The sequence below is a fragment of the Suricata suricatta genome, chromosome 14, assembly GCF_006229205.1.
Source record: "Suricata suricatta isolate VVHF042 chromosome 14, meerkat_22Aug2017_6uvM2_HiC, whole genome shotgun sequence".
Taxonomy (NCBI): Eukaryota; Metazoa; Chordata; class Mammalia; order Carnivora; family Herpestidae; genus Suricata; species Suricata suricatta.
In genome coordinates, this window is record NC_043713.1 from 48,936,883 (window position 1) to 49,006,218 (window position 69,336).

The 69,336-nt window shown below is 39.3% G+C and overlaps 1 protein-coding gene, 1 long non-coding RNA gene and 1 pseudogene across 3 annotated transcripts in view; 2 read left to right on the plus strand and 1 right to left on the minus strand.

The window, feature by feature from the left end:
• Positions 1 to 23,694, minus strand: part of THOC1 (THO complex 1) — a 52,884-nt gene extending 29,190 nt beyond the window's left edge. The window contains exons 1-10 of one of the 2 annotated variants that reach the window (XM_029922967.1): positions 23,612 to 23,684; positions 22,168 to 22,301; positions 21,140 to 21,213; positions 20,984 to 21,044; positions 19,695 to 19,761; positions 15,833 to 15,951; positions 15,342 to 15,390; positions 14,618 to 14,713; positions 6,146 to 6,228; positions 3,734 to 3,807 (exon numbers count right to left, since the gene is read on the minus strand). In XM_029922967.1, the coding sequence (XP_029778827.1) occupies positions 3,734 to 3,807; positions 6,146 to 6,228; positions 14,618 to 14,713; positions 15,342 to 15,390; positions 15,833 to 15,951; positions 19,695 to 19,761; positions 20,984 to 21,044; positions 21,140 to 21,213; positions 22,168 to 22,227 (683 nt within the window). In that variant the 5' untranslated portion in view covers positions 22,228 to 22,301; positions 23,612 to 23,684. Of the gene's footprint in view, positions 1 to 3,733; positions 3,808 to 6,145; positions 6,229 to 14,617; positions 14,714 to 15,341; positions 15,391 to 15,832; positions 15,952 to 19,694; positions 19,762 to 20,983; positions 21,045 to 21,139; positions 21,214 to 22,167; positions 22,302 to 23,611 lie in introns of both variants that reach the window. The other variant, XM_029922968.1, reaches the window with a different exon arrangement.
• A 6,092-nt stretch (positions 23,695 to 29,786) lies between these two features.
• LOC115277832 lies at positions 29,787 to 58,423 on the plus strand. Its single transcript, XR_003902535.1, has 2 exons — positions 29,787 to 29,924; positions 58,256 to 58,423. It is a non-coding gene; the product is annotated as an uncharacterized LOC115277832 (long non-coding RNA).
• Positions 36,587 to 38,208, plus strand: LOC115277831 (annotated as a pseudogene).
• Positions 58,424 to 69,336: the final 10,913 nt, after the last annotated feature.

The following is a 69,336-nucleotide window of genomic DNA, read 5'->3' on the forward strand; positions in this document are numbered from 1 at the left end:
AAAAAATAATTAGCTACTGTAAAAATCAGATTTCTACAAAAATGTCTGAAAAGGCATTAGTTTTCTAAGAATGAAAGAAGGGAAAAGTATTTTATGAAAACATATGAAAGCACATTTGATGAAGATTCTCACCATAGTACTCTAATCATATGATTAAGATTACAAACTACAAGTCAGTATCATAAAATACTTATCTAAATAATTTCATTAAATTTATACCTATTGGCACATCAATTAAAACAACCACATACATTAACAGATCACTTATCTTACATTCACACTTCTGACAACTCTGGAACAAAGCTGTGAACTTGGAAATAATTGAAAAAGCCCTTGGTCTGCAAGGAAACAGCAGTCACATAGTGCATGCACTTCATTTACAAAAGAGGCTTGAAGTTACATTTGAATTATGCTTAGCCAGATTACAATGGCTTTGAATTATGTGTAAGGGTTAATAATTTAGCAAGCTAGCTAATTTTGATACAAGAATACTAACTTGGTAGAGCGACTACTAGTACTTAAAATATTTGGATCTTGGGCACCTGGGTGGCTCAGTTGGTGAGCATCTGACTTCAGCTCAGGTCATGATCTCCTGGTTCATGAGTTTGAGCCCTGTGTCAGGCTCCGTGTTGACAGCTCAGAGCCTGGAGCCTACTTCAGATTCTGTGTCTCCCTCTTTCTCTGCCCCTCCCCTGCTTGTGCTCTCACTTTCTCTCTCTCTCTCAAAAACAAATAAAGACATTTAAAAAAATTAGAATCTGCATTTAAATAAAATTAAATAAAATATAGATCTTGCTTCAAATCAATAATGAAGAATACTGACAACTTTTAATTGACCTAAATTCAGCTCCTGCCAAAAGTTTTATCAAGAACTAGCAGTGTTCAAAAGAATCTAATAAGCATGTTAACTTTCACTCTTTCTACATTCTTTCCTAGTAACAACTCTGAAAACAGGACAACAATGATCTGAATATCAACTGACACTGTTTTCTATAACTGAAGCAATTTTATTCATTTACAAGATAAGTCTGGGTTTTCTACAGATTAAGTTTTTAAAAAAGCCACAGAAGGAACATTTTCCAAAATGTGCAATTAAGTTGTAAAAAGGAAAAGCTATATATAAAATTATTTACACTCATGAAATAATCTTATAACTAGTTAATAAAGGTTTTTGAAACAAAACTGCTTTTGAAGTTTTATATAGTTTTATATATGGTTATATGCACACACACGTTACTCAGTTACCACATATAAGAATATAATAAACACCTCTTGAAGTGTAAGCACAAGGGAAGTTTGCTCTTAAGAAATGGGAGACTACATCTAATCAGAGAATGGGAAGTAGGTAACCATCATATGTTTTATTGTTTCAGTTGCCAGAAACCTCACATCTTAATTTAATGCTTGATACCAATAACAAACTTATTCCAAGTTGCTTATTATAATCTCCTACGTGTAAAAACTTCTGATCTCTTTTTTATATTTAGTTGGCCTGGTATTTATTTGAGGTGCCTCATAGAAGAAATTTTACAGTAGTATTAATATATGACTACTAAGACATTTTTACAGTTGTGGCACTAAAATTGAAAAAAATCCTCTACTCTGAAAGTTCCATTCCATGCTCCCCCTCTCCTTTCCTTCATGGCTAAACTTGAAAGAGCAGTCTATACTCAATGTCACCATTTCCTTACCTCCCTTTCATGTTTTGACCCACTGCAATTTGCCTTCTTAACGTTACCATTCCATAGATACTTTTGGATTCTATATTTATCCACACAAAGCAAATGTAACTACTTATTATGTATGCAAACCATAACAAATTAGAGGTGAGAGTTACTATCTAAAACAGAATGTTCTGTACCCATTTTAACCAAGATGTTCTGTAACTTAACATATTTTTTAAATGTTGAACTGATGATTTTATAGAATGTTACACTGACATTTTAATACAAAAATTTTTATTGGTGTATTTAGCCACATTTGAAATGAACTTCATACTGGAGATATATGGGTAATGTGTTCCTTTATATTACAGTGCCTAAGACAATCTGGTGAAACAGTTGGTCACAAAGTTAATTCCCTCAACAACCTCTTCCTCCATTCAAAAAATAGTGAAGGGGACTAAAAGGTAGAGACTTATTTTAAAATAAGTCACTGGGATATAAAGTATATCATAGGGAATATAGTCAACAATATTGTAATAACTTTGTATGGTTGACAGAGGATAGCTAGATTTATCCTGGTGATCACTTCATAATGTATATAAACGTTGAATCACTATGTATACACCTGAAACTAATGTAATATTGTATGTCAACTACATGTCAATAAAGAAAAAAAGGGTTAGAATGTAAAATTGTGACAGACTGAGAGGCAGCTGAGTGCTGAATCCTATTTAAGTGATCTTCTTGTATCTGGGACTACTTCATCAACATAACCAAAGGGGATACAGGCTGAGTTTAACTAGACAAAACTACACTGGATGGTTTGTCTTTGGGGGCCCTTTTTATATTTCAAATTACAAAATTACATGTCCATGAACAAATAGGTTTCTAAAAAACCCCCCCCAAACACAACTATAGCTAATAATAAATACTGAACAAACACTGTTCTAAGTTTTCCATATATCACTACAGATAACATCAATAAGTATGACAACAAGGATAACTACTGTGTATTTTTAAATATAATTTATTGTCAAATTGGTTTCCTCACTACTGTGTATCTTAATAGACCATGCCCAAGCAGCATGTTCTTTAATACTCTCAATGACCAGGTAGGTGGCATTGCTACATTTTAAAGACACTGAAACTGAGACGCAGGAAGTTAAGTATCTTCCTTAAGGTTACATGAATAAGTTTGGAATTAAGCCTGGAGCCATACTACTTTCAATGCTTCTTTGGAGATTCATGTTTGAATCTGAAATCTGGGATGCCAGGAATATGTCTCCCTGTGTGGATATTGGAAAGTCTTCTTGATCTTCTGGAAATTTAATGGCAATTGATGATATCTTTTGTCACTAAAGACACTTGGAAATTAGTTTTCCTTCATACTTTCCTTTTCTCTTCCTCATTGCTTCTAAACAGCATTAGAAGAAATAATTTGGAAATAAGGTTAAGAGTTAGCACATGAGATAAGAAACAAGAGATGGAACAGGAAGGGGAGAAGAGAAAAATGTTTCTTATTCCTCCTACTTCACTAAAAAGTTAGGCCATTATCCACAGGCCCTATCCATAGGTCCACAAAGTTAAATGGAAGGAAAAAGAGAGGAGTGCCTCAATTGCCCACTGTTGACTTTCCAAATTTTAGACATATGCATAATGTAGGCCATGTAAATAATGAACATCTACATGCAATTTAGAAACCAACTAAAATAGCCTATTAGTGATTTAAAATTTATAACTTTAAGTTATATACATAAAAATTACAAATAAATCTATTTATTTGGAAAGCAGGATTTCCTTCCTTATCTATATCTTGATGGAAGCTACTGAATATAAACACGGTTCTAAGCACTTTCCATTGATCACTATACATAATATCAATAAGTATGGTAATCAACAGGATAACGACTGAGTATCTTAATAGATCACGTCCAAGCAGCATCTCCTTTAATCTCTCAATGAGCAGGCAGGTGGCATTACTACATTTTGAAGACACTAACTGTGTCTTAGTACGTAGTCATTAAGGTGTTAGCTTTGTAAACCACGAAATCTGAACTCTGAAAACTCACCAAGTTGTTGGAGCTTCATCATCTCCCATTTCACCTTCTTCTACATCCATTCCTTCTTCTCTATCCTCAGTATGCTAAATTTAAAAACAAGTATAGCCTGTCATGAAGCAGTTGGCAGACAGAAGGCAAATGCTGGAATAACATCATTCCCACAATGCTAAACAAACACTGTTAGAAGTCTAGTTGCACTTCTGTCTAGACCTACAGTTAATCTTTAAGGCAACAGGAATTCTATGTGACAGGAATCTGAGAACTCAAAAGCAGTCTGACCACGATATAAGATTGTTATGAAGATACAGTAAAGTTTTAAAACAGTATTTCTCCACACATAGTCTATAGATTCTCTCTGGGAATAAAGGGTTTATGGCTAAATACATTTTAGAAATATATATAATGACCTTTTAGAGAACTGAGAAGACCATTAGTATATTAAGGACTCTGAGAATCAGAGTAAATAACTCAAAATGTATTTAAGTAGTTTTTGTCCCCAACTTTAATTTGACCACAGAAATCTTCCCCCAACTACACAGAGACCTCTTATTATTGGGGGAATACATTAGGGTATGCTGAGTGCCTAGCTCTATACTGAGAAATTCAAAGTAACAAGTTTACAGGAAATAGTTCAAGAAGTACTGAAAGATAAATGTGAAGGGGAGAGACAATATTTTGAAAAATCTTAAGTCAACATCACTTCCAAATTGATAATACTTACCTTTTAAGGAACAAATTAATTATATAAGGTAATCTAATTTACAGTGAGATACTAGTTTTATCTAATTACTATTTTTTAAGTTTTATATACCTTGTTCCTAAATGAAGAATAGGTACTGACTGTCCAGAAATTTGCCAGAAATTTGGACTGTCTTCCAGACATATCATAAATAATCTTAAAACGGGTGCCTGGATGGTTCAGTCTTTTAAACAGCTGACTCTTAGTTTCAGCTCAGGTCATGATCTCATGGTTCGTGAATTTGAGCCCCACATTGCGCTCTGCACTGACAGCATGGAGCCTGCTTGGGATTCTCTCCCTCCCCCTCTCTCTGGCCCACCCCGCTCATATTCTGTCTCTCAAAAATAAAATTTTTTTAAAAGCTAAAAAAAACCCTTTAAAAATAAAGTTGATTATACCTGATGTCTTTTAAAAAAATCAGTGGGCAAATGATGGATTATTTAACAAATGATTCTGATTTATTTGGAAAAAACACAATTATAACCCAACTTATTCCATACTCTAACATTCATGCTGGATTAAAGATTTAAAATGAAAAATTAAATCATAAAAACATCAAAGAAAACAAAGGAACTTATATAATCTGTAGAGTAGAAAAGCCTTTAGCATTGACAAAAGGCCAGAAACAATAAAACAAAAGACCAACAAATATTAATATTGTATACAAAAGCTATGCACAGCAAAGGCACCATAAATAAAGTTATAAAGCAGTTAACAGAAAAAAAATCAACAAAATGATAGGCAATGAATTAGCAATATTCGATATGAGTAGACCTATACATCAGTAAGAAAATGACGTTTCAACAGTAAAATGGGCAAATGGCATGGATAGGTAATTCTCTTCCTCACTGCTTCTAATTGGCACAGAAGAAAAATAAACAATAAACAGTAAGTCTCTCAACTTCGTTAATAACCATGGTAATGTACGTTAAAACAAAGATGATTTACTTTTTAGGTATATTATCAATTAACCAAAGATTTTTAAAAATTGGTAATGCCCAGGGTTGGTGTGTAGCTGTGGGTAGGCAGCATTCTCTATGTGTCACTGGTGATAGTATAAATGGGTACAACCTTTCAGAGAAGCAACTGAGTGCAGCTATCAAAATTTGATATATGCATATATTTTGACACAGCCATTTCACTTATTGTAATTTATCCCTAAAGAGAGACCTGCATAATTTAGCAATGATATATACAAATCTATTGATTGTATAACACTGTTAATAATTTTCCGCTATTAGAAACTTTCTCAATACCCATTGACAGCATTGTAATATATATCCACTTGAAAAACTTATCATGAACCATTAAAACAGACACAGACCCAAATGTACTAATGCAGAAATGCATCCATTTTATACTGTTAAGAGAAAATGAATTTCAGAACAGTATTATCATATGATCTTATATTTGGAATACAACCACACACACACACTAAGTGCTATAAGTACAGACAGAGAATGCCAAGAGTGGTTATCTGTGGGCCTTGGATTATGGGGTGGCCATAGTTTCTATTTTAAATATTTCTATTTTGTTTGCATTTTTTACACAGAATACACATTATTTCTATAAATTAGAAATAAGGACCTAAAAAAATCTTGGTGACTTAGAAGACCCATTCATAGGACTTATCTTAGTAACAAATTTATAAACACGTTTTTTAAATTTCGTATCAGCCTCACCTTCTGACCCAGGGTGCTTTCCTGCTCATTGGTATTGAAAACAGTGACATTTTCCAGATTAAATTGACTCTGCAAGTTAAGACCTATTAAAGAAAAAAAAAAGATTTTCAAAGCAAATCCACCAAACACCTAAACATGTTTAAGAACTTGTTTAAGACTTGTTGTCACATAACCAAAACATACAAAATGAGAAATCCATAATTAATGGATAATACCACACTTGTTTTTCAAATCCTTCCTAAAATTCATTAAAAAAAAATTTTTTTTTTTACTGTTTTTATTTTAGAGAAAGAGAGACAGCATGAGCAGGAGAGGGTCAGAGAGAAAGGGAGATAAAGAATCTGAAGCAGGCTCCAGGCTCTGAGCACAGAGCCTGAAGCAGGGCTCGAACCCACAAACCGTGAGATCATGACCTGAGTCAAAGCTGGGTGCGTCACCAACTGAGCCACCTAGGCACCCCTATTTTGCCTTCTTTCTGCCTTCAAAATTACCAACTGGAATGATTTCAGTTGAACTTTGGGGCTTGGCCACTAACTCCCTCTATAAACCTTCTGTTCATCACTGTTACACTATTGACTTCTGCTGTTAGTCTCGATTTTACTTCCTCAAAGAGCTTCTCTTTCAGCATGTGTTCCAAACCTGCCAGCACAGTCACTCATTGTCACCACCTAATTTCCACTCTCTTCTTAGCATTTAACACTATCTGTGACTGAGCCACCTAGGCGCCCCTAAAATTCATTTTTTAAGGTGCCTTTAGAGTATCCAAAATTCTATGTATAACAAATATAGTTGTCCTTGTTATTACTGAAAAATCTAGAATTTTACAGAGTACAGTATGTAGTAATCTATAACTTTACTATAGCACAAATTATATTAAACAAAAAGTGAGAGTGTATAACAATATACATAGTAAATATGCTTAAGTTAATGAGAGCCAGGTTTCTCACTGTCAAAGAAAAAAACCTATAAATAAGACGGAATACTGGTGCTGGATTAAACTCAGAAGTATCCGTATGATCTCATGGTTTTTGTTGTTGATCATTTAAAAATACATACATAGGTACATACAGAAGTAAACATAGATGTATATGCATATAGATCTTTCCTAGGTCTATCCACCAAGAGAACTCAGAAGAAGTAATACTTCTAGCATATCTAGGGCCCAGATCTTGGCTTCTAAATACCATTCTTAAATAAAAGGAATAAGGCTCTTTGGAGAAGTGGGTGATTCTAGGATTGGGGTAGGGAAAATGCAAGATGAACCCTATTTCCTCATATCAGGAAAACATGAAAGAGCTCCCTCCAACGGGGAAAACCAGAACAAGATGAGTAAGAAACTATCCTACAGGATTATAATCCAGACAATAAAACATCCACAAATTCACACTGAAACAGATGATTGCATTAATAATAAGGGAGTCAACTCTTCCACATGGAAGCATCCCAAGTAATACATGTAAAAGGCATAAAAGAAATAGAAAACTACCACCAGGACAACCTAAAAATCATTGCTATAAGCAAATTCACTGATGAATACTAAGATTACCTTTCACTGGGTAAAGGTCTAAGGAGAACGAGAGTTATGTGCACAGCCTCAAAGAATTTCTCTACAGATATTAATTACAAAGGTAAAAACAGTAACTTAGCAACAAAACAATACAGTGGACCAAGGATACCACCACCAGTAACAGTACATATCAACATCATGTTGAAATGATGCACTACGAAGGGCACAGCACCAGTTGTGGTCTTCCCCTAAATCCATATCCTCAACCAAATTACGAAAAATTAAGACAAACTTAAATTGAAGGACATTCTGCAAAATACCTGATCAGTACACTTCAAAAGTATCAAAGTCATGAAAAAAATAAGCAAATAAATAAGAACTGTCACTGACTGGGGAGAGTAAAGCAATGTAGCAACTAAATGCAACATGGGATCCTAGGTTGGGTACTTGAACGGAAAAAAGAAAAAGTGATAAAAATCGGTAAAATCCAAATAAAGTCTATGTTAAATATGCTGTACTAATGCTGATTTTTGGTAACTGTATTTGTAATCATGTGAAAGGCTATCATTAGGTGAAGGTTATTAGTCAGGTACTCTCTCCGTTATCTTTGCAACTCTTCAAGTCTCAAGTTATTTTAGTACAAAAGCAAAAGTGAAAAAAATTTTGCTAGATCAAGTCATTAAGCTAGTGAATGAATCTGGTTGGCCATTTGGCACTGACTACTTAAAATACATTTGTCTATTCTCTATTTTTATTCAATTATAGCACAGGCCATAATTCTTAATAAATCCGTAATTTCAGTCATACTTCACTACAAGCTAAATTACATGTTAAACTAACTTTTTGAAGGTCTTGGGATATACTCGAGTGAATGTCAAGCATCTAAAATGTTTAAAATAGAGCCTATGAGAAAATATCTCCAAATGCCAACCTCCCTTATGTCAGAGTGGATTAATTATAAATAGCTTCTTTCCTTCATTTTCCAAATTTTCTGAAAAAGGATATTTTTATAATTTAGAAATAAATTTAAAAACAAAATTTATTAAATGATGTATAGTGTTTAAAGCTGTATATTAGCAATATATTATTAGTCTTTCAACCTGTCAATAAGAGGAAGAAAAGAATGGGTTTTCTATGTCTTGCCAATTTAGTAATGCTGTACCTTGAAAGAGAGGTCTAAAATGTTCTTTAAAAAATGATGGAATCTACAAGTAGATAAAAGGGATTAAGAGTATGCTTATCTTGGGGGCCTGGGTGGCTTAGTCGGTTAAGTGTCTCCTGACATTGGTTCAGGTCATGATCTCATGGTTTGTGAGTCTGCTTGGGATTCTCCCCCCCCCCCCCCACTAGCATGTCCTCTCTCTCAAAATAAATAAACATTTGAAAAAATTAATAAAAGAAAGAGTATGCTTATCTTGATGAGCACTGAGTAACACAGAGAATTACTGAATCATTATGTCATATACTTGAAACTAACATAACACTGTATGTTAATTATACTTCAATTATGAAAAAGAAAAAATAGAAAAAAGAATTGCAACAAATAACATCATGTAAATACATTTGAAATTTTAGGTACTTTTATTTTATTTTAGAGAGAAAGGAGAGTGGGAAGAGGGACAGGGGGATTGGCAGGGGGGAGGGCAGAGGGAGAGAGAATCTTAAGGAGGTTTCACACTCAGCAAGGAGTCCAATGTGAGGCTTGATCCCACAACCCAGGGATCATGACCTGAACTGAAATCAAGAGTTGGATGCTCAACAGTCAGATACTCCACTGTCTGAGCCACCTAGGCACCCCAATACATTTGAAATTTTAGATAATACTCACAAATTCCCAGGAAAAAAGAAGTTACCAAAACTGTTTCAAGAAAAAAATGAAAAGTCTGAATGGTCCCAGATCCATTACGTAAATCAATTCCATAGTTTAAAACATTCCCACAAAATTTTATTGTGACTAACTGCTTCCCTTGTAAATTTTACCAAACATTCAAGAAAGAAATAATACACATACACTCCAGCTCTTCCTGCAAAGAAGAAAAATGGGAAAACTTATAATTCATTTTATAAATCTGCTACAAATATCTAATAACATCATTAGAGGGAAGGAAATTTACAGTCCTCTCTCCTTCCTGAACTAAAGGCGCATTATCTCTAAAAAAACTAACATTCCAAATCCATCTATATTTTAAGAGGAGGCCATATTACAACTAAATTTGGTTTATGCAATGTAAAAAAACAAAACAAAACTGATGAGACTGGAGGCTGGAAATAACCAAGAAGGACAAAATTATGGCTGAGAATTGAAACTTTGTTCTTATGTCTTTTATAAATTCCAGCAAAGAAACTACAAATTAGTACTTATGAGGGGGCATACTTCATTTCACAAAAGAGAGCCTTCATTTATCACAGAATTAAATGGCAACTAGGTGTCTGGTACTGTTCTAGGCAGAGAGAACACAGAAGTAAACAATATACACACTGAAAATGACAGTGTTAAATGCTAAGAAGAGAGTGGAAATTAGGTGGTGACAATGAGTGACTGTGCTGGCAGGTTTAGGACACATGCTGAAAGAGAGACTCCTTGAAGAAGTAAAATTGAGACTAACAGCAGAAGTCAATAGTGTAACAGTGATGAACAAAAGGTTTATAGAGGGAGTTAGTGGCCAAGCCCCAAAGTTCAACTGAAATCATTCCAGTTGGTAATTTTGAAGGCAGAAAGAAGGCAAAATAGGGGCGCCTGGGTGGCTCAGTCGGTTAAGCATCTGACTTCGGCTCAGGTCATGATCTCATGGTTCGTGGGTTTGAGCCCCACATCAGGCTCTGTGCTGACAGCTCAGAGCCTGGAGCCTGTCTTTGGATTCTGTGTCTCCCTCTCTCTCTGACCCTCCCCTGCTCATGTGTGCTCTCTCTCTCTCTCAAATATAAATAAAACATTTAAAAAGTTAAAAAAAAAAAAAGAAGGCAAAATGCCAATTCAATGGGCAAAGAATAGTTTTTCAATAGTGCTGGGAGAACTACTTACTAACATATTTGAAAAATGAAACTGGACTCCCACCTCATACAAAAATTAACTCAAAAGAACCACAGAGCTAAATCTCGTATAAGAGAACACAAGAATAAATCTTTGTAACCTTGGGTTAGACAACAATTTCTTACACATGACACCAAGAACACAAGAAACAAAGGAAAAAATTGATATATTAAACTTCACGAAAATATAAAACTTTTGTGTTGTAAACAATACTATCAAGAAAGTAAAAGGAAATCCGCAGAATGGAAGAAAGCATTTGCAGATTACACATCTGATAAGAGTCTAGTGTCTAGAATATAAAGAGAACTCATAAAACTATTTAATTAAAAAGGAAACTCAATTTAAAAAATGGGCAAATAAAATAAATAGCCATTTCTTTAAGGAAGACATATAAATGACTAGTAAGCAAATGAAAAGATGCTTAACATCTAGATAATGCTTAACATCTTCAAAATGACTAGATAGTCATTAGGAAAATGCCAATCAAAACCACAACGAGATACCACTTTATACCTACTCAGATGGCTATTAAAACGAAAAAGACAGAATAGTAAGTGTTAGCGAGAATGTGGAGAAATCAGAACCCATACGCATGGGTGACAGGATTGTAAAATGGTGCAGCAGCTTTACAAAACAGTTTGGTAGTTCAAGAATTTATTTTTTTTTTTAATTAGAAGCCCTGATTTATTTATTTATTTAGTTAGTTAGTTAGTTGATAGAGTGCACAAGTGGGGGAGAGGAGCAGGAGGAGAGAGGGAAAGGGAGAGGGGAGAGTGAGAGAGAGAGAGAGTGTGTGAGTGAGGGAGAGAGGGGAGAGAGGGGAGAGAGAGAGGAGAGAAAGAGAGAATGACTCTTAAGCAGGATCCATGCTCAGTGCAGAGCCCAACATGGGGCTCAATCCCATGACGCTGGGATCATGACCTGAGCTAAAATCAAGAGTCAGACACTCAACCAAGTGAGCCACCCAGGCACCCCTCCTCAAGAAATTAAAAAGTTACCATATGACTTAGCAATTCCATTCTAGGTATATGCCAAAGAGAAATGAAAATATACGTCCAAACAAAAACCTGTAAAGAAAAGTTCACAGCAGCAGTGTTCATACAAAGCAAAAAGCAGAAACAACCCAAATGCCCATCAACTGATGAATGGGTAAACAAAATGTGGTATGTCTATGCTGAAAATATTGTTTGGTTATAAAAAAATGAAATACTGACACATGCTATAACATAGATAAATCTTGAAAATGTTATGTATGCTAAGTTAAAAAAGCTCGTCAATAAACGACCATGTATTTCATTATTCTATTTTTTTAATATTCAGAATAGGAAAATCTGCATAGAAGAAGTAGATTAATGGTTGCTTAGTGCTTGGAAAAAAGGGTAAGAATGATGATGAGTGGGGGTCAGGGTGAAAGTTAAAATACTCAAAATTCAGACTGCAGTGATGGTTGCACAACTTTGTAAACATGCTACAAAACAGTGGATTGTATAGTTTAAATGGTGAATTGTATAAGTGAATTCACATGTTGAAAGCTAGTAAATAAAAAAAGAAATCTATTAAAAAAGGTAATAGGAAAGTTGAGTTTCCAGTAACAGGTCAATTAATTAGCTAATTAATTCAGATTAACTCTAAAGACAACTAAAGACTTTGATAAATTGCATTAAATCTATAAAAAGTTACAGAGCATAAACCATGTTCACAGCAGTGTTCCAGACAATCAAGCGCAAAAAACAGTAAAGAGTTGACAAGAAAGTAAGGAATATGTGGCAAACATCCAGAAGACAAATAAGATAAGCAACACATCATCAATATTTAAAGCCACTTTTGTCTTGAGGACATTTGCCAAACAAGAGAATCAGTTGTAAAACTGACCTATTCTTTTCATTGCTTCCCAAAGCTAGAATCATAAAAGCAAATCAGGGTGCAAAAAAGGTGGGGAATCTAATAAATCCCACCCCAACTATCTTCAAGGCTGGGAATCTATAGCAATAATACCCTCAGGTTAAAATAAACCAAACTACAGACCAGAGCTAAGTCTTCTCAATGATCTAAGGAACTACAGGCCTTAACCTGGGCTGGATTAAGGTACTCCTGCACCGGGGGTAGCCTCCTTCTAAAGGCTTCTGGCAGAAGCAATGAAAACTCTATCTGGAGAAAACTATCTATTCTAGGTCTCAAAATCCCCCAATATCTCCTCAAGTATAACACCCAATATTAACCAGATACCAATACTATCAGATAAGAAATCCTGAGAAAGAGTAGAAATAAACTCACAAAGACTTAAGGTACTACAATGATCAGACACAGACTATAAAATAGTAATACTTATCCTGGTTAAAAAACTAAAGAACAAGTTTGAAAATATGAGCAGGGAATAAGAACAAGAAACTAGAAAGTGACATAGCAGACTTAAAGACCTTCAACAAATGAAAAATAAAATACGGTACAATGAAAACAATAACAAATTAAAGACTCATTTAGTAGCTGATCATTCAGAGCTGAAGAAACAAATAGTGAACCGGAAAACCATTCTGAAGAAATTATTCAGAATATGATAGAGAAAAATAGATAAAAATATAGAAAGAATAAGAGACAGAGGATACAGTGACAAGATCTAACAATGATCACTGGAGTTCCAGAAAGAAAAGAAAGAGACATACACAATATTTGATGGTTAATAATTTTACAACTGGATGAAAGACAGTAATCCACAGATTTAAGATTCCCACAGATCCCAAGCATCATAAATAAAAAGAGATCCATAATAAGACACATCAGAGTAAAACTGAAAAGCAAAACCTAAAAACAAAGAAAAAAAATCTTAAGAGCAAAAACAGGAAAAAAAATCTAGATTATCTTTCTAGACTTTCTTCAAAGAAGTCAGACTGACATTTGTGTTGTCTAAAGAACATAGAAGATAGAAGGTGAAGTAGATTATCTCCCACAAGATGAAATCCTATATCTATTGCTAACCTAGAATCTTTTATCTACTTTATTCTTCAAGAATAAAGATTTCCAGACAAAATACAGACCTGCACTAAAGAAAAGTTTAACAGGGAAATTTTCCAGATAGAAAAACAGAAATACAAGCAGTAAATACAATGGTAATCTAAATTAATCTTGATCACAGTAAGTAGGAAATAAAAAATAACAACACAGATCTATCATGACAAAAAAGAAAACACACAGAAATCACTGCCAACGTATAATATTGATCTCTCTATATGCAGGCATTGTCATAAGTTCTTCACATATTTTAATTCATTTAATCCTCACAACAACATATGAAGTAGGTGGTATAACAGTCTGATATTAAGGAATGGAAGACTGAAGGAAAGAAGTATTAAAATCTGGAACATTTGAACAGATTGTGAAGGGCTCTGGAGAATTAGTTCTGCTTCATTTCTGGATTTTCCCAGTAGTAACATAAGTATTTGATTTAGAATAAGTAGAGTATACTTTTATGCACTTTTCTATATGAGTGCTGTATTTAACAATAAAAAATGGTAAAAGATATGAAAACATAATTGTGTCTAAACAGTAGTGACTGAGGGAGAAAATGGAAGTGGAAAAATTAGCATGCATTATAAATGAAATACAGATATGATAATTCATATCTCCATATGTGATTCACTGCACATTTTTATGATTAATAAGCTTGTAATTTAAAGAGAATCAGTTGTCAAATTACTACACTGTACCTGTGAAACTAATATGAACTATGTCAACTATACTAAAAAAAAAATCAGTGACTTTAAGGGTTACCTATATTATGCATCAGGAACAGTATAAATATCAGTAAAAGAAAATAAAGTGACAATTTCCTATTCAACTTTTCAGAACCATTTTTCTTATTATCATCACAACAGCTTCTAATTCATTAAAATCTGAAAAAGATTTTCCTCGAAACATTTATTTAATGCATAAAGCTTACCTGATTTCTCAGATAAAGGGAAAAGCCTGGCCAAAAAGAGTTGAATTCGTCCACAGAAGACTGTATTCTGGGATTTTGATAATCTTCTTAGGAGATCTAACAATATATGGAAATGAAGGTTATAGGAGATCATTCTATGTTTACTATAACTATACCTAAATTTATTAACTAGCCTGTCAAGAGTATTTTCCTAAAGCAGCAGTCCTCAAAACTGGGGTAGAAACTATTGTCATAAAAAAAGCACTAAAAAAAATTAGGAATAAAATGAGTTTAGCATAGGCAAGATAAACTTCACTAAAATTTTTTTGGTCTTAAGTTTATCTCCAAGACAGGAACAGTTTAATTTAAAGTAAATGACCAGGAGTACCTGCGTGGCTCAGTTGGTTAAGTGTCTGACTTTGGCTCAGGTCATGATCTCACGGTTTGTGAGTTCGAGCCCCACATCAGGCTCTGTGCTGACAGCTCGGAGCCTGAAGCCTGCTTCAGATTTCTTGTCTCCCTCTCTCTCTGCCCCTCCCCTGCTCATACTCTGTCTCTCTCAAAAATATATAAACATTAAAAAAATAAAGTGAATGATCACTTTTAGTAAATCAGTCTGTTATAATAAAAATAATGGCACTAATCTATTTTTTAAAATTTTATCACTTGTGTTTAATTCAATCACCTATTTCTCTAAGCTACATTTATGTTTTAAAATATGACCATTTACTAATCAATTACTTACCATTGCACATACGTAGCAGATAATTTTTCCCAGCAGAATAGAATGTATTCTGAAATTAAGACACAAATTATTACTTCTGTTCAAAAGTTGCTGCACACTCGATTGATAGTCATTGGAAGTAAGATATTAAAGAACCACTAACGTGCACTGAGTTTACTATGCCACTTTCACTCCCCCACCCCACAAACAACATTTTCAGTGAAATAAAGATATTTTCACATACATAACAAAACATGTTACTGAGTAACTGTTTTAAACATGGAAAGTGTCCATTTTCAAGTTAATTGTTACTATTCAAATTTTGTGACTTAAACTTTTTCTTCACACATGACTTTTACTTGGCTCCCCAAGTAAGACAGTATAATTCTCTCATAAGGAAAAACTGTTTGGGAGTCAGCAATATTAAAACATGAGCAAAAAATATATATATCCTCTGAACTCTGGATTTACAGAAACATAATGTCAGCAGAAAAAGAAACTAAGGCACTTACTGATTTCCAAGTAGCAACATTTTTTTCCACAAAAGTGAATATTGTGTCACATTGATCCAAAGGAAGACAATCCAAAACATCTCCCAATAATACAAAAGGTGTAGATGCAGTACAAATACCTTCAAGTGGAGCACAAGCCAATTTAAAGGTTTAAAAAACTGTACAGTAAAATAGCCAATGCAAAATAATTCTGAAGAATATCCTAACAGTATACTGTCACCACTAACAAATTTTTAAAAGACAAGACATGGAACCAACCTAAAAGTCCCCAAAATGGGACATACTTAAGTAATTTTTGGTATGTGTACTCAATAATAATGATGATAATAATTCTTGATAACACTTCTAGAGCATTTACTATATGTCAGGCACACTAAGTAAGTACACTATGTATACTAACACATTTAATCCTTATAACCCTATGAGGTAGATAATATTACCTCCAGTTTATAGAATGGAAAATCTGAGATACAGAGAAGTTAAATAACTTGCCCAAGGCCATAGAGCCAGTAAGTGGTAGAGCTGGGATACGAACCCAGGCAGTCTGGCTCCACAGTCTGTTTTCTTCACCACTAAGCTATTCAAAAGAATATAATGCAGCCAATTAAAAACGATGGTTATGACGACTAACTTGGAAAATGCTTATGATATAATGCTAAGTGAAAAAGGAAGGATTTAAAACTGTACGTATATTATGGTTACAATAATAAAAGTTTTTAAAAAGACTAGAGAAACTAAAAACATATACCAAAATGAATGGTAGTTTTTAAAAGCAGAGGAATTATTAGTAGCGTTTTCCCTTTTGCTCATTTCCAAATGTTCCATAATGTTGCTAAATATTGTTCTGATTTGAAAAGATTACCTTCAAAAAGGATAATAAAAAAAAGTTTGATACTGACATCAACTATTATTAAACATTTAAAATAAAAGCATTGTTTGAAGGGAAAAGACGGTATAGTAAAATTCAATGTTATTTAAGTACAGCAATACATTTAAAAACTTTTTAAAGAAAAGGTCACTTGGACTAGCTAAAAATACTTTAATCTTGCTGTTCATTCCTCCTTCTCTTTTAAGGAAACATGTACTCGTACTTGTTAAGTGTTTTTAAAAAGTAGTCATTTAAAAATATCTAGGGAGCACTGTAAGCCCAAAACACTGCAATTGATACAGTATGTTCAGAAAAAGAATGTTTTATTTCCAGCTCTACTCCACACTGGCATGACCGCATCGACAACGTGATGTGAGGGATGTTGCCAAGAACCAGTGGGTGGTATAAGGCAGCAGAGTTCAACTCAAGACAAGGGAAACCTGACAAAACTAAGAGAAATCCAATTAGTAAGCTCTATCAATGGGCATGGAGGCTGGATGACCCCCTGCCGGTGGTGTCACAGAGGGGAGCAGGAGAGGCCAGAGATGGACCAGACAACCAGAGAACTGCCGAAGTGCCTTACTGTGTAAGATCCCGAGAAACAATATGCTCTGTACACCCACGAGATTCGAGAGGCATATTCCCTGCCCGTAGTTGCAGTACATTTAATTACAGAACTTAAGATTACCTAGATTGCACTGCTGAAGATTTTAATTCAGTAAAAATAAGGTGAGGCCTTGAAATCTCACTCAAAAAGAGAGATTCACTGGTGATTCTGATGAACTGCGCTAGAGCGTGACCCCCCAGAACTTTCATAACCTGTGTCCCAGCCTCTGCACCACATCTTTGCTTCACCTTAACCTTGGCCAGATTCCCCCTCCTCAGTCCCCAAACACCTTGCTATGTTGATACTTCCATGGTTTTGTTTACAGTGCTTTTTCTCTGCGTAGTCTTCCTTTTCTCTCCTGCGGCAAATTCTTGCTCCATCTTTCAAAACATGTCAAATATCCATGAACCTTAGAAACTCCTGATACCTTTGAACAAGCCAGCCCATTCATGCTTCTGAAGCACACTATAAATGAATTATGGCATTTATCATATATTGTTTATTTTCATGTAGACTATGAGCTTTTTAAGGGCAGGCATTTTTGTCTGTTTTCATCAGTAAAGTGTCTGACAAGAAATAGAAGCTCAAAAAATACCTGCTGAGTTGAATTTAACGAAACATATTTATGGACAATTTGAAAACATGTCACATAAAGAAGAATAATCTCTATCAAGAAGGACTTTTTCCCTTCTAATTAAAATTTTTAAAAAATCTAAGATTTTATTTTCAGTGTAACTAAGTTCATAAGTTCTTATCTTTCTCAAATAAAGTTCTAAATATAGACTTTGAATAACTTCAAGTGTTAAAAATATTACTGGTCTACAGAGTTAACACATCAGGTAATCAATGAACTAAAGAGACATTGCTGTTTGACAGAAACACGGCAAGGAACACTTCACTGCAGAACTGATTTAGATATGCTTAATGAATGAATGAATGAATGAATGAACATCTTGTATAAAAGTTTAATGTCGGTTAAGTGACCAACTCTTGATTTCAGCTCAGGTCATGATCCCGCAGTTCATGGGATCGAGTCCCATGTAGCGCTGGGTGCTTAATGCATGAGGCCTGTATGGGATTTTCTCTCTCTCTCACTCTCAAAATAATAAATTAAGAAATATAAATAAAAGGTTAAATGTGTGAAGTCAGAACTTATGAACTATGCTTAAGTTCACAGAATAGCTTGCTGCTACATTAGACCACTTTTACCTTGAATAGTCTAGTTTTTGTAAGAATAGGTATCAAAATAGTATGTGAATAATGCTTTACAGATTAAAAAGCACTTTTCACATAAATTATCTGAGTTAATGAGTACTTTAACTAAATTTGTTAGAGTACTGATGAACTAATTTTTCACTGCTTCTTTCTGCAAATATTTAATGAGCTCCCACTATGTGTTAGACACTGTGTACCTCCTTTTTTAAAATTTTTGTTAATTTTAGGTTTATTCATTTTGAGAGCAAGTCAGGGAAGGGCAGAGAGAGAGGAAGACAGAGAGAATCCCATGGAGGTTCTGCACGGAGCCTGATGTGGGGCTCGAACTCATGAAATAAGAGATCATGACCTGATCCAAAACCAAGAGTTGGATGCTTAACTGACTGAGCCACACAGGCACCTTGACACTGTGTACTTCCGAATTGTCTTTTTCAGTCTTGAAACTATCCCCCACTGTCACTGCCCCATCTTAACAGTCCCCTCCCTACTTTTCCTGCTGGCAGTCTCTCCCAATCCAAGTCTTCCACCATAGCTCCTTGTTAGCATGGTATACAAAGCCCTTCACAAATGAGCCTAAGCTACCTCTGCTGCTTCTCTCCTCACCATTGTCATTATCCTCTCACCCCTCTGCTCTACACAATTCTTTAGCCAGGCTGAACTTGGCCTTTACACAGCTGTGTCTTCCTTTCCCTTTGTGCCTGACAAATCAATCATCCCTCACATCGCAGCTCCTGTTACAGCTTCACTTCTTAGACCCTCTTTATTCCTTTAGAGTTTAGTGAATCACTTCAACCATACTTCATTTCTACTTCACAGTAATTATACCACAGTAAGAAATTTATACATGTTTCCTCCATTAGCCACTAGGGATATATTTCCTGTATCACTGAATGTTTCAGTCCTAGCTCAGTACCAGGCACATAGTAGATGCTCAATAAATATTTACTGAATGAACGAAACAACCAGAGAACAAAGGAAGTGCCAACATGTGTGCTGCATACTAGAGACGAGAAGTGTGAGCTAATTTCATTGGGATAACTTCTTGGCAAAGGTGGTAGGCAGAATTTGAAAAATGAACAAAATCAAAGAGATGAGAAGTATGAGGAGAATAAGTTTTAAATAAAGCATGTCAAGTCCATCATTACTTAAAGAAACACCAAAATAGTACTTACCTTCAGTTACTCCCCCAATAGCAAGAGAAATAATAGCTAAAACGTTTTCACATGATGAGTGATTTATCTACCAACAGAGGAGAAAACAATTTAATTTAGGGGCCAGAGTCCAGGCTAGTTTGATCATAATAAACACATATTTTCTGACATGAAATTACCAGAAATATAAGATAAACATATTTCTTACATAAAATTATTTTCTAAGATGAAAATACAAAAAATGAAAAAGAGTAATAGAATCACTGATTGTCAAAGTAGATCAAATAAATAACAACCAGGCGATTCACTTAAACTACAACGGTCTTAGGAAATGGTTACATTAGCATGACTACAGCAACAAGCTAATCAAATACAGAAGCAGAGGCCATAACTCAATCAATGGCACAGGGCAAAGACTGAGCCAGGGTAATTGTACTGGTGCATCAGCATGTCTGAGAGTTTTAATAGAAGGGAAGTAGTGCTTAGGTTCAGTAACCTGAAGTTCTAATCATAGAAACTAGCATTTTTTGAGTGCTCATTAAGTGCTGTTTTCTACAACAGCCTTGAAAGAATATTATTTCCCCTCTTACAAATGGAATTGAGCCTCAGTAAAGCAAAGTAACTTGTCCAATGCCTTACAACGTGTAAGTGACTAGGTCTGAAGAAGAGAAAAACAATGAGTTTTGACACAGAATTGTTCAAAAGAAAGGGACACTGTAATACACTACATTAGAAAAGAATCCAGCTTCTTAGGACACAATCTTAACTTAGTCAAGAATAAACTGCTGAAAGTTTTCCTTTCCTTTCCTGCGGGTGCCACTAATGGTAAATGAATTCATTTTTCATGTTTAGGTTAAATTTCTCTACTAAAGTTGGATAGGCTCTAGTTATTTTTGTATGCTTACTGATGAGGATGCCACAGGAAAATAAGGGCATGGAATCCCGGTTCTCATGCTCGACATTCTTGGACAGACCTTTCATGTTACTAAAGGATGTGGCAGATGTTTATAGAACAAAGTAAGAGGGCCCACCGACAAATTCTAGTGCTTGCTCAGGAACGCCTCATATCAACTTTTCTTATATTCACTTGGAGAGAGATCATTTGTTAAACCAAACCCTTAAATTGCACTTGTGCTGTCAAAATCCTCAACAATTACATAATCCCTATATTGTGAGCAAATCAGCTTTCAAAAAGTAGTAAGTTCACTATGGAAAAAATAATCTTAAATATCCATTCTGAGATAAAAGCCATTTCAAAAATAACATTAATTTATCAGCAAAATTTTAACAATAAAGAAAAACATACTTACAATTTCTTCTTCTAGAACACCTCTGAAAGCTTGGTCAAGGGTACATTTTTTTTCATTTTCACTATAAAAAACAAAAGACACTGGCATTTTTTTAAACAGCTCAAGGTAAGTTTAAAAATCCCGGCAAGTGATATTTCATGGTTATCAATGCCTTACCTGCCAGGTAATTGGCTGAAGGTATTCAACAACGGCTTGATATTTTTGTTGTTCAAAGCTTCTCTGGTAGACTTCTAGAAAAATAAAAATAGCATAGAAGTGGAAAGATTTTTGCTTATTATTATTCATCAATAGTGCGTCTAACTGGGAACGCTTATTCTTGGAAAAAATTACCTATTAGTCACTCCATCAGTAATTATTTTTTTAAGTTTATTTGTTTTTGAGAGAGAGCGTGAGCATCCCAAGTATGCTGCATGCACATGAGATCTTGATCTGAGCCAAAATCAAGATTCGGATGCCCAACTGACTGAGCCACCCAGGTCCCTCTCCATTAGTAATTCTTATTAAGTGCCACTTAATGATACAGACTCTAATCACTTTAAACTTGACAACAGCTTCCCAACTAGACTTTCTCATTCCAGGATTTCCCACCTACCATTACTTTAAATATCACATACATGAGATTATTTTGCATTTGTTTGTTTGGCTCTTTATTTATAGGCTTTTGTTTTAAAATTTCACAATCCCCTCTCAAGTCCTTGATATTATCTCCCTGAACTTATCCAGTCTTACTTCCGACTACAGCCTAACATGTACTCTCCACTAAGGGCTAGCCATTTTTTCATTACTTTCTCTCAAGCTCCCTCTAATATATTCATTCATGTTGTTCTTCCCACCTGCTCATGCAAATTCTATCCTTTCTTCAAGACCTGTTGGGAGCTATCTGCACTCACCAGTTGACTGAAAAATTCCTGGTGAGGTTACGGCAAGTTTGCACAGTCTCTTGTTACCAGGCAGTGAGCTGAATTAATGGCAGTCATTTGTGGTTTTACCCATTTAACCAAGGTTCCTTTTAATCTGTACACAGATTCACGTTATATAGTAAAGTTGTTCCCTCACATCGAAACTGCCTCTCTTCCCAAATTCCCAATTCCACAATTTTCCCCTTGTTTAAAAACCTTCAAACGCTTATACATCTCCGAACTCAGCCTTTCTTCATTGGGCACATTCACTCTGTGAAAACTCACATACACTTGAAAAGTTATCTCTTTACGTCCAGGAGTTAGATTTACACTGGAAATATCCATTCCTGACTCTGCCAAGAGTAGACTGTGTTATCTTGGGCAGATCTCCTTATCTCTTTGTGCTTCAATTGCCTCACCTGTTAAATAAGGGGACAGTTGTAGATGCTTATTACTAACAGCAGCAGTGGCATCACCTGGGAACTTGTTAGAAACGCAGAATTTCAGGCTCCATTCCAGACCGACTGAACCAGAGTCTACATTTAACAAGATCTCCAAGTGATCCCTCACTGAACCTTCAGAAGCACTGGACCAGATGATCTCCAATTAATTGGTCCCTTCTGGACTAATGATATTGTATATCTCTAACAGTTACTCTCAGCAGAATTTCAGAGCCACTGGGATTACAGCAAAATACACAGAAAGAAAACGATTCTCAAGACATAAACAAGACATAGCCTGGTTAAGAAATAAACCCTCACTGTATGGGAAAAAACCTGCACACAAGAACACTGACTACAAAGAATATTTTCTTTCATAGAATTTTTATTCTTGTGTCACTATAACTAGGCAAGCACAGTTAAATATCTCAGTAGTTGAATCATGATTTGAACATTGGCTCAAAAGACAAATGTAGGCAAACAACTTAGGACAGGGTTCTCCATGCCACGATGGGCAACATAAAAAGAATACTGGGTCGGAAATGAGAAACACCAGAGAGGAACATCCACTTAACTCTGGCAGGGGGGTGGTCTCATCTACCAGGTAGATGGTGATCTCATCTACCAGACTCGACGAACTTTGCCTACTTCACAGTGCTAAGAGTTAAATAACCTAACAGGAACGCTCTGTAAGGCGTTTCTCAAATGCTCAAAGTACTCCTCCTCATTGTGTAAGAATAAAAAGACATCTGGCAAGAATTCCCAAGCTGATCTCTGTTTGCCTTTTCCTACTTTGTATCTCCTCGTCGGTCTCTTAGGAGAGATATGGTAGGTTAAAGGGTGGTGAATAAGCTGCCAGAACCTCCCCCCTCGCCCCCCACGCAGTTTAGGAGGCGGGGCGGGAGCTAATTTTCTGCGCTAAAACCACTCCCGCCTTCACCTTTAAGCAATTTTGGAGACACCTGCCCCGCTAAGCGAACACTGCTCAGGAGCTCGACCGCACTGGAGACGGTCTGCGGATGAGCCCTACCGGCAGGGCACAAAGGCGCCCAGAACGTGGGGTTCAGAGACCTGCCTGCAGAAGGACGGAGGCGGACAGCTTAGGACGCACGGAAGAGGCAAGTAACGCGTCTTTCCCATCTCCCAGCCCCCGACGGGGCCGGGAGCCGACACCGCGCCCTACATACCTCCGTCCCCGCTTTACCCCAGAGCAAAATTCCAGTATTTTCAGGGAGAGGAAGAAAAAGATAGAGCAGGGTTAGGGCCGCACTCTCCCACGCTCCACTCACCGTAAACCGCGACCGCGCTTCGGGCAAACTGAAGAGCGGCGGCGTCGGAGACATCTTCTCGGCTGCGCGTGCCAGCCACCGCGCTGCGGCGCTCGCCGATGACGTCAAGCGGGAGTAACGAGATTGCTGCCTCCGTGTTCGCCTAGAGCGGCCTGTGAGCTTAGGGGTGGGTCGGCTGGGCGCGGGAGCTTCCGCGATGACTTGATTTCAGCAGGGCGTAGAAAGGCTGAGTCAGCCACACCATGTCTAGTCCGGATTCTTGGGGACTTGGGGTGACGGTATAGGAGCGGCCTCGCCCTGTAAGCTCGGCGCTCCCGGGCGGGGAATAGGCTTGGACGCGAGCAATTGTGGTTTTCCTGCTTTGGGGAAGCCGGGTGAATGGCGGGTAGTAAAGCTCACTGGGTCGCGTGGGAAGGTAACGGCTGCCCGGGAAACTTGAGCAGGTGGGTTTATCTGGGAGTGTCCCAGACTGGGGAAGTGTTGGCAGTGCCTACGATATCCGGACCGCAGTCTTTCTCCCGGAGGGAGTGGCCTCAGCTGTGGCCTTGCCGAGTAGTTCGCGGGCCGTTGTAGTTAAGGGGCTCTGTAGCTTAAGGAGCAGTTCCCTCTTTTATGAAATAGAAAAAAAAAAGCCTATATCATAATAACGCTGTCGAAAAGCGCGAATTAAACAATGAAAGCAAATGTGGTTTGTGATGGGAACATGAGTATCATCATCAATATCTTGGTATCAGTTAACTTTGATGCCCATAGTGGTGTCTACTGAAAAAGACTGAAGATAATTGCAGAACTCGGAGCCCGTTGGAAAATGGGTGGCGCTGCATCCAGGGTAGAGACACCAGTTGTAAAACCCTTTGTCCTCGCTGGAGAGGCTTGGCCAATGAAAAGCCAAGGGGCAGTAACTTTCTCTATCGGACTTAAATGCTGTGGGGAAAGCAGCACTGAGGAACTTCCCTAACTCTCTTATTCCCTTCCATGTGTACCTTGTTTCCCTAACTGACCTCTAACAAGATTACAGGAAGCTAACAAAAAGATAACTTTGCATAATCTTGCGCCAAGTGTGAAGTGTGAACAATGGTGGCTATCTGGAGCTTTGCAGTCTTTTTTAAAATCAACAGAATCATTCAAGTAGGTCTCAGGTTTCCAAATTGGCTAAATAAATTGTTATTATCTGATTTAATAGGTAGCTGATGTAATGGGATTATTATTATATTACAGATAATTATTAGCTATCTGGACCACAACTAAGACCTGAGAGGTAAATTTAAAAAAATGTTTTATAAGAATTGAAACATAAGAGATGGAGTTCATTGATGTATTCACCAAAGCCCTATGATTTAGAATTCTATTTGTTTAGTCGCAACCATCTGTTAAGCACTTTGTATACAGTGGGCAGTGTTTGTTGAATGAATAATAAATATTTGAACAAATGATTGAAGAAAATAATATAGCTTAATTCTTTTTGAGGAGTTCTATTTGACATAAAATAAAACTATAGAATTAATATCAGAAATTTAGGTAATGCTTATTATAAGTGATCAAAAGAGAATACCACATGTGGTCCAGGAATCTTCATGGAGAAGATAGGCTATACGCTGGACCTTGAAGGATTCCAACAGACATAGGCGTGGCAAAGAGTCTATAGAAGAGATCTTCTAAATAGAAGGAATGCTATGAACAGAAGTGTGGAAGGGAGAAAGCACAGTGAAAGGTAGCTGTTTATTTTTATTTTAACACTGAGTTCTGCACAGAAATAGGGCTGAAGAGTACAGCTGGAACTAGATTGTATTGTTTGAGGCCAAAGAATGTTATGGGTTTAAAAATGGCTTTTATAGCAGGTTATTACTGGCAGTTTATTTTGGAGTGAAGAAGAGAAATGAGCCATTTTGCTGCTAATGAGTGAAGCAAACACCAGATGAAAGATTAGGGAAAAAAGTAATCATCAGCTGACAATGGGGAGTTATTGTTTAATGAGTACAGATTTTAGTTTAGGAAGATGAAAAAGTCCTGGAAATGGATAGTCATGATTGTGCAATAGTATGAATGTACTTATGTGACTGAATTGTACACTGAAAAAGGATTAAAATACTAAATTTTCTGTGTATTTTTCCACAATGAAAATTTAAAAGAAAACCTGTTTTTAAAAAGGCGGTAATCTGATGCTAGATAGCTTAAAAAAGGCAGGAACATCAAAGACATTGGTATGATCTTGAGAACTCAAGATTATATTCCATAAGACCAAAAAGAAGAGAATGCATATTTAAAAGGTATCCCTCAAAAAATCACATCAAGAATTTACTATTATTTTACTATAGTAGTAAAATATTTAAGCATTTAGATAGAATTATAAAATATTAACATTGAGTGCACTTGACATGTACCTCATATGATCCTCTATATGATATTTTAAGGTGAGTAGTACAATTATCTTACAATTATTTCATCCATGAGGAGGCAAACTCAAAGAGATAGGGTTCTTGATAGAGAGAGGGAATCAGCAAAATAAGACTACCCAGGAGTTTTGGTTCCAAAATTTGTGCTTATTACACTCATGACAATATAACATATTGTCATGGGTAATGGTCAAGTTTTAATGATTAACGTCTTATGACACTTTCTTGTAGTATTTTTATTCCTTACAACAACATTGTACATGGTTATAGAACAGTGAGGAAACAGGCTTAGCCTTCCTAGAGAAAGCTAGTTTGGGATTTGGGCTTACCTTTAATTCCAAAGCCTGTGTTTTTCTCAAGGCTTAACTCTTGAATCATTACCAAGCCATAGGCCTAATTAGTATCCCATAATTATTTCCTTACAGTAAGATATGGGTGAGGATCACACTGTCATCAATAAACAAAACGTGAGTTTTCGGAAGTATGTAATAACACTCAAAGGGCAGGCATCCAATGCCACATAACATCTTCACTTACAGTTACTGAACATCTGTTTTTCCTAGCAAGGTAAGGTGGACCAGAATCTCTTAGGAAATACCCTCCATGGGGAAATCTAGGCTGAGTGGTTTAGATCAGTTCTAAGCATTCACACCGTTATTCCTTTTCTTTGGAGTACTCTCAGTTGGATTCAAGTTACCATTTGAGTGATAACAGCAAAGGACCAAGGAGGCAGCCTAGGCCGCTTTTGTTCTGGTCTTTATCTTGTGATCCAGGCCAAAGGAAACTTTTTGTTCTGTGATCAGCAGCTACATTAGGATGTTGGATTGCAGCTTTTGCTGGTTCAGGCTCTGGGCCCTTAGCCATCTTTCCCTTTGTCTCTGTAACTTGAGTGGATTGAAATAATTATATTTATAGGGAACTGATGTTTGAGAAGCAAAGTTGAGCAAAAAGAATGAGACTCCTGCATTTGGAGAGGAGTAGAACTGCAAAGAATAGAAATGGAAGAGAGATGGCACTTTGTATATATTTTGGGACTTAATTTTTGTGGAAAAAGAGGAATTATATGAAAACTATGGATACTATATTTTTATAGGGTGGTGGCAATTTTCAAGCATTTTATTATTGTACTGTTTTTCAGAACATATTTACTGAGTGCCTACTATTGGCCAGGCACAAATATAATATTATTGGATTATGTATGCGGTATTATGTTTTTTAGACTTTAAATACTGTAAATGTCATTATCTAATGTACATTGTAAAATCCTGTATCATGAGCTTGTTTGAACCACACAGATGAGCATAATTCAAGGTGAGAATAGAATTCACAGAAATGGATGACTTCTTGCCCTGGTAAGCCTAACTTCCCTCCAGAGTTAAGCAGAGAGAAACTGTACCATTGCTTGGCTTGTTCCTGTTTCCAATCCCGATTCTTTCTCTCCCTTACTGGCTTCTCCTGACAGCACCTAAATCGTTTGCTCATAAATTCTCACCTCAGGGTTTGCTTCTGACGGTTCTGATTGTGTTAGTTTGGGTCTACCAATAAGCAGACATGAACGCGGGATTAGATGTGCAAGAATTTGTTATGGAGGGATCAGGAGCAGGCAGAAAGCTGATGGACCACAACACAGGACCGATACCTGTGGGAGGAGAGAAGAAAGGAAGGAAGGCTAGGTAGAAAGTTTCTGAGTGAAACACAGCTCCGAGAAAGGTATGTTTTTGCCCATGAGGAGTCTTCAGGTCAAACTTCTTGTCCGAAGACTCTTGCAATTTTCAGAATGAGCCTGAAGTAGGACCTCTGCCATGCTCAGTCATTGATTAGAAATAGCCCTCAGAAATCCTGGCCTCTGTGCCAATATAGTGGATCCAGAGGTTGGCAGATAGGGCTGTCAGTCATTTGTGTTCCCTACAGCAAAGTGGTATGGGTGGAGCATTTTCAGGCCCACCACAGTATCCTAGGGGATTCATATAACATTTTATTCCTTCATTTTTGGAAAAGATTTTCATTTGTTTATTCTCAAGAAATATATATGAACCTGGCACTGTGAACAGAAGAGTTCTTGCCCTCATGGAGCTTTTATTCTGTGGGAGAGCAGATTTTTTTTTTAAGTAAATAAAAATATAACAGAATTTCATTGTGTGCTAAATGGTGTGCAGGAAATAATAGCATCTATTGAGTGCTATTGTGTGCTTGAATTCTAAATGCTTTACATGTACGAACTCCTTTAACGTTCCCAGCAAACTTCTAAGATTTACTCTTTATTATTTCCAGTTTGCAGGTGAAGAACTTGAACAGTGATGAAGTAACCTAGCCCCAAGGTCACTTGAAATCAAAGAGTGAGATACTCAAGCAGACAGTGGTAGGGAAGTATGTAACTAGAGTTGTCAAGGAAAGACTTCTCTGAGGCAGTGATATTTAAGCTAAAACTTACAGGATGGAAAGGAATTTGTTGTGTATTATGAGGGTGGGATTTGGCAGGAGAAAGCAATAAAGAACATTCCAAGTATAAGGAACAGCATGTACAATGGCTTGTGTTAGGAAGGATGTCAGCATATTTGAGAACTGAAAGAAGCCTTCATGAGCAGGATGGAAGGCAGCGGACAATGCGGTTGGACAAATGGACAGGGCCGGATGGTTGAGGACCTTGTCCTTCACTGGGGTTTCATTCTCCTCTACGATATGCTATAGCTCTCTGGAATCTCACTGAACACACAAAAGTTTGTTTTAAAAATCCTCTATTTTTTGCATAAACTGTTTCAGAGGAGAGTCATTTGCTTTTATTGGCCACCTTGCACCCACTCTGTGGAGCATCTGCTCTCCTTCGTGTTACTGGTGATTTGTCATTATGTATTCATGTTTATAACTGGAGGTCAAGACTGCCCAGTCCTAATAGCTATTGCAGAGGTTGTTCAGCACATTTCCCACTCCTCACTTGCCATTTCTACCCTGCTTCATCCCATTCTTAAAACAGGACGGTGGTGGGCATATAACTGGGCCTGGGTAGCAGTAAGTTTTTAAATTTTTTCTTCTGTGTCTGGAAACTATGACTGCTATTAGGTTCTTTTTAATATAAACAATAGAAATCTCTGGTTAGTGTAAGCTATTTGGAGGGTATTAGGAAGCTTAGACAACAAAGGCCAGAGATAAAGCTTGGGCAGGCCTCATGGGAAGCAAGACATACCATCAGTCTTAAGATGCTAACACCATCTCCAGTGGCTTGGCTCTTTGCCTGGTTTCTGTGGTCAGTGGACATTTGGCATCACATCACTGAAGACTCACCACCACACCCCGCTGCTTCAGCCCTAAAAGTTTGCACCTCTTTCTCTAGGTTCGAGATCATGGCTGGGAGTATCTGATTGGCTATCCTCTGGTCTTGTGTTCACGCTATAGCTTCCAGAGAACAGGGAAAGTGATACCCATCCCTTCTCTCTTTCATCTTCTGTAATGAGTCCCATTTGGGATTTCCCTTCAATTGGAAAGGGTCTTTGGATGCTGAGCAGTCAGTAGGATAATATCCATTGGCCATACTGGCTGCCCAGTACAAATCTCTGTAATCTCAGGGATTGTGATGATTTTTGACCTTGCGTTGCCATCTTTCCCATCACTTGATTTAAGCCCATCTGCAGAAAGAAAAAATGAGCCCAACACACAGAAATATGTTGAAAGATGGGCTGTAGGAAATGAAAAGAGGAGGAGAAAGATATTAAGTGGGGAGGAGAGATGTAGGGGGAGAGAGCAATGGGAGAGTGTTGGGAAGAGTTAACTGCAGAGGAGTTGGAGCACTGGGCTTTTTCATGTGAGATGACTACTTCAGTGCATCTTCTAACACAACCCATTCCTTTGTAGAATAGCTTAATGTTGTTTGGAGTTGGATTTCTTTTGTTTGCCATGAAAGAGTCCCAATTAACGCAGGAACTGAGGTAGGTTTAATTTCCTTTTCATTTCTCAATCCCACAAAGTGGAGACTGGACCATCTCATTTTTTTTAATAGTTTATTGTCAAATTGGTTTCCATATAACACCCAGTGCTCCTCCCCACAAGTGCCCTCCTCCATCACCACCACCTCTTTTACCCCTCCCACTCCCCCTTCAACCCTTGGTTCCTTTTCAGTATTCAATAGTCTCTCAGGTTTTGCATCCCTCTGTCTCCACAACTCTCTTTCCCCCTTCCCCTCCCCCTGGTCCTCCATTAGGTTTCTCCTGTTCTCCTGTTAGACCTCTGAGTGCAAACATATGCTATCTGTCCTTCTCCGCCTGACTTATTTCACTTAGCATGACACCCTCGAGATCCATCCACTTTGCTACAAATGGCCATATTTCATTCTTTCTCATTGCCATGTAGAACTCCATTGTATATATATACCACATCTTGATCCACTCATCAGGCGATGGACATTTAGGCTCTTTCCATGATTTGGCTATTATTGACTGTGCCACTATGAATACTGGGGTACATGTGCTTCTATGCCTCAGCACTTCTGTATCCCTTGGGTAAATCTCTAGCAGTGCTATTGCTGGGAGTTCTACTGATAGTTTTCTGAGGAACCTCCACACTACTTTCCAGAGCGGCTGCACCAGTTTACATTCCCACTGACAGTGTAGGAGGGTGCCCGTCTCTCCACACCCTCGCCAACATCTATAGTCTCTGATTTGTTCATTTTAGCCACTCTGACTGGAATGAGGTGGTATCTCAGTGTGATTTTGATTTGTGTTTCCCTGATGATGAGTGACGTTGAGCATCGTTTCATGTGCATGTAGGCCATCTGGATGTCCTCTTTGGAGAAGTGTCTGTTTATGTCTTCTGCCCATTTGGTGAGTTTCTTGTAGATTTTGGATACTAGCCCATTATCTGATAGGTCATTTGCAACTATCTTTTCCCATTCTGTCGGTTGCTTATTAGTTTTCTTGATTGTTTCCTTTGCATTGCAGAAGCTTTTTATATTGATGAGGTCCCAATAGTTCATTTTTGCTTTAATTTCCCTTGCCTTTGGAAATGTGTCGAGTAGGAAATTGCTGCGGTTTAGGTCAAGCAGGTTGTTTCCTACTTTCTCCTTGAGGGTTTTGATCGTTTCCTGTCTCACATTCAGGTCCTTCATCCATTTTTGTGTATGCTGTAAGAAAGTGGTCTAGTTTCATTCTTCTGTATGTTGCTGTTCAGTTCTCCCAGCACTACCTGCTAACGAGGCAGTTTTTTTTCCATCGGATACTCTTTCCTGCTTTGTCAAAAATTAATTGGCCGTACATTTGTGGGTCCAGTGCTGGGTTCTCTATTCTATTCCATTGGTCTATGTGTCTGTTTTTGTGCCAATACCATACTGTTTTGATGATGACAGCTTTGTAGTAGAGGCGAAAGTCTGGGATTGTGATGCCTCCCATTTTGGTTTTCTTCTTCAATATTACTTTGGCTATTTAGGGTCTTTTGTGGTTCCATCTGAATTTGAGGATAGCTTGTTCCTTTGAGAAGAATGCTGGTGCAATATTGATGGGGATTGCATTGAATGTGTAGATTGCTTTGGGTAGTAATGACATTTTCACAATGTTTATTCTTCTGATCCATGAGCGTGTGCTGTTTTTCCATTTCTCGGTGTCTTTTTCAATTTGTTTCATAAGTTTTCTATAGTTTTCATCATATAGGTCTTTTACATCCTTGGTTAGGTGTACTCGTAGGTATTTTATGGTTTTTCGTGCAGTTGTGAACAGGATCAGTTTCTTGATTTCTCTTTCTGCTGCTTCATTATTGGTGTAGAGGAATGCAACCGATTTCTGTACATTGATTTTGTTCCCTGCAACTTTACTGAATTCATTGATCAGTTCTAGAAGGCTTCTGGTGGAGTCTGCCAGGTTTTCCATGTAGAGTATCATGTCATCTGTGAAAAGTGAAAGTTTGCCAATTCTGATGCCTTTTATTTCCTTTTGTTGTCTGATTGCTGATGCTAGGACTTCCAGCACTATGTTAAACAACAGTGGTGAGAGTGAACACCCCTGTCGTGTTCCTGATCTCAAGGGGAAAGCTCTCAGTTTTTCCCCATTGAGGATGATATTAGCTGTGGACTTTTCATAAACTGCTTTTATAATGCTTAGGTAAGTTCCTTCTATCCCGACTTTCTCAAGGATTTTTATTAAGAAAGGGTGCTGTATTTTGTCAGATGCTTTTTCTGCATCTATCAACAGGATCATACCATTTTTATCTTTTTTTTTTTAATACGATGTATCACATTGATGGATTTGCGAATATTGAACCAGTCCTGTAACCCAGGAATGAATCCCACTTGGTCACGATAAATAATTTTTTTATATGCTCTTGAATTCGATTTGCTGGTATCTTGAGTATTTTTGCATCTGTATTCTTTAAGGATATTGGTCTGTAGTTCTTTTTTTGGCTGGGTTTCTGTCCTGTTTGGGTATCAAGGTGATGCTGGCTTCGTAGAATGAGTTTGGAAGTTTTCCTTCTATTTCTATTTTTTTGAGTAGTTTGAGAAGAATGGGTATGAACTCTGCTTTAAATGTCTGGTAGAATTCCCCTGGGAAGCCATCTGGGCCTGAGCTCTTATTCATTGGGAGATTTTTGATAACAGATTTGATTTCTTCACTGGTTATATGCCTCATCATACTTTCTATCTCTTCCTGTTTGAATTTTGGTAGTGCATGTGCATTTAGGAATTTGTCCAAATCTTCTAGGTTGTCCAGTTTGTTAGCATATAATTTTTCATAGTAATCTCTAATGATTGCTTGTATTTCTAAGGGATTGGTTGTAATAGATTTATTTTCACTCATGATTTTGTCTATCTGGGTGTTCTCTCTTTTCTTTCTAAGGAGCCTGACTAGACGTTTATCAATTTTGTTTATTTTTTCAAAAAATCAACTTTTGGTTTCATTGATCTGCTTGACTGTTTTCTTGGATTCTATATTATTTATTTCTGCCCTGATCTTTATTATTTCTTTTCTTCTGCTGGGTTTGGGGTGCTCTTGCTGCTCCCCTTCTAGTTCCATTAGGTGCTCTATTAGATTTTGAATTTGCACTTTTTCTAGTTTGTTAAAATAGGCCTGGATTGCAATATACTTTCCTCTTAGGACTGCCTTTCCTGCATCCTAGAGAGTTTGGATTGTTGTATTTTCATTTTCATTGGTTTCCATATACCTTTTAATTTCTTCTCTAATTGCCTGCTTAGCCCAATCATTCCTTAGTTGGGTGGTTTTTAACCTCCACATTTTTGGAGGTTTTCCAGACTTTTTCATGTGGTTAATTTCAAGTTTTATAGCATTGTGATCTGAAAGTGTGCATAGTATGATCTCAATTCGTTTATATTTATGGAGGGCTGCTTTATGCCCCGGTATGTGATCTATCTTGGAGAATGTGCCATGTGCACTCGAGAAGAAGGTGAATTCCCTAACTTCAGGATGCAGAGTTCTAAATATATCAATTCCATCTGTTCCAATGTGTCATTCAGGTCCATTGTTTCTTTAGTGATTTCTGTCTGGTTGATCTATCCATTGCTGTCAGTGGAGTATTAAAGTCCCCTGCAATTAGCACATTCAATAGATTGTTTCTGTCTGTGATTAGTTATTTTATGTATTTGGGCACTCCTGAATTTGGCGCACAGATGTTTATAATTGTTAGCTCTTCCTGATGGAGAGACCCTGTAATTATTTCTTTTAATGTTTTACTTACTTTTGATACAGAGAGAGACAGAGCATGAGGGGGGAGGGGCAGAGAGAGAAGGAGACACAGAATAGGAAGCAGGCTCCAGGCTCTGAGCCAGCCTTCAGCACAGAGCCCGACGCAGGGCTTGAACCCACAAATGTGAGATCTGACCTGAGCCGAAGTCAGAGGCTCAACCAACTGAGCCACCCAGGCGCCCTTACCTTGTAATTATTATATAATGTCCTTCTTCATCTCTTGTTACTGCCTTTACTTTCAAGTCCAGTTTGTCCAATATAAGTATGGCTACTCCGGCTTTCTTTTGGCGTCCAGTTGCATGGTAGATATTTCTCCATCCCTTTAATTGTTAGCTCTTCCTGATGGAGAGACCCTGTAATTATTATATAATGTCCTTCTTCATCTTTTGTTACTGCCTTTATTTTAAAGCCCAGTTTGTCTGATATAAGTATGGCTACTTTGGCTTTCTTTTGGCTTCCAGTCACATGATAGTTATTTCTCCCTCCCTTTACTTTCAATCTGAAGGTGTCTTCAGGTCTAAAATGAGTCTCTTATAGACAGCAAATAGATGGATTTTTTTTTATTCATTCTGCTACCTGTGTCATTTGGTTGGAGCATTCAGTCTATTTACATTCAGTGTTATTATTGAAAAATGTGGGTTTAGATTCATTGTGTTCTCCGTAGAATTCATGTTTGCAGTGGTGTCTGTGGTACCTTGTATTTTTTGCAACATTTCCCTCCTACAGTCCCTCTTAGGATTTCTTGTAGGCCTTATATGGTGGTGATGAATTCTCTCAATTTTTGTTTATTTGGGAACACCTTTATCTCTCTTTCTGTTTTGAATGACAGGCTTGCTGGATAAAGGATTCTTGGCTGCATATTTTTTCTGTTCATCACATTGAAGATTTTCTGCCATTCCTTCCTGGTGGGCCAAGTTTCATTAGATAAGTCTATAAGCACTCTGATAGGTTTCCCTTTGTATGTTAGGGCCTTTTTATCCCTAGCTGCTTTCAGCATTCTCTCTCTATATTTTGCTTGTTTCACTATGATATGTTGTGCTGAAGTTCGATTCAAATTACATCTTAAGGGGGTTCTTTGTGCCTCTTGAATTTGAATGTCTATTTCTTTCCCCAGATTCGGGAAATTCTCAGTTATAATTTGGTCTAGTATCCCTTCAGGACCTCTCTTTCTTCCTCTTCAGGAATTCCTATGATATGGATGTTGTTCCATTTGATGGTATCACTCCGGTCTCCTTTCCTGCTCCTGGATCAATTTCTCTCTTTTTTTTCCCCCTCAGCTTCCTCTTTTGCTATAACTGTCTTCTAATTCACCTATTCTTCTCTCTGCCTCTTCAATCCATGAGGTGGCCACCTCCATTTTATTATGCACCTCATTTATAGCCTTTTAAAATTTTTTTTATGTCTTTTATTTATTTTGAGAGACAGAGAGACAGCGCGAGCAGGGGAGGGTCAGAGAGAGAGAGGGAGACACAGAATCCGAAGCAGGCTCCAGGCTCTGAGCTAGCTGTCAGCACAGAGCCCGACGTGGGGCTCGAACCCATGAACTGTGAGATCATGACCTGAGCCGAAGCCGGCCGCTTAACTGACTGAGCCACCCAGGCGCCCCATAGCCTTTTTAAACTCATCACACCTATTTTGAAAGTCCCTAGTCATTGTATCAGTAGCTTCTCTGATGCTCTTTTCAAGCCCAGTGATTAATTTTATGACAGTTGTTCTAAATTCTTGTTCAGTTATGTTGCTTGGATCTGTTTTGAGCAGTTCTGTGGCTGTGACTTCTTTCTGGAGTTTCTTTAGGGGAGAGCTGTTATGTTTTGTCATTTTGGCTAGCTTTCTGTCTCTTGTCAGTTTTAAAAGCTTGTGCACTGTGCACCTGTTAGTATTGCTCTGTTAAAGGAGGCTTATTGACTGTCCAGGGCCTGTTGTTTCAGGAAATGTTCTTTTAATGGTGTCTCTCAGTTTCTCTTGTGCCTTTTGGTTATTTTATTTCCCTACTCAGTGATATTTGGGACTCTCTGGCTTGTTTCTTGGGGTAGCCCTGAAGAGGAAAACAGACAGACAAACACACAGGGAACAAAAGCACGCAGATGCACAGACAAATCAAACAACCAAACAAACAAATTAAAAAGGGGAAATGAAGAAAAGAAAAGGAAGGGAGAGGGAAGAGAAGAAAAGAAGAAAAAAAAGGGGTGCAGAGACAACAAAGGACAATGGATAGCCTAAAAGTGTGTAATCAGTTGAGGGGAGAGATAAAGATGAGATAAGGGGGAATATATCTGAATGGCAAGAGAAAAAAGGAAAATAAAGAGTAAAAATTTAAAAAAATTTAAAAAGTAAAGAAGGTAATCATAATAAAAAATAAGTACAAAAAACCCAGCAACTCCCCCTAGTGGATAGGCGTGGTTTGGTGTAGGTAGGTCTCGGGGGCTGCTCTCAGGGGGCCCCGCCTTTGTGGTTGCAGAGAGTAGAATGGCGGCTGCCCAAGCTCTGCTGGAATTAAGTGCCGCAAGCCACTCTTATGAGTCTGATCTCCTTGTGCTGCGGGCGAGCCAAGCTGTATTTTCCATGCCGCCTTGCTTCAAACTCCTAGTCCATGCACTTTTATGCTACCACAGATGAGATGTACTCGCTTTGGCGGCTGGTTTCTTAGCTGGGATCCTGTACGGGAGTGGGTAGTTTCTCTTGGCACTGGCAGGGATTTGCGCTGCTGCCGCCAGAGGTGAGGTGTGCTGCCGGAAAGGAGGTGCACACAGCCACAGCCGAAGTGCATGCCCCTGCAACAGCCACCGCTGCCAACTCCCTCATATAATATTTGTATTAAAAAGAATAGAAAGCTAATTCAGCCTTTTACTTAGAAAAGTGGGTATTTGTTATAATTGATAGTTTAGAGATTTTTCAGCCTCACAACTTCTTATTGGGTATATGATATATGTGATTTCCTCTGCAGAGTTTCTTGTGCAGGTGATGTTTATTGCTCCAAAAACTTCAGTTTTTATTTTAGTATTAAGTTTATGGAATAGTTTGTCTAAGGGGAAAATAATAGGAAAACAAAGTTCATGTAAGATAGAACATTAGTGGAAACTAAATGAGAGGTATTCAGGAGCTGCCTGTAGTATTTTTGCAACTTTTCTCTAAATCTAGTTATTCCTCTTTCTGCCTGTGGATGCCGTTGAGTAAGCATCGTTGAAGTCTCCCCTCCCACCGCCGTCATGTCTAAATCAGAGTCTCCCAAAGAGCCTGAACAGCTGTGGAAGCTTTTCGTCGGAGGTTTGAGCTTTGAAACAATTGATGAGAATCTGAGGAGCCATTTTGAGCAATGGGGAATGCTTATGGACTGTGTGGTAATGAGAGATCCAAACACCAAGCGCTCCAGAGGCTTTGGGTTTGTTACCTATGCCACTGTGGAGGAGGTGGATGCAGCCATGAATGCAGGGCCACACAAGGCGGATGGAAGAGTTGTAGAATCAAAGAGGCCTGTCTCGAGAGATTCTCTAAGACCTGGTGCCCAGTTAACTGTGAAAAAGGTTTTTGTCATTGGCATTAAAGAAGACACTGAAGAACATCATCTAAGATTATTTTAAACAGTATGGGAAAATTGAAGTGATTGAAATCATGACTGACCAAAGCAGTGGCAAAAAGAGAGGCTTTGCTTTTGTAACATTTGACGACCATGACTCTGTAGACAAGATTGTCATTCAAAAATACCATACTGTGAACGGCCACAACTGTGAAGTAAGGAAGGCTCTATCGAAAACAAGAGATGGCTAGTGCTTCTTCCCGCCCAAGAGGTCAAAGTGGTTCTGGAAACTTTGGTGGTGGTCATGGAGGTGGTTTTGGTGGGAATGACAACTTTGGTCATGGAGAAAACTTCAGTGGACGTGGTGGCTTTGGTGGCAGTCGAGGTGGTGGTGGATATGGTGGCAGTGGGGATGGCTATAACGGATTTGGTAATGATGGAAGCAACTTTGGAGGTGGTGGAAGCTATAATGATTTTGGCAATTACAACAATCAGTCTTTAAATTTTGGACCCATGAAAGGAGGACATTTTGTAGGCAGAAGCTCTGGCCCCTATGGTGGTGGAGGCCAATACTTTGCCAAACCACAAAACCAAGGTGGCTGTGGCAGTTCCAGCAGCAGCAGCAGTAGCCATGGCAGTGGCAGAAGGTTTTAATTACTGCCAAGAAACAAAGCCTAGCAGGAGAGGAGACCCAGAGAAGGGACAGGGAAGCTACAGGTTACAATAGATTTGTGAACTCAGCCAAGCACAGTGGTGGCAGGGCCTAGCTGCTACAAAGAAGGCATGTTTTAGACAATACTCATGTGTATGGGCAAAAAACTCGAGGACTGTATTTGTGACTAACTGTATAACAGGTTATTTTAGTTTCTGTTCTGTGGAAAGTGTAAAGCATTCCAACAAAGGGTTTTAATGTAGATTTTTTTTTGCACCCAGGCTGTTGATTGCTAAATGTAATAGTCTGATCATGACGCTGAATAAATGTGTCTTTTTGGAAAAAAAATATAAAGTTATTCCAAAATAGAAATTTTATTTTTAAAATGTTAATAGATAAAATATCAAATAAAGATCTTATAATGTTAGTCTGGATCAAAAAAAGCATGACTCAACTATATGCTGTTTGTAGGAATATACTTAAAAATAAGATCAAATAGATTTAAAGTAAAAGGATGGAGAAATACTTGTATAAACACTAATGATGAAAAAATACAGCATTACTATATTAATTTTATAAAATTGGAGAGATGAAAAAAAAAAGTGTTACCAGAAATAAAGAAGCTTGTTTCATAATTAAATGATACTTACATTAGGAAAATAATTTTTTTAAGTTTAATTTTTGAGGGACAGAGACAGAGCATGAGCCGGGGAGGAGCAGAGAGAGAGGGAGACACAGAATCCAAAGCAGGCTCTAGGCTCTGAGCTGTCAGCACAGAGCCCAATGTGGGGCTTGAACCCGTTAACGGGAGATCATGACCTGAGCTGAAGTCAGAGGCTCAACTAACTGAGCCATCCAGATGCCCCAGAAAAACACTAATCTTTAATGTGTGTGCATCTCAAAACAAAACCTCATTGTAACACATGAAGCAGAAATTGGCAGAGCTAAAAGAATAAACAGAAAAATACGTAACCATAGTTGGAAATCTTAATACATCTAAGTTATTGATAGAGTAAGCAGGAAAAAAATGAATAAAGCAAAGAATATTTGAATAATACTACTTTCCCACCTGACATAATCAATACTTATAAAATGCTTCATCCAATAGATGCAGAATGAATTTTGTTTTCAAGTGCACCTGAGTTATTACCAAATGGACCATATACTTAGCCATAAAGCAAGTCCAAAAACTTTTAAAGGGTTAAGATAGAATATGTTTTCTGACAATAATGGAATTTAGAAATCAATAACAAAAGAGTATGTAGCAAAATCACTAAATATTTGGAAATTAAGAAACAAAATTCTGAATTGTATGCCAATTATTGTGTATTTTGGTATTATGTACCAATAATAACAAAACAATTTACTGATATTTATGGATATAGCTAGAGTAATACTTGGAGGAAAATCTTTAGCTTTAATATATTGTTGTGTTGTGTATTTTATATAGTTTGTAAGCATTAGAAAAAAGAAAGGGTTAAAAATCAATGATGTAAATTTCCATCTCAAGAAGTGAGCAAAAGAAAGGCAAATTAAACCCTAAGAAAGTAGAATAGTAAATAATAAATATAAAGGCAACAAAATAGAAAACAAACAATAGGCAAAATGAAGAAAACCAAAGCTGGTTCTATGAAGACAGAAGTGAAATTGGTTTACCTTTAACAAGATGATCAAGACTAAAAGAAAACTCAGTTTGTCATTATGAGAAATGAAAAAGAGAACATCAGGGGCGCCTGGGTGGCTCAGTCGGTTAAGCATCCGGCTTCGGCTCAGGTCAGATCTCACGGTTTGTGGGTTCGAGCCCCGCGTCGGGCTCTGTGCTGACAGCTAGCTCAGAGCCTGGAGCCTGTTTCAGATTCTGTATCTCCCTCTCTCTCTGACCCTCCTCTGCTCCAGCTGTCTCTGTCTCTCAAAAATAAATAAAAAGCATTAAAAAAATAAAAAAAAAGAAAAAGAACATCATTACATATCCTACAGGCACTAAAAAGATAATAGAATAGTATTTAAAAATTTTAAGACAATAAATCTGACAACTTTTAAATTAAAAAAATTTTTTTTCATTTTGGAGACTTTGTAAAATGCAATTTACAAAAACTGACAAAGAAGAAATAGGATATATGAATAGTGCTATTTCTGTTAAAGAAATTGAACATGTAATGAAAACCTTTCCAGAGAGCAGACTCCAGGTCTAGATGGCTCCACCGGTAATTTCTATTATGAAGCAAAAATAATTCTACACAAGGTCTTTTAGAGAATAAACCATGAGCAGACATTTACCAACTTGTTTTATGAGCCTAACGTAATTATGATTTCACAATCTCTAAAGTACATTATAAGGAAATAAAATTACAGACTAATGTCCCTATGAACTTAGGTATAAAAGTCCCAAAAGAAAAAACTCAGATCCAGCAATATATCAAAAGGTTCGTAGATCATGACCAAGTTAAGGTTTATCTCAGGAATAGAAGTTTGGTTTAATATGTACTTCATGTTATCAGAATAAAGGAGAAACATATAAATATAAGCTTCTCAGAGATAGGAAAAGTGATAAAACTCAACATCCATAATTTTAAAAAGATCAGGAAACTAGGAATAAAAAGGAATTTTTCAATCTGATAAAAAGAATCTTTAAAAATCTTCAGCTAACATAATAATAGTAAAATACTGAAATCTTCACCCCTAAAATCTGGAAAAAGATAAGGATATTCATATTTGTCAATTTTTAATGTTTATTTGAGAGAGAGCATGAGCAGAGGAGGGGCAGAGAGAGGGAGACACAGAATTGGAAGTAGACTCCAGCCTTCAAGCTAGCACGGAACCCAATGCAGGGCTTGAATCTGTGAGTGATGAGATCATGACCTGAGGTGAAGCTGAATGCTTAACAGACTGAGCACTCAGGTACCCCCATATTCATTACTTTTATTCAACATTACAATGAAGGTCCTAGCCAATGTAATAACATAAGACATACAACAAAGAATTCAAAAGGAAGAAACAAAAGTGTCTTTATTTACAAATGGCATGATTTTTAATGTCAGAATTTCAAAGGTATAAAAAAAGTATCAAAAAATGAACTATTTGTACTAATAAGTGAGTTTAACAAGATTATAGGATACAAAGTCAAACAATCTATAGTTTTAGCTCTTTGTGGTAACTCTAGAAACTTGGGAAATAAAGTTTAAAATAAATACTGTTTAGGGGTGCCTAGGTGGGTTTGTTGGTTAAGATTCTGACTTTGGCTCAGGTCATGATCTCACAGTTTGTGAGTTCAAGCCCTGAGTCGGGCTCTGCTGGCAGCTCAGAGCCTGGAGCCTGCTTCACATCCTGTGTCTCCCTCTCTCTCTGCCCCATCCTTGCTTGTGCTGTGTCTCTCTTTCTCTCAAAAATAAATAAACATTAAAAATAAATAAAATACAGTTTATAGTAGCATAAACCACAATAGATACCTCTGAATAAATTTTTTAAAACTGTAAAAGAATTTTAAAACATTGCTGAGATAAAGATGACATGAATAAGTGGAAAGGCAAATGGTTTTGATGGATTTGAACATTCAGTACTGAAGGTGTAATTCTTCCCAAATTGATCTGTAGATTCAATAGAATCTTAATTTTAAAAACCCAGCAAACTTTAGCAGACTCATCAGGTATGAACACACAACATTTTGTTTGGATAACAGCCCAGGTGCCTCCTCATGAGGCAGTAATAATGTCCAAGGCTATTTTGGGGGACAGCTTTTTTCATTAGAGACATTTCAGTGTTCAGTAAGGATAGGCTTTGTTGGCTATCATCAAGGCTTCTTGGGTAGATTTAGAAAGAGCTGCTTTCTATATGTGCCATGACATCCTCCAGGTCAATGGAAGGAACAAAGATGGTGGCCAAATGATTCTAACAGTAGGAAACAAAATGTGCCCACCTGGCAATAAGGAGAGGGAGTTTGCCCATTTTAGGAAATTGACCTGGTTGTTCATATCATACATGTTGGCTGGGGGAGATAGCACTGTGACATGTGAGGAGATGGACTGGGAGTGGGATATGCCAGACCAGGACCCCACCTTCTCTGCTCTTTCAGTGGTGCATGTTCCATTCTAGGAGGAGTATGTTTCAGCAGGTCCAGCCTGCAACAGGACAATAGGATCCCAAGGGAAATTGGGTAGTTTCTCTTTACCCAAGGGTGAAAAGTTACTCACCCATCCCAGTAGAACATCCCATTGCAAATTTTAGTAGATAATGCCTTTGATAGGTGTGAGGGGGCAGCATAGCATGTTGATCCATGGAATGGGTCAGGGAATCACCTTCCCATGATTTTCATGCCTTTATGGTATTGGGTGCCTTGGCAGGAGTCCCCAATCTAGCATTTGGGACCACAGACCCTAATGTTGATAATTCAGATGTATTAAAGCCTGGAACAGTACTTTAAGTCATTTGCCCAAGGTTAGTAATTTAATCCACTGCTTTAATATTCTATTTTTTCTTTTTACCAACCCTATTGTTTGTGGGAAGATAGAACTTCTGATGTCATGGTTTTTTGCCCAATCTTATACTTGATGACTTTTGAAATATGACTCTTTAATTCTTTATCACTGTCTAGTTGATGAGGGTATCCATACATGGTACTCAGCTTCTCTAAGCCTCTAATGGTGGCAACCTGGTTTTCATGATGACTGGAAAAAGCTTGGGTTGGGCCAGATGTGGTATCCACACAAACCAAAATGTATTTAGAATCCTTAGAGGGAGAGAGCCCCTGTAATCCATTTTCCAGTCCCTCACTGGCTGGGAACTCTGATGGATGGCCCCGGAATCTTTCAGCACTTTCCTGGGGCATTGTTTAGAACACACAGGACATGCTGCTACCATGTTAACCAAGTCACCGTACTTCAAGGATAATTCAGCATCCTTGGCAGTATGTCATTCTACTTGAGCACTGAGGTGGCTACTCTTTCTGTGCATCCAATCTGCTGTATCTTCTGAAGGGTCATTTGCTAGGGCTTGTACCCAAGCTAGGGCATATGCTTCTTGATTGCCAGGGAGTGTCAGTGCCTTTTGAACTGGAAAATGGAAGACAGGACCACTTCAGGCTCTTGCAGGTGGACCCAAATGCCACCCCTCCCCAAGCTGTTGCTCTATGGGGATATATTAGATTTCTGTTCCATTCTAGAGCCAAGACCAGAATCCTAGGGGCACTCTGCCTTTCTTTTGTCTCTGTCACAGTGTCTGACCCATACCTCCCAGAATCACAGATACATCTAACTCCAAAAGTAGCCCTGCTTGGGAGATGCCCAGAGCTTTAATTGGCTATACTAGTATCTTTGTCTTCTCAAAGGTAGCTTGCTGCTCTGATCCCCATTCCCACATGTGCCCTTTCTTTTCCAGGTAATACAACGGACAGATACTGTGCCAGATGGGGAATAAAAGTCTTCCAACCTCCCAGATCTTTACAAAAGTTTACACCTTTTTTGTAATTTTCGGGGTTGGATAGGCTTGTACCTTATCAATCACAGCTTCTGGGAGAATTCAAATCTTGCTGAACCAAATGACTCCCAAAACCTTATGGGCCTTGAGTTTTCTGGGGGTTCACTGCCTTTCCTATTTCTTGTAGATCCTCTAGCAAATCCTATAGGGTGTCCCAGAGCAGAGGCAAATCTTCACATGTTAACATTAGATCATCAGTGTAATGGTCCATTTTACTGATGGGGGCTAAAGGAGAATGAGTACAGGACTCAGGCTACCATCCCGTGAGATATGGTGGGGCCACGTGAATAGCTTTGGGAGGGAAGCACCTGAAAGGTTTATTATGTGTCCCTCCTACATGAATGCAAATTGATCTTAGATTTTAGAATAAAAGTCTTTTCCATAAATCTCACAGATGAAGCACTTTTGCAAGAACACCTTTTTGGGGGGGTCAAAGCATCAGAGTAAAACAATAAATCACAAAGACTTAAGAAATGGCCATGGTTGAAGATCTGATGAGAGTTCATTTTAATGTAATTGACAAGGGATTTTGATTATTGCTGTGGCAGACATTTTAAAATTATGACTGATAACACTATACCAGGACATAACAGATTTTTAGGTATTTCATACAAATAAGAAACTTTAGCATCACTTCTTTTTTTTAATGTTTATTTTTGGGAGAAAGAGAGTGAGCAATGGAAGGGCAGAGAGAGAAAGAGACACAGAATCTGAAGCAGGATCCAGGCTCTGAGCTGTCAGCACAGAGCCCGAGGCAGGGCTCAAACTCACGAACCGTGAGATCATGACCTGAGCTGAAGTCGGATGCTTAACTGACTGAGCCAACCAGGTGCCCCTACAATTTCTTATTAAGACCAGACCAATAATCTAAGCAAACTGTCCTTTTAGTGGAGAGAAAACCAAATTCCAGTTTTGCACTAGTGTACTTTTGGTATTATTTTTTAATCCCTGAGAACAGTGTTTTGGTTATCTCCTGGGGTTTATATTTCAGAGACATGATAATATTTACAACCTCAAGGGACAGAGAAAGAATGTAAGTTTTCCTCTAAGAGTTTTTTGCAAAACGCTTGCAAAATGAAATCTCCAACTTACTACCCTGCTCTCCCATTTTGTCTGCCATCTCCAAAGCTGGCAGTCCAGTGGACATTTACATGTCCTTCTCTGACCATAGCTGTTCTGACTTCCTAACTTGAGCTTCAGCTTCTAGCTAGACATAGTGGCCAGCTTAACTGCCCACAGGAGAGTCCAGCCCACTGCAAAACCATGTGTTTCCCTGTTTCACCGCAATGTTCTATGTGCAATTTTTCAAACAAGCTCATTAAAGCAGCCAGTATTATTGGGCTGTCCCTGTACTCACATGGTGGTCCACAAGCATCTGATATGCATGCTACTCCAACCCACAGAGAGGTCAATGGCCAACCTGGGATTTCCCCCATGGATGCCTTTTTCCTGAGGTCCATTGTCTGGTTGGGAGCTTTCCAGGTATAATCTGAAACTGGCCCTCATTCATGGAGAGCAAGGAGACACCAAAGAAAGAGGCTACCCAGCTGAGATTGGTAGGTAGTAGGTTTAATAAACAAGGGAACTAACGTATGAAGCTGTCTTTGGTGGCCGCAAGAAGAGTAGATCTCTGTACTTGTCTGCCAAGTCTTAAAAGTTTATACAGAGGTCTTGACTGGGTTCAGTCATATAAACCATCCACATAATCTCAACGTCACATCACTATCATAAGGCTATGTCCTTGGAGCAGCCTCTAAGAGTGGAGAAGGCAAGCAGAATAGACATTCCAAGGACAGGGGAGGGGTAAGAAGCCTCCAGTTACTGGGTCCAGCTCATGGGTCAGCAGTGGTCATAGCTTCTTGATGACCACTCCCAACAATGCCCACTGTCAACAATGCCCACTCTCACCATTCCTGTGCAATGTAGTACTGGAAGTCCTAGCCAGAGAAGTTAGGAAAGAAAAATAAAAGGTGCCCAAATTGGAAAGGAAGAAGTAAAATTATCCCTGTTGAAAATGAAATTTTTTTGTATATAGAAAATTCAAAAGACTCAACCATAAAAACTGTTAGCACTAATAAATGATTTTAATAAAGTTTCAGAATACAAAATCAATATACAAAAATCAGTTGTATTTCTATACAGTAACACTAAAATATCTGAAAAAGAAATTAACAATCCCATTTATAATAATAGAAAAAGGAATAATACTTCAGAATATAACTAAGGAAGTGAAAGACATACACTGAAGTTATAAAACAATGGTAAAAGAAAATTAAAAGGACAGAAATGGAGATGCCCCATGTATATGGATTGGAAGAATTAATGTAATATGCATACTACCCAAAGTGATCTACAGATTCAATGCAATACCAATCAAAATTCCAATGCCTTTTTTTTCACAGAAATAGAAAAAAATCCTAAAAGTTGAATGGAACCATGAAATACATCAAGTAGCCGAAGTAATCTTGAACAAGAACAAAACTGAAGGCCTCCCTCACACTTACTGATTTCAAAATATATTTCAAAGTTATAGCAATCAAAATAATATAGCTTTGGGAAAAAAAAAAAAAGCCAAGTAGGCCAAAATGTAGAACCCTGAAATAAACTATGCATATATGGTTAACTGGTATTTAAAAAATTTTTTTTGGTGTTTAGTTTTAGGGAGAGAGAGCACGCGCACCAGTAAGCACACAAGCAGGGGAAGGGCAGAGAGAGAGGGAGATAACAGAATCCGAAGGAGGCTCTGGTCTCTGAGCTGTCAGCACAGAGCCTGATTCAGGGCTTGAATTCATGAGCCGTGAGATCATGACCTGAGCCGAAGTCAGATGCTTAACCAACTGAGCCACTTAGGTGCCCCTGATCTTTAACAGGGATGCCCGAGGTACACAATGGGGAAAGAATGCTCTCTTCCATAAATGATGTTGGGAAAACTGGATATCCGTATGCAAAAGAATGAAATTGAACCCTTATCTCACACCACCTACAAAAACTGAATCAAAATGGATTAAAGACTTAAACGTAAGACCTAAAACTATAGAATTGCTAGAAGGAAGCTTAAGGAAAAAGCTTCTTGACATTGGTGTGGACAATCATTTTTGGATATGACTCCAAACCACAGGCAACAAAAACAAAAATAGACAGGAGTGCATCAAACTAAAAAGCTTTTGCAGAGCAAATGAAGCAACCAAGAGAGTAAAGAAACAACCTATAGAACAGTAGAAAATATTAGCAAGCCATACATCTGATAAGGTGTTAATATCCAAGATATATAAGAAACTCAACTTATCATCAAAGAACCAAAAAATCCAATTAACCACAAGAGGCTCTTAAATATGGAAACAAACAGGGTTGATAGGGATGGGGGGTGGGAGGGAGGGGAAAATGGGCATTAAGGAAGGCACTTGTTAGGATGAGCACTGGGTGTTGTATGTAAGCGATGAATCATGGGAAGCTACTCCCAAAGCAAAGAGCACACTGTATATACTGTATGTTAGCTAACTTGACAAATTATATTTAAAAAAAGAAATAAGATATTAACACACATACACAAATGGGCAAAGAACCTGAATAGACATTTCCCCAAGGATGACATAAAAGTAATCTATAGGTATATGGAAAGGTGTTTAACATCCTTACTTATCAGGAAAGGGCAAATCAAATGGGATATCTCCTCACACTTGTTAGAATGGCTGTTATCAAAAAGAAGATAACAAGTCTTTGTGAGGGAGTAGAAAAACAAGAAACTTTGTACATTGTTAAGGAGGATGCAAGATGATGTAGCCACTATGGAAAATGGTATGGAAGTTCCTCAAAAAATGGAAAACCGAACCATGAGATAATGACCTGAGCTGCAGTCGACGCTTAACTGACTGAGCCACCCCGGCACCCCAACACTTTATTATAAAATATGATTTTGCTCAACTGTAGGCTAATGTAAGTGTTCTGAGCACATTAAAGGTAGGCTAGGCTAAGCTATGATGCTTGGTAGTTAAGTGCACTAAATGCATTTTTGACTTAATGATTTTTAAGTTATGACGGGTTTATCAAGATGTAACCTCATTGTAAATGGAGGAAGATCTGCACTTAAAATTTGCTAAGAGAGTAGATCTTAAGTGTTCTCATCATACACAAAAAAGGTAACTATATGACATAGTAGATATGTTAATGAGCTTGATTGTGGTAATTATTTCTAAGTGTATATGTATATCAAAACATCATGTTGTACTCAGTATCCAAAAAACACACAACCCCAATTAAAAATTGAGCAGAAGACCTAAATACACATATCTCTGAAGTAGACATACAGATACTTCATATTACCAATCATTAGGGAAATGCAAATAAAAACTACAGTGAAATATAACCTTTTACTTGTCAGAATGGCCATTATATTAAAAAAAAAGGAAGCAAAGAAAGAAATAACATGTTGGCAAGGATGTGGCGAAACACAGGTACAACTTGTAAAGGTACAAACTTCCAGTTATAAAGACGTGGGGATGCAACGTACAGGGAATATAGTTAATAATATGTTAACAACTTTTTATGGTGACAGATGGCAACTAGATTTATCATGATATGTTTATATGATGCATATAAATGTTGAATTACTATGGAGACATCTGAAACTCATGTAATATTGTATGTCAACTACACAAAAACAGAAAAAATCATGTTGTACACCTTAATGAGTACAACTTTTGTCAATTGTTCCTCAGTGACACTGGAAAAAATTAAAAATTGCCCTACCGAGAGATCAGTTTATTATAATCATAATAATTAGATGCCATAGTAATGATTTAGAGAAGATAAATAGACTAAGAAAAGAGTATGAGGAGCCTCTAAACAGACCTACATATATCTAGAAACGTTTTACTGTTTCATTGTATCACATTATAAGATGCTGTGACAGTAAGGAAATAGGAGATTGTATGATAAATCATTCTGTGAGAATTGGTTATCCACAGGTGGAAAAATAAAAATGGATCCATCGTATTACACACAAAAAAATCCAGGTGGATTAAAGACATATGAACTGTAAAATTATTTAGAAAATATCCTAATTACCCTGGTGTAGGGATGGATTTTTCAAAATATGAAAGACATAAGCCACAAAGGAAAAGATCAGTAATTTTAGCTATTTTATTTTTTAAAAGTTTATATTTTTATTTGGGGGGGGTGAGTGGGGGAGGAGCAGAGAGAGAAGGAGAGTGAATCCTAAGAAGGCCCCACACTCAGTTCAGAGCCTGACAGAGGACTCAAACTCACGTGCCGCAAGATCATGACCTGAGCTGAAATCGAGTTGAACGTTCAACTGACTGAGACACCCAGACACCCCTAATTTTGGCTGAGGGCACCTAAGTGGCTCAGTTGGTTAAGCGTCTGACTCTTTTGATACTGGCTCAGGTCATGATCTCACAATTGTGAGATCAAGCCTGTGTTGGGCTTTGCATGAGCCTGGAGCCTGCTTGGGGTTCTTTCTCCCCTTCTCTCTTTCTTCCCCTCCCCTGCTCATGCTCTTTCTCTCCCTCTCAAAATAAAAAAAATTTTTAAAAATTAAATTAATTTTGGCTCATCAAAATACACCATAATAAAAATGGAAAGATAGAACTTAGAGTGGTAGAAGGTATTTACGACTCTTGACCAGTGATTAATATCTAGAATATATTGAAAAAAAAAAGCAAACAGTCAAGTTAAAAGTGGCAAAAGATGTAAACAGGAAATTCATACAGAAGAGGAAACATGAAAAGCTGCTAACCTCACAAGGAATCAGGGAAAGGCATAAAACAATGCTGAGATACTGTTTTCTCATCTGATTGGCCTGAGTTAAAAAGCCAGATTTATTTTTCTGAGGAGGTGGGGCTCATATATTCAATTGATGGGAATATAATCTGATCCGAATATTTTGGAAAAGAGTTTGGCACTCTAGTATTATTGAAGATGTACTACCCTTCAATCTACTAACCAGGTAAAAAGACACGAGGATTTCTTGCACATGTACACAGCAGGTATGTTTCAGTACCATTGGTAATGCAGAATTGGAAACATCAGTCTCAATAAATGGACTGGTGAATAAATTTTTAAATATTCATTTGATGAGTGTATAAGGCAGTGAGAGTGAAGGAACTAGATGTACTTGTTTCAGTGGGAATAAATCCGTGGTTTGGAGTGATCATATTTTCTATTTTTCAATAGGTATGTATTAAGCAAAATGAGAAATCCTGTGGTGGAGTCGTGGATTTACAAGGAAAAGGCATTTTACAGATGGTTGGGTTTTTGTCTCCCTTAAAATATGATCATTTAACTTATGTTGCGTCTTTCTGTTCATTGACATGATCTTAAATTCCACTGGATGCTTTCTTTGAAGTAACTGGTTCTTACCACAAGAGGTCAGCATTTGCATGGAAATATTTCCCTCAAAGTGGAAAAACAGATAAAAAAAGTGAACTTTTTGTATTTAGATGTATTCCTATCTGAAGTGGATTCTGGTACTGACCTTCAACTGCCTGAGTCAATGCAAATTTTAAGTAAGTTATTACAGGAAATGATACATATAGTACTGTATTAGAATACTTGATTTTTGTTAGTTCTGAGCATTTTACTTCCCTGTTGCAGAATTGAAGAAGGCCCATCTTCACTTTGATGGTGTTTTTCTTTCTCTTAGAGGAAAATGAGGCACTTTGCCCTCAGGGCTAGAGGAGGTCTCTGCCACTTGGTTCTGGTTAGATTTTCCACTACAATGTGTCTTCACCCAACTCCAGCTTCCTTCCACCCACTTTGTAAATGGAAAATAACGACGAGTTTCCTGTTTTGAAGTCAGGACTAGACTAAATTGTCAGTGTTGATGCCAATGAATCATAGGGACTCTAGATAGCACTTTTATTTAAACACCTTTCCCACAGCTTAGCACACTGCCTTGTACTTGAATGTCTGCCCTAATGAAAACAGAAACCTGATCAATGCTTTCCCAGCTAAAAATCCATCACCGACTCCAAATAGCTTTCAAGACCTAGTTGAATTTGCTCTGCATTCAAAACTATTAATAATGTGGCCCAGACTAATCTGTCAGCCTTATTCAGAGAGTACAATATTCATATCTATTACTTAGAAACCTCTATGAATATAATACTTAGTTACTAAGTATGCCATCATTGTCTTTCATACTATACATGAGTATGAGCACATCATATGTTATCATTGTCTTTCATACTGTATATAAATGATCTCATTTATTCCTTTTTGAAATGTTGGTTGCAAATAAGGAAACTAAGACTCCGAGAACTTAAATTTTTATACCCCTAGGATTTGAACTTGAATGTGTTTGACTCCAAAGCCGTACTTCTATACTACACTTTCCCTTCTTGCCTCTCCTTACAGCCACCTGCTCTGCAGTCAGATTGAGCTACTTTCAGTTCCTTCTATGTCTAATAATTTTTGCGTACATCTTTACTTCTTCCGGAATGCCTTTATCCTCTGCTCTAACTGGTCAAATCCTTCTTGGGTTTAAGACCTAGTTTTACCACTTGCTGGGGTTGATCGATCTATTTGACCTTGTTCGTTGCACCTGCTCTGAGTTTCAGTCCTGAGTAGTTTTTTTTAGAATGCGTGTGAGGGAGAGCGGCGGAGCACTGCGGAGGTACCTGCTGCTGCTCTACTGGAGGAACCACTGCTCTATGCAGTGCAGGACTCCATTTTTAACTTGAACTCCAAAAAGGAAGTGATTCTTCCTTCCAAAGGGAGCAAAATAAGTCCAACTCCTTTGACCCTAGAATATGGCTACTAGGAAAGACAGTATTGAGGGAAGCAGTGACTAAAGTTTCAACATGGAGCTCCCCGGTTAGAGGCAATCGAAGGATGCAGGGCTAAGAGAATAGAAAAAAATATCACCTGGGTTAACAAATCAAATAAACAGTTGTATTTAAAGACTAGACTTGAAATGAACTTTGGGCCTTTGCAAATATAAAGGCCAAAAGGACCTTGAAATTAAGGAACAACAACCCCCACCCAAACTACTACAGGGAGGAATTGGGTATTCAGAATTGGCAAATTCAGAGAAGCAACACTCCTTTCTTAAATACTTAAGGTAGCTCATTGCTGTTTGAGCATGCTGTGTGGGAGCAGAAGCTTTGGATTGATGGGTTGTATCTCCAACATTCCTTTTCATTTCTTTCTCAAAAAATGGGAAGCTAGACTTTCACTTACATTTGTGGCATGAGCATTGCTTTCTTATTTAGTTATGGCTTCTTCCTCTTTTCTTTTTTCTTTGCAGATTAAATAGTTTCCTAGTTGATGAGACTCTGGAAATTTCCAGGCAAATTATGATTACATTTTCTTGAGAAGAAGGAATTCTTTATATTTGTTTTTGGGCTAGTGCAAGCGGGGGAGGGGCAGAGAGGGGGGGACAGAGGATCTGAAGCAGGCTTTGTGCTGACAGACTGACCACAGTGAGCCTGATGTAGGGTTCGAACTCATGAACTGCGAGATCATGACCTGAGTCAAAATTGGATGCTCAACTGACTGAGCCACCCAGGTGCCCCAGAAGAAGGAATTCTTTAAAGAAATGGCTTTGGGGCACCTGGGTGGCCCAGTCAGTTAAGCATCTGACTTTGGCTCAGGTCATGATCTCACGACTTGTGGGTTTGAGCCCCGCATCAGGCTCTATGCCAACAGCTCAGAGCCTGGAGCCTGCTTTGGATTGTGTGTCTCCCAATCTCTCCCTCCCTCTCTCTCTGTCTCTCTCCATCTCTCTCTGCCCCTCCCCTGCTCACACCCTGTCTCTCAAAAATAAGTAAAACATTAAAAAAAATTTTAATAAATAATGAAATGGCCTTGTTTCTCATTTTAAGTATTTTCTTTTTATCACTCGTTTTGAAATTGTTTCCTATTTCCTGTTGGAAAGGGAAATGCCAGACAGCTCTTTCCTATGCATTTTTTTCATTTAATTCCCAACACAGTTCCTATGATGTGTTGGTCTTATCTCCATTTCATAGAGGAGGGCATAAAGTCTGATAGAGATACCAGACTGGTAGTAAGTGGGGAAGCTGAGATTTGAGTAACATTAAGAGTTTCCCAAATTTTGGGCGCCTGGGTGGCTCAGTTGGTTAAGTGTCCAACTTCACCTCAGGCCATGATCTTGCAGTTCTGAATTCGAGTCTTGCACTGGGCCCTGTGCTGATAGCTCAGAGCATGCAGCCTGCTTCAGATTCTGTCTCCCTCTCTTTCTGCCTCTCCCCCATTCGCGCTCTCTGTCTCTCTCTCTCTCTCAAAAATAAATAAACATTGAAAGTTTATTGAATAAAAAATAAGAGTTTCCCAAATTTGAATGAGGAATAAAACTTTTTCACAAATTTATAGTAGGGGCGCCTTGGTGGCTTAGTCAGTTAAGTGTCCCACTCTTGATTTCCGCTCAGGTCTTCATCTCCTGTTTCGTGAATTTGAGCCCCGCATCAGGCTCTATGCTGATGGCACAGAGCCTGCTTGGGATTCTCTCTCTCCCTCTCTCTGTGCCCCCCCACCCCCGCTTGTGCTTTCTCTCTTTCTCCCTCTCAAAACAAGTAAACTTAAAAAAATTTATATTTTCAGGGCGCCTGGGTGGCTCAGTTGGTTAAGCGTCCGGCTTTGGCTCAGGTCATGATCTCATGGTTCATGGGTTCGAGCCCTGCATCTGGCTCTGTGCTGACAGCTAGCTCAGAGCCTGGAGCCTGCTTCAGATTGTGTGTGTCTCTCTCTCCCTCCGACCCTCCCCTGCTCGTACTGTCTCTCTGTCTCTCAAAAAAAAAACAAAAACAAAAACAATTTATATTTTAATTGTGTCTTGAGCTTCAGAAATGATTTTAGCTCACAAGGACTCTTTTTTTTTTCCTTTACTCCCCATCCCCTATTTTCTCCCTTCCCCCACCCCTACCCCCCTCTGGTAACCATCAACTCTCTATAGGTAAGAGTCTGTTTTTTCTATCTTTTCCTTCTTAACCCCTTTGTTCATTTGTTTTTTAAATTCCACATATGAGTGGGATTGTATGGTATTTATTTTTCTTTCTCTAACTTATTTCACTTAGCGTTATACTCTCTATCTCCGTGTTGCAAAAGGAAAGATTTCATTCCTTTTTATGGCTGAGTAATATTCTACTATGTATGTACATACACGTACATACCGCATCCTTTTTATCTATTCATCAATTGATAGACACTCGGGCTGCCCGTAGTTTGGCTGTTATAAATAATGCTGCAGTAAACTTAGGGGTGCATCCCTTTGAATGACTGTTTTTGTGGTTTTGGGGGGGATAAATACCCACTATTGCAATTCCTGGATCATAGGAATCTATTTTTAATTTTTTTTCTATTTTTAATTTTTTGAGGAAACTTCTTTTTTTTAATAATAGTTTATTGTCAAATTGGTTTCCCTATAACACCCAGTGCTTCTCCCCACAAGTGCCCCCCACCATGACCATCACCCCCTCCCTCCATCCCCCTCCCCCTTCAGTCCATGGTTCGTATTCAGTAGTTTCCCTTGATCTGTGTTCCTCACTCTTCCCTGCTCTCTTTCCCCCTTCCTCTCCCTATGGTCCCCTGTTAGGTTTCTCCTGTTAGACCTATGAGTGCAAACATATGGTATCTGTCCTTCTCTGCCTGACTTATTTTGCTTAGCATGACACCCTCGAGGTCCATCCACTTTCCTACAAATGGCCATATGTCATTCTTCCTCATTGCCATATAGTACTCCATTGTATGTATATATATACACACATATACATACCACATCTTCTTGATCCATTCATCAGGAGATGGACACTTAGGCTCTTTCCATGATTTGGCTATTGTTGACAGTGCTGCTGTGAACATTGGGGTACATGTGCTCCTATGCATCAGCACTTCTGAGGGAACTTCTTACTGGTTTTCACAGTGGCTGCACCAGTTTGCATTCCCACCAACAGTGTACAAGAGTTCCTTTTTCTCCACATCCTTGCCAACACTTGTTTCTTGAGAATTAACTTTTTTAAAGAAAAATATTGCCACAGACCCTTTGTGTTGACTAATAAAATTATTTTATTTTTCTTTAATGAATAAGCATAAAACTAGAAGTAAATACCTCATGCTTACGGCACTTATATAGCACAGAAATAAAAGCAAAGATGTACATTAGATAGAAACAAAAATTCAGATGATACTAATAATGAACTATTAATATCATTTTGTTGAAATAAAATTGAGGTGGGGAGGGGGAGGGGGAAAAGAGGTGGTGGTGATGGAGGGGAGGCACTTGTGGGGAAGAGCACTGGGTGTTGTATGGAAACCAATTTGACAAGAAACTATTTGAAAAAAAAAGAAATAAAATTGAGGCTTGCAATATAAATGTAATCTTGACTTTTATGGTACAGGTTCATTTTAGTTTGCAGTTTCCGTGTGCTGTGTGATGATTCTATTTTAACATGACTGTTTTCTATTTGAACTACTGTTAAAGCCAGAGCTTCTTACAGCACATTGTGATGTTTTATTATGAAATTCAGCTCTGCTCTTGTGTCATTAGCCATGACAATAAGAATAGAGCTATGTTTCTGGAATGTCCACTCCAGGGTGAAAGGTGGGTCCTTTGCTGTTTTCCCTGTTGCATTCTTGGTGCCTAGAATAGTGTCTGGCACACAATAGGTGCTGAATAAATGTTTATCAAATAGAGGAGTTAACAAAGAATGCCACAAGGCTAATACCTTATTAAATATAAACGCAGGCCCTAAAATCTCCTGGTAGTAATAGATTGTTAGATGGTCATCCAGATGGTTCCAAGTGTGCTTATATTGCTGAGATAATATTTTGAGTTATTTTACTTCTTGATTTCTCTCTGTATTGTCTCTCTCTAGAATTTTTCTTTCTTCTTCCTTCAGCCCCTCAGGCAGGTACTTAGGTTCTATGACTGTGGCCTCACCCAGAGATCTAGTGGGCCAGGGGCACAGAGGATATTTTCAAGCTTTCTTGGTTTTTTGTTCCGTGAGTCTCCAGATGAAAGCCCTTTTCCAGTACACCCCTCCTCAGTGTGATGCTTATCTTCGTACCTCCAGACCCACTCTCCATTTTCCTCTGTCCTCGTCTGTGCCTGGGGAGGCTGAGCCTCAGGAATTGCGTAACTGGGCCCTTTTGCCTTTTGGCTTCTTCAGTTTGGTCAGTGGGGGGCACTGGCATGACACTAGGGGGGCTCACCTCAGTGGCTCTTTATCTGGACAGATGCCCTGCCTCCTGCACACTCCCCCATGCTCTGATGTTTGGGTTCCGTGAAAGGTTATAGGGTGGTGACAAAACCCTGGAGATGTGAGGTGAGGGGAGCACAGAGACCTGAGGTTGTTTGGCTTCCTGGTGGAGTGGTGGACTCAGGTTAGAAACTAAGTTTAATTATCGAGAATTAAGTAGGAGGGGATGCAAGATGGTGGAATAGGAGAAGCCTGAGCCCACCCTGTCCCATGATTACAGCTAGGTATCATTCACAGCCGAGTCAGCGAGCCAGAGAGCAATTATAAGACTGACAGAAAACCCCCCAGAACTAAACCGAAGAAGCTGCATGGGAGGGGTTCTCAAGGGCAGAAGGGGGGTCAGGAGCTGCCTGCAGGCGGGAGCAAGCTGCAGTTGCAGAGAAGGGAGAGCACCAGGAAGCCCACACAGGAAAACAAATTCCCATAACGTGGTGCTGAAAACCAGAGGGGCTGAATTCCGGCCTTGGTCTTGGAGCCTGGACCTTTAAAAGTCAGCTGAGAACACAAGAACACTAGTTAGAAGGGACACGTGCACCCCCATGTTTATGGCGGCATTATCTATAATGGCCAAACTATGGAAGCAGCTGAAGTGCCCGTTGATGGATGAATGGATAAAGATGTGGCATATAAACATAATGGACTATTACTCAGTCATTAAAAAGGATGGAATCTTGCCATTTTCGGTGACATGGATAGAGCTAGGGAGTATAATGCTTAGTGAAATACGTCAGAGAAAGACAAATACCATGTGATTTCATTCATATGTGGAATTTAAGAAAAAATACAAGCAAAGGGAAAAAAAATAAGAGAGACAAAGCCAAAAAGACTCTTAACTGTAGAGAACTGACGGTTACCGGGGGAGGGCGGGGGATTAAGGCGTGCACTGTCGTGACGAGCGCTGTCCTGTGCGAGGGCTGCGCCACGACGTCGTGCACCCGGACGTAGTAGAACACTGTCTGTTTACTGAGTGGAGTTAAAACAACTTCTTAAAAAGTCAGCCAGGTAAGCCAGGAGGGAGAGTGGCAGCCAGGTCTCTGTTCTTAAAGAACCCCCCTCTCCTCAAAAAGGAGAGGATTAAGTAATATGTTTTCCATACATGATTTTACACACTGAGACTGAAAGACTCCCTGACATTTTTTAAAAAGGTTATCATTACAATAGAAACTCAAATTTTAAATTGTCATAATGAATTCAATGGGATCCTATGTAACAATGTACTTGAGATATATCGCTGAACTGTAGGTTATGAATTTTTTAATTAAAAAATTTTTTTAATGTTTATTTTATTTTTGAGAGATGGGGACAGAGCATGACTGGGGGAGGGGCAGAGAGAGACAAGGAGACACAGAATCTGAAGCAGGCCTCAGGGTCTGAACTGTCAGCACAGAGCCCGACATGGGGCTTGAACCCATGAACCAGGAGATTGTGACCTGAGCTGAAGTTGGATTGGATACTTAACCAACTGAGCCACTCAAATGCCCCTAATTCTTTTTTTATTTTTTTAAAAATTTTTAAATGTTTTTAATTTATTTTTGAGAGACAGAGAGAGAGAGCGCGAGCAGGGAAGGGTCAGTGAGAGAGGGAGACACAGAATCTGAAGCAGGCTCCAGCCTCTGAGCTAGCTGTCAGCACAGAGCCCAATGCAGGGCTCAAACCCATGAACTGTAAGATCATGACCTGAGCCACAGCCGGACGCTTAACCAGCTGAGTCACCCAAGCACCCTTCCCTAATTCTTTTTAACATTTACTTACTTCTGAAAGACAGCGAGAGACAGGATGTGAGTGGGAGAGGGGCAGAGAGAGATAGAGAGACAGAATCTGAAGCAGGCTCCAGGTTCCAACGTGTCAGCACAGAGCCCGACCACAGGGCTTGAACCCACCAACTGCGAGATCATGACCCAGGCTGAAGTTGGACGCTCAACTGACTGAGCCACTCAGGTGCCCCAGGGTTATGAAATTCTTTTTTGGGGGGGAGAGGGGTTATAAAATTCTAAAAACTGGTTTTTGTGTGCGTGAATGGGAGTTATGATTAAGAGTTACACTCTGGGAGGCAGCAAAATATAGTGGATAAGAATGAGGACTCTGGATTCAGAATCTAGCTTTGCCACTTACCAGCTCTATGGCTTTTAGAAGATTGCTTAATCTCTCTGTGTCTCAGTTTCCTCATCTGTAAAAGTACACAAACCTTTGAGGATTAAATAAGATCCTGTGTGTCAGTGGCTTAGAAAGGTGCACACAATAAGGCTGTCAATAAATGTTTGTTATTATTATTACTATTATCATTACTAGGATTTCAGTATCACTCAAACATTGTCTCACTGATATTTCCTTACTGCTCCCATCCAAGTACCCACCAGGCCCGACCCTGCTTAGCTTCTGAGATCAGACGAGATCGGGCACGTTCAGGGTGGTATGGCCGTAGACTGATGTTTCCTTAGTGCTGACCCTGGGATGCCCAGTGTTGCGCTGCATTTCTACAAAAGTGAGGAAGGCATTAATCTTGCTGCCAAGAAGATGGCTAGCCATTAGCCAAAAACATCAGTTCTTCTTTTTTTGGGTATGCACCTAGACTTCTCCACACCCTTGCAGGTAGGCATAGAATACAACTAAATTCCAGCCAGTGGGTTGTGAGTAGATGATTTGCATGTCAGTTTTGAGTCAGGGTTTTTAAGAGGCAGGGGTGCCTGTTCCTCCTTGTTCCCCTTAGCATCGCGGTGCACAAAATGACAAGGCTGTGGAGATGACAGCGATACAAAACGGATGGAGCCTGGGTTCCTGAGTCACCATGTGGAAGAGAGCCGCCAAACAATGAGGAATCTCTCTCTCTTTCATGTTGAATTATGTGCAAGAAATAAACTTCTCCTGGATTCTTTAAGCCATCGTATCCTTTTTTGAGGGGCTGTTTGTTATAGCAGCTAGTACTACGCTCTCTTCATGACTATAAGCGTGGTGGAACGTGTGGAAAGGGTGGATTTCTGCCATCACATATGTTGTGTAGTTGGGTTCAGATTTTCAGACGGGAGAGGGAGGGGAAGAAGCTAGAAAAATGGAAATCTTCTCACATCTCGTTTTCTTTACTGAAGCCAGGCCCTCCTGGTCTCCCCATTGTGTCTCACCGTGGGCAGTGTCCCCGCCCCTTTTCCATCATTTGTCCGTCTTGCACCCAGGCAGCAGCCTCCTCAGCTCAACCGAGAAGGGCATCTGCTACAGGTGCCAGTGCCCTTTTACATCGGGTCAGGCTTTGTGTGTCCTTCCACGTTAGTGTGATAAAGCCCTCTTCCTACCCTCTGGTTCTTTTCCCAAATGATCAACTGGCAATGTGTACATTGAAAGGTTGGTCTTCCAACAGTCCATAAATAATGTGACTTACTAATCAAAGGAATTTCATAACACAGAGCACTTAAATGGTTTCATTTTAAAAAGTTGTACTATTCTTTTTGAAAACATTTTAAAATTCCAGGTTAGCTGTACATCTACCTCTTGAGGCAAAATACCTTATTTTCCACCAGCACTTTCTGCAATGAAAGGCCTGTCTATACCTTCACTAAATGGCAAAAACAGGTAGTGGTTCCCATAGTATTTTATCACCATTCTCCAACCTAAATTATGGATTTGACAGAGATACTTCCCAGGACACAAACAAGCACTCGTTTAGCAAGTCTGTAGGTGCTGCTAGTCCGGCCAGTCCAGAGTGGGCGCCAGTGAGGACTGGCTCTGAGCGAGCTGCCTTCACCCGGGGCAGCACAGGGAGGCCGGATCGGGTCAGTTCTGGCGGCCCTGCTCCAGGCTGTCTGGAGGCCTCCCTGGAGGGCAGGTGTGGGTGCTGTCCAGTTCTCTCCCTTCTCCGTGGCACTGCCAGTCTGCATCCTTGGCTTAAAAGGTGTAATAACACAACTACAAACAAACCGTAGGCACATTTTTACCTGTAGTTGCCAACTGTCCTGGTTTGACCGTTCTCGTCCAAGAAGTAAGCCTGAATCTTAGAGAAAAATAAGCACTGCAGAAACATTTGGAATTCTGTCTCTCTTAAACTCCCAAAGCCTGAAACCAAAAGAAGGCAATACTTCTTAAGTTGCTCTATGTAGATTCAAGTGCCTGCATTGATCATACTTGCTATCAGGACTTTGTCTTACATTTTTAGATAATACTCCAACTCTGAAAAAAATTACTCTTTTGGCAGGTTTTCAGGAAATAAATGTTTACCATGTGAGGTTTTAGAAAAAAAGGAAGGGAAATTAGTCACTCAATACTTCGAAGCATCCAGCAACTTCAAAATCCCTGGAAAAATCAACACAAGGCAGACCTCTTACAGATTTCTTAACTTTTCTATTCTCTTAGGAATGCCAGCTTCTCAGCTGGCTGGAACACAATTTGAGGGCCAGGATTGGCCCAAACCAAACTGTGGTTTTTCATTCTTCTGGAGCAATGGCGTTCAAATGGGTCATAGCAGCTGCTGCCTCAAGTGTGCCCCCCGAAACTGGACAGAGTGGGATTTGGCACACGGTTAGTTTTCTGACCTGCTCTGAAGAGGGTGTCCTGTTCTGGCCGGTTGCTAGAGGAGTAGTGACCACCCACTGGGCAAAGCACTTTGGGGAGAAGTCGTGTGTTCCCCGGCCCAGCGCTGCTCTCTGGGTTGGCAGGGTGAGTCGCCAAGAAAAAGTACAGACTTAAGTGCCCAAGAGCCTCACTCATATCATATCTCCACCCGTAACCTACCCCAGCAGGAAAGTTAACCAGGCACCCAGCACCATTTACCAGCACATGGAAGAGAAGGATCACAGCGTCTCAGAGCTCGCTGGGAAGGGCCTGCTGCCATGTGAGAACCCGCTCATGGTGGCCTTAACAGAAAGTGGTGACGGTAGTTGTTCCAGTGGGCAGAGATACAAACCACACACTTGGAGGCTCAGTTTATAAAGAGGGAGGAGTGGACTGAGATGCAGAACTGGGGGACACGGGTGAATGGCTTGGCTGCTTGGTCAGGGCCGTGAAGGAACCGGATTGGAAGGTCTGTGATAGGGTAGTCTGGGGAAGAGGGATGAGGTTGTGGGCCCAAAGTGTGTGTTTCTTTGTATCCTATGTTACTGCCCACCAGAGAACTGCCACTGCAGAGCATGCTCTCGACAAGGATGTAGATAAGAAGTCTTATTTTGCGGGTATGGACAACTAGTGATGAGCCAGCCTTGAGGTCACCAGACCACCCACTTGGGGGCAGAGTGATTTCAGTGTCACCTTGTCCTTATCAGAGTTGATACCTGCATTGCCCACATGTCTCTGTTAGTACCACCATCCAGGGTCACAGAATTCTTGATCTCTTGATGTGGCATCCTGCACAACACTGTTGGAATGGGTACATGACCATGAGATCCACTGGTCTTATCAGGTGTTTGATTAACCAGGAGTAGCTAGGCTAATGGGCCAGTGGAAAAACCACTAAGGCTCAGCTGGTGTGCTAGCCCCAGGGCAATAACCCGTGGGGTTGGGGTGCTGCTGTCCCTCAGTGTGTAGTATATGCACTAAATCAGTGACTACGGTGTTATGTTTCCAGTTCCTAGAATTCACAGATACAGGAACCAAGCGGGAAGGAGTCTCTCATAAACACTACTTTTCAAGCTTGCAACTTCAGGCTCTGCCGTATTAAAGGTCCTGATTTTGACAAGGGAAACACCACACAGTAATCAAACTTGAAACTGGCCACTGCTGGGTCATTTGAGTCTCCTCATGTCAGTGGAAGAACTGACAAAAGAAATGTTGCATTGGTGGGCAAAACTGACCCAATTACCATGAGGAATGGGTTACTTCTACATAATAAAAGGATGGAGGAGTAGACTAGAATCCAGAGAACTCACTTGGGTGTCTCTTGGTGCTTCTATGCGAGGGATAACAGTAAATGGGCAACTTCAATAGCTATGGCTTGATGACTGCAAGGCAGTTCAGGACTCAAGGCTGAGGTCCTGGATCAGCCTATCAGGCAGGCAGCCTCGGCCATCTGGAGCACTGGCCAAAGGTGACTGAAATTAGAATGGGTGGTAGAGGAGGGAAATAGAGGCTTTATCCCATGAGCTGCTTCCCAGAGAACTGGAGAAGAAAGATCCCTAGCACCTGGCATAAGATCTGGAGCAAAGCAGGGGGGCCCTATGTGGTTTACCATGTGAATCTTTGGTGAATGTATGATTGCACACCTGCCTTGTCCTCTGTAGTAAAGGTGCTCAAGTTAATTCACGTTTGAGACGTGCTTTGGGATCTCGGGGCAAAGTCTGTATGTGCATGTGGCACTCCCAGCCAGTTTCAGCAAGGTTCACTAACTGTCCCTCCCGCAGAACCAGGGTCTCGTGGTGAAGGCTCACACACAGCTTTGGAAATGCACCAAACCACCTCTCTGCTTGCTTCCCCAAGCCACTGTGTCACCAGCAGGAACTCATTATTCCTTCAGAGTTAGGGCGACAGGGAGAAATACAATCCTTCATGCTTAACCATTTTCTTTCCCCCAAGTGAAAAAGCCAGGTCACACATGGCTACAATTTGGATGCTGTGTCACTTTCCCACTTCATTGCTCCACACATAAACCAGTTGAATGTTTTTGTAAGTGACTGAATGAATTTAGGTTTTCAATTATCCCATGTACCTTACCCTGATAAATTACCAAAATAAACAGCAAGCGTAGCATAATGACAGTGTTGACAGTGGTCTGAGGCTTAGTTAGATGAGACATTGCTTTCCCTCCACCCCTTCATTTCTCTTTCCTGGGTTCGGTTGGCTAGAGATGAATTCTCCAACATATGAGCTATCTCCCTGAAACGTAATCAGAAGCCTGGGTGGACCCAGAAGTGTTTTGCCTAATTGTGAAAGACTTTGAATAAGGTCAGAAATCTATCAGCTTTTCACCCTCTTCCCAACTTCTTTGCTTTCTCTCTGTTTTGACACTTTGGCAATCCAGTTCAAAGGCTCTTAATGCTTCTAGACCATTCTCCTATTCGAGAATTTTGATGGCATACTTGAGGGGATTGAAACACTCAACAGTAAATAAGCAATAAATTCCCATGTGATCACTGCCAGGTGTAAAGCTTTCTTGTGGTGTCTAGGAAGCATCCACAATTATTACTTCATTCACCTGGCAGTTTTTTAGACCCATGTTGTTGTTTGAGATGACTTTTTCACTGCCCTGGCCTTTTGTTCATAGGTTTAAGTTATTGTAAAATTTGCTTTTAGTACTGGATTGGTATAAATCTATATTTTATTGTCTTACTGTAAGTGTCACATTCCTGTGGGTTGCTTTTCACAACCTTCTTACCTCTGGGTTTCATCTTTTGGACAGCTCTGTAACAGGATGTACTCTAGTTGTGCCCGAAATGAGATTTATACCTTGTGCAGTATTTGGCTGTGTGTTAGCAATGGGTTTGTGAGATGCCGCAGTCCTATATGTGACCTACCAGTTCGAACCATGGACCTAGCTGTAGTGGCGATTTCTGTGAAGAAATCAGACTGTTACTTTTGTTAAGAGAAAATTATCCCAAACGTGGAAATAAAATAGAAGGATAAATGTACATATGCATGTAAATGTCATCTATTAAATTGACCAACAAACCCATCTAAGGGCTATCTAGACCTGTAGGAGAATGACATTGGGACAACCTATGTTGAGTATGGGTCACACCTGTAAAGCTAGATGTTAATGAAGATAATGGATAGGCTGCTAATGATTTTTGTCCCGCAGAAGGGCAGCTGATTTCTGGCTGGCTGGAGAGAGAACTGCAGTGGTTATGGCCCTGTTGCTCTGTAGTGTAGTTTGTATGTAACTTAGCAACTTGTATTCAAAATTATTTAATGTTTATTTATTTGGGGGGGCAGGGCAGAGAGGGAGGGAGACACAGACTCTGAAGCAGGCTCCAGGATCTGAGCTGTCAGCACAGAGCATGACACAGGGCTCGAATTCACAAACTGCGAGATTGTGACCTGAGCTGAAGTTGAACACTTAACTGACTAAGCCACCCCACCACCCCAGCAACTTGTATTTAAAAAAAAAAAGACTTTTTTTAAGAACAGTTTTAGATTTACAGAAAACACAGAGAGTTCCTTATGCCCTGCACCCACTTTTCCTTATCTTTAACATCTTCTATTAATATGGTACGTGTGTTATTCATAGTGAACCAATATTGATCCATTATTATTAATCAAGCCTTATACATGACTCCCGATTCTTTTAGTTTTGACCCGATGTCCTTTTCTGTCCCAGGATCCCACCAGGACACCACATTACATATAGTGGTCAGATCTCCGTGGGCTCTTCTTGGCCATGGCAGTTTCTAAGTCTTTCATTTTTTTTTTAATGTTTGTTTATTATTGAGACAGAGAGAAACAGAGCATGAATGGGGGAGGGGCAGAGAGAGAGGGAGACACAGAATCTGAAGCAGGCTCCAGGCTCTGAGCTGTCAGCACAGAGCCCAACGTGGGGCTCGAACCCACAAACCGTGAGATCATGACCTGAGCTGAAGTCAGTCACTTAAGCAACTGAGCCACCCAGGCGCCCCTCTTTGTTGTTGATGACCTTGATAGTTTTGAGGAGTACTGCTCAGATACTTTATAGGCTGTTTCTCTGTGGGAATGTGTCCAATGTTTTCTCATGAGTAGACTGTTTTTATGGGCTTTTGGGGAGAAGACTACAGAGATAAAGTACCATTTTCATTGTATCGTGTCAGGGGTATATACCATCAACATGATATCAATATGATACATGACTATTCAGGTTGGTCCCGAGCACCTGGCAGAGGTAGCGTTGGTCATGTTTCTCCACTTTTTTCCCCCTTTTCCACTCTGTCCTCTAGCTGGAAGGAAGCTGCTATATGCAGTTCTTTCCTACGGATTGGAGAGTTTTGCTCCACCTCCTTGAGGCTGGAAGATCTGCATAAATTGTTTGGAATTCTTCTTCATGGGGTATTTGTTTCTTCTCCCCCACTTATTCACTTATTGAATCATGTAGTTATATCATATTTCTATGTACTCATGGCTACCAGGCACGGGACATATTTGTTGCTGACAGGGTGTTTCTCCTGGGCCCTCTCAGCGCAGCAGGGAAATCTGTGTGTGTATTAATCTGTGTGCACACACGTCCGTGAATATGTCTATATGTAGCCATCTGTAGCTATCGTAAGCTACACGTGAGTTCTTACTTATGTCTCCAACTCTAATTACATGAGTCATTCTAGCCTCTTCCTCTGGCTTCCCTGTAAATTTTCACTTCAGGAATAAGAAGTCTGATTTTCACCACCCACCATCCATCCACTTAATTGTTCAATCCCAGGACTCATGTAAAGCACTCTCAGAATTGTTCATCTGTGCCCCCATGGGAAACCACTATATCTGCCGGGGGGTAGTGCTTGCACCCAGCTCCTTCTGTCTTTAGTCTTTAGACTCTACTCATCTCCAGAGTTTCTGAGGTCAGCACCCACCCCCTCCCTCTTCAGTGAGGTTGCTTCATACATTTGTGATACAGACAGATTCTTGTATCGCAGCGTTCCATCCCGGGGTCCCTCAAGCTCTAAATGATTAAAAAATTTCCCCCCCAAATTAGGGTGCTGGAAAGTTCTGTGGGCTTTGATAAATGTATAATGCAGTTTTACTGTCCTAAAAAATCCTTCATGCTCTGCCTATCCACCTCTCTCTTCTCTCTCCCCTCCCTCCTGGCAACTGCTGATCTTTTACTGTTTCCATAGTTTTACCTTCTCCAGAATGCCAAAGAACTGGAATTATATAGTATGTAGCTTCCTACTTAGTAGTGTGCATTTATATTTCCTTCAGGTTTTTTGGTGGTTTGATAGATCATCTCTTTTTGTCACTGACTCATATTCCATTGCACAGTGTACCACAGTTTGTTGACTTATTGAAGGACATCTTGGTTCCTTTCAGTTTTTAGGGTTATGAATAAAACTGCTATATTTCTGCTAGCAACCCTTTTGTCCCCCCACTGGCCGTGTATATCCATTGCTTGTGTATGCCTTTGAATGAGTTTTTGTCTTACCAGTTCCCTCTTAACAACGTGTGCCCATTCCATTATTTGTATGAAAATTATGTTTTTAATCTTTTGGCAATCATATGTTGACATGCTAATTTTATAAAACGTCTCTGGGATGGTGGAAGTATTCCTTCCGCAGCTTGGGGCACATGCTCTAGGACTTCAAGACTGACCACCCACCTCATTTCCATAGGTATGGACCCTGCTATGGCCTTGGGTTGGGTGAGCACTTCTGAGGGTGCGCCAAGGGGGCCATTTATGATGAGCGGGGCTTTGTGGTTATGCAAGAAGACTTTGTTGAGAGTACTACTTTGCTTTTAAAGCTCCTTAAGATGATTCTGTGTGCCCTTAGGACCTTCCTCAGGTCATATTAAGGACATAATTAGTGTAAGGAGCATGGGGAAAGAGTGGGATGGAAACAGTGCTGGGTCTGAGGGCCCCTCTGTTACTCAGCATCAAGTCCATTAACACCTTAAGCCTCAGCTTCCTCATTTTTGTAAGGTAGGAAACATAGAGCAACACAGTGATACTGTGACAAATAAAATATCATAATCCACTGAGATGCTTGTTTAAAATAAATGAAATTATATGAAGTACTTTCTAAACTCTATAAAAGAATAAGTTATTACTGTCTAGTATAGGCGTTGGCAAATGTTTTCTGTGAAGGAACAGATAGTAACTATTTTCAAATTTGCAGGCTAAATGGTTTCTGTTGCAACTATTCAACTCTACCTCTGCAGTTCAAAAGCAGCCATAGACAGCAAATAAACCAATGAGCATAGCTGTGTTCCAATAAAACTTTATTTATGAAAACAGACAATGATCTGTATTTGGCCCACAGGCAGTAGTATGCTGTACTCCTTGCCTAGAGTAAGTATGGAAAGATGCAAACCACTCTCTGCCTATTTCCTTTTGAAATATCTTTTAAATACAGTGCTGAAGAGGACATTCAGGCATTTACTGAGAGTCTTAACTCACAGACTACAGAGTCTCTAGGTGGGTTGAGTTACTTATCAGCCTTATTCTTTAGAAAACACAACTGCTTCCCCGCTTTCTACCCAAGGTCCCATCTTCTCTGTGGGTAGAGCTTGACCTGCTCCAGTAAGAACTGCCACACTTGTCTGTCTGTAAAACTGCTCACCCACTCTCTGGGCCATATTATTAAGAGTCTGGGATGACCTAAACCCTGTAATTTCTTTAGCTGAACCAGAGAACTGGAAGAGTGCCACAGGAAGGAAAGAGACCAAGATCTTTGCCTGTATCTTATGAGCTAGACACTGTGCTAGGTGTGTTTTGTCCTTGAACTCATTTAAAACTTGCAGTGATTCTGTAAGGGTAGGTATTGACACACCTATTTCACATTTGACAAGTTCAAGTTTTATAGTTACTTCATTTCATTTTCCATGTATAAACATTTCTTCTGAAGTCATGACATCTCAATTTCCAGAGAACAGGAAATTTCATGATGTCAACTCAAGGTAACACAGTCACTTCTAGACTTAAATGTAGTTAATACATTTTTATAGTTTAGTAGAGTTTTTACTCAATCAATGCAGGTTCCCCCCTCTCTCCTTCACCCCTTGTCTGGGGGTGGGCTGTGCTAAGTTTCTGAGATGTTGGTTTCTATAACATTCTGGTGGGGAGAGGTGGATACCAGCCTCTGTGTCCTGTATTCTCATAACAAGTTTGTCTTTTCTAGTCCATGTGGTCTTCAGGGTTTCTTGTCATGTCTGTGAGGATCACACACTCCTCCTACTTCTCGTCCCAAACCCTGGCTCCTTTTTGACTCTGCTTGTGCTCAGTCACTTTCCTGTTTGTGCAGGGACTCACAGGAACCTTTTGCTTATGGTTCTCTGAGGCTACCCTGAAGTTCACCTGACCTGAAAATTCCCTTAGTCATTGTCAGGCTACTCCTCTGGGGCCTTTTTGGATGTGAGGCTTTTCTTTAAGACTTGAATTCCTCTGAATTACTCCCTGGGAAGCCAGACAGTGGTCTCTTTGGCTCTGGGGATGCTTTAAGGTTATCTGGGGTTTCTCTCTCCCCTTCTGTCCAAGGTTTTTGGTCCATGGAGGAGGCCACTGTTCAGGGCATTTAAAAAAAAAATGTTTATTTATTTATTTAGTTTTGAGAGAGAAGGGAGGTGAGAGAGAGAGGGAGATAGAGAATCTGAAGCAGACTCTTCACTGTCAGTACAGAGCCGGATGTGGGGCTGGAACCCCAGAACTGTGGGATCATAATTTGAGCCAAAGTCAGGAGCTTAACTGACTGAGCCACCCAGGCACCTCAGGGCACTTCTTAGAAACCTAAACATTGGCTATAGCCCTGTTTACACTTGAATTTTTTTTAATGTTTATTTTTGAGAGAGAGACAGACACAGACAGACAGACAGAGTGCGAGTGAGGGAGGGGCAGAGAGAGAAGGAGACACAGACTCCGAAGCAGGCTCCAGGCTCTCAGCGGTCAGCACAGAGCCCCATGTGGGGCTTGAACTCACGAACCGTGAGATCATGATCTCAGTTGCAGTTTGTCGCTTGACCAACTGAACCAACCAGACGCCCCGCCCTGCTTACTCTTCATCCCACAGTCATTGAGTCCATCTTTGCTATTTTCAAGTAGAGACAAAATGTTTTAATTTCACCCTACATTTTTTCCTGTTCTTTAGTTCATAGCATACAATCTGCAGAATCTTCAGGGATTCTAGTTCCTTAGTTAAACATTTTCCGTCAGTTAAATATTTAGTTAAATATTTTTCTCTCTCAAACCCACTGCCTGTTGCAGCAAAAAAATTTTGTTTTCAAGATATGGTCTCTGCACCAGGCTCCAACAAGTCTAATTCAGAACTCAGAGGTTCACACTTACTTCTTTGCGTTTGGCACATTTGCTTTCCCCCTAAGAACAGTGTGCACGGAGAACTGCTTTCATTTGGTTTGTTTGTCTAAGTGAGGAAGGCAAGAGAAGAGCGCAAGGAAGGACACGATGAGGAGAGGCCTGGGATAACATCTCCAAGTATTAGGCACGCACCCTCACCCATGAGGCAGCGGAGCCCCCAGGAGGCTAGGCCCCTCACCGAGGGCACACCAGAGAGGGGCCGGCATGGGGCTCCGACCCAAGTCTGCAGCCAGCCCTGCCTGATTCCAGAACAAACCTGATGTGGGCAAGCGGGGAGAGTTATACAAGGAAGGAGTTTTCCGTTTCAGCAGGGCCAAATGCTGCAGAGAGGCCCAGAAAGGTAAGAATGAAGACTGAGGATTTTTCAAATGAGATAGACCTTCAGATAGCTACTGAGAGGTTTGCTCTCTGCTGGACTTCATTCCTCGACACAAGACTGCAGACTCAGAAGTCTTGATCCTGAGGTCAGGTGCTCCACTGAGGCACTGCTGATTGTGAAGAGGCCCCAAGGAGTGTGTGTCCTTAAAATGTTTCATTCTGGGTGTCCAGTAGGAGAAGGTTCTAAAGATTAGAATGTCAGCAAGGATTTCTAGTACTTGACCGTTCTACAAGATACATGGGTAGAGGAAGGTGCCTGTTTGAAGAACATGGGAAAAAGAAGGTGTTGAAGCGAGTGTATAAAAGGGTTTGAGTGAGGCCATGAGGGTACCCCCCAAATTCCTACAAAAGAGAAGAGGCAAAAGGGCTGCGTTTCCAAGAGACAGGTTAACAATTGCCATCCACGATGGAATTTGTTTTCCTGGAGATAACATTGTCTTTTCTTTTTTTTCTTTCTTTTCTTTTAATTTAAATTCAAATTAGTTAACATACAGTGTAGTTTTGGTTTCAGGAGT